A 72,089-nucleotide genomic window follows, 5' to 3' on the forward strand; every position below is an offset into this window, starting at 1 on the left:
AATAAAGAAATAGTTCCATTACATTCAAATTAAACAGTGAACACAAGATTTAGATTACTTGTAGGTTTAAAAACAAAAATTTCAACTGTTAAATTATGCTACTATTTTCAGTATGACCAGAAAATTCCTCAGACTGCTCCTGCTCTGCCGGTGTTACTCTGCCGGAAGTGTGGCTGTTTATTCATGCACTTCCCGCAAAGTAATGCCGGCAGAGTGGGGGCAGCTCTGAGGAGTTTCTCGGCCTATATGTTTTTTGCCATAAAGATGTGGCATGGATAAATCAACAGTGTTTTCTGGTGTCTGACATCCTTCTGAAAAAGATACAGCAAATACACCGCAATTGCTAACATGATGCCAAATCTGATAGAATATTTTCATAATGATGCTAACCAAACCGAATAAATTCTGAGGGGCCGATTTTCATCAAGGCCTCCGCCTGCCCAAGTGCCGCCCAAAGTGCTGCCGATGGCCGCCGAGGTACCGGATGGTACTTTGGGCGGGATATTCATGGTTGAGGTCCCTCGAAGGTTGTCGGGCGGCAAATCAACGACATACACCGCCAATCTTGGCGGCAGTGGACGGGAGCTCTCATTCTCGGCGGCAGAGCCGCTTCCCACCCAAGTGCCACCTTCAGGGGATCCCATACAGGTAAGTCGCTGTTGAAAATTTAAAAAAAAATGTTCAAGTACCTTTTTTTCAGGTTCTTGAGACTTACCATCGGGACAGACCAGCCTCCACGCAGCGGTCCGCCCCCACTCTGCCTCCAAGTCCTGCGGACTCCCACCCACAGGAATCTGGGAGCTCGGTGGGCGGGAGCTCAGTTGCGCCACTTGGCCATCCGCAGATGTCAGCGGGTGGTTCCTGGCGGCTCTCCCCTCCCACCCAGTCCAGGCCAAATGGAAAGTGGAACTGGGCGGATCAAGAAGAGCAATGTCAGCGGCAGTGGGCGCCAGCGGATGGTGAGTGATGAATTTCGGCCCCTGAACCTTCCAGATTGGTCCAAAATTACATAAGAACATTAGAAATAGGAGCAGGAGTAGGCCATTTGGCCCCTCGAGCCTGCTCCGCCATTAAATAAGATCATGGCTGATCTGATCTTGGCCTCAACTCCACCTCCCGGCCCACTCTCCAAAATGCTTGGCTTCCTTATCGTTCAAAAATATGTCTATCTCCACCTTAAATATATTTAATGACCCAGCCTCCACAGCTCTCTGGGATAGAGAATTCCAAAGATTCACAACCCTCAGAGAGAAAAAATTCCTCCTCATTTCCATCTTAAATGGACGACCCCTTATTCTGAAACTATGCCCCCTAGTTCTAGATTCCCCATAAAGGGAAACATCCTCTCTGCCTCTACACTGTCAAACCCTCTCAGAATCTTACATGTTTCAATAAGATTACATCTCATTCTTCTAAACTTCAATTAGTGTAGGCCCAACCTGCTCAATGTTTCCTCATAAGACAACTCCTTCATCTCAGGAATGAACCTCGTGAACCTTCTCTGAACTGCCTCCAATGCAAGTATATTCCTCCTTAAATAAGGAGAGCAAAACTGTACGCAGTATTCCAGGTGTGGTCTCACCAACGCCCTGTACAATTGTAGCAGGACTTCCCTACGTTTACAGTCCATCCCCCTTGCAATGAATTGCATTTTGTAATCTCTCTCCATTTAAATAATAATTAGCTTTTTTATTTTTCCTACCAAAGTGGCTAACCTCACATTTTGCCACATTATACTCCATCTGCCAAATTCTTGCCCACTCACAGCCTATCTATGTCCCTTTTCAGAATCTTTGCGTCCTCCTCACAACTTGCTTTCCCACCTATCTTTGTAACATCAGCAAATTTAACTACATTACACTCGGTCCCTTCATCAAAGTCATTAATATAGATTGTAAATAATTAAGGCCCCAGCACTGATCCCTGTGGCACCCCACTAGTTATAGTTTGCCAACCTGAAAATAACCCATTTATCCCAACTCTTTTGTTATCTGTTAGTTAGCCAATCCTCTATCCATGCTAATATATTACCCAATACCGTGAGCTCTTATCTTGTGCAATAACCGTTTATATGGCACTTTATCGAATGCCTTCTGGAAATCCAAATACATGACATCTACTGGATCCCCTTTATCCACTCTGCTCGTTACATCCTCAAAGAACTCCAGAAAATTTGTCAAACATGATTTCCCTTTCAAAAAACCATGCTGAATCTACTACTACTTCCTTAATAATGGACTCCAGCATTTTCCCAATGACAGGTGATAGGCTAACTGGTCTATAGTTTCCTGCTTTCTTTCTCCCTTCTTTCTTAAATAGGGGCGTTACAGTTGCAGTTTTCTAATCCACTGGGACTTGTCCAGAATCCATGAAATTTTCGTAGATTACAACCAATGCATCCACTATCTCTGCAGCCACTTCTTTTAAGACCCCAGGCTGCAGACTATCAGGTCCAGAAGACTTGTCCACATTTAGTCCGATTAGTTTGCCTTTTTCTCTACTTTTTCTCTAGCGATAGTGATTGTTTTAAGTTTCCCCCTCTCAATAGCTCCTTGATTATCAATTATCAGGATGCTTTTAGTGTCTTCTACCGTGAAGACCAATACAAAATATTTGTTCAAAGTCTCTGCCATTTCCCTGTTTCCCGTTATTAATTCCCCAGTCTCATCTTCTAAGGGTCCAATGTTTATTGTAGCTTCTCTCTTCCTTTTCATATACCTGTAGAAGCTCTTACTGTCTGTTTTTATATTTCTTGCTAGTTTACTCTCATAAACTATCTTTTCTCTATTATTTTTTTAGTCATCCTTTGCTGGTTTCTAAAAATTTCCCAATCCTCTGACCTTCTACTATTCCTTGCAACATTGTATGCCTTTGTTTTCAATTTGATACCCATCCTTTACTTCCTTAGTCATTCTTCTCTTGGAATCTTTCTTTCTCTCTAGAATATATCTTTGCTGAGAGTTATGAAATATGTCCTTAAGTGCTTATCTACCATCTTACCCTTTAATCTATTTTTCCAGTCCACTTTAGCCAACTCTGCCTTCATACCTTGCCTTTATTTAAATTCAGGATACTAGTTTGAAACACAACTTACTCACCCTCAAACTGAATTTGGAACTCTGCCATGCTATGATCATTTGGAACTCTGCCATGCTATGATCACTCTTGCCAAGAGGATCCTTTACTATGAGATCATTAATTAATCCAGTCTCATTATACATTACCAGATCTAAAATAGTCTGCTCCCTGGTTGGTTCTACAATGTCCTGTTCTAAAAAACCATCCCGAATACACTCTATCAACTCTGTCTCAATTAGATTTGCTAACTCCAGAAAACCAATTCTTCTTATTAAATATTTTTGCATCACTTCCTTTTGCACCCCCACATCAGCTTCATTTGCTGAATTCCAAACATTTTCCTGACTCTGAAAGAAGTATAGTGTGAGGCTTCTATGAGTAGTACATTGATATTACCCAATAGTGTATGTGGCCCCGAGTGTCTTTTCTAACCACTTTATAGCAAATGTCTTGCCATAATGGCACAATAAAGAATTGTGTAAACTTGATTGAGATGGAATCCAGAGATTTACTACCAGAGACATGAGCCTACTACCAGAATAGCTTTGAAATGCATATTGAGTTTATACTGTAATACAGCTAAAATAAAAGTAGATTGGAAATGCTGGAATAGATTTCCCCACTGGGCGGACTGTGGGTGGCAGGCCAGGATTATGAGCTGTACAGCCACCCGAAAGTCTTAGCGGGAGGCCAGTATATTCTGAGGGCCCAGCTTCATTAGCATCAGGCTAACAGATGGCAATCATGTGGTTCTTCACAGTTACTCTGCAATCCTTACCTGATAGGGACAACAAATCGAATCAAAAAGCCTAACTAAAGAGCCTGTGTCCCATTAATAGCTGTCTTCCACATTCAGCTTATCCTTTATTCTGTGTCAATGAAAAAAGTAATGCTGGACAATATTTCTGCCTGAAATACATCTGGGCATCAAGAGCCCCTCACTTATATGCAGAATTATACAGGCCAATTGTGAGAGGGTTGAATGATTGGCCATCATGACAGTTTGAATCATGGCTTCAAAGGACTTTTATACTTAGCTGACCTATTGAATAATATTGGACCTACTCGATTGTGCAGTGCTGAGCTGAACAATAGCAGAAATGCACTGTCAAGGTGGAGTGTTTCAACTTGGGAGGAGGTATGTGATATGGAGTACTCCATCTTGGGAGGAGGGAAAGCTGGCAGAGATGCTGAAGCACCTCCTTTTAGGCTGCTCACAGAATGGGACTGATGACACTTTTGGAGAATTCTGTAATCCAGTCCTCATGGCTGAATCACAAAGCAGATCAGCAGTGGGAATCTAAGTTAAGGGGGAAGTATATATTTTTTTAAATCATGTTATCAGGAAAGTGATATATGTTTCTCATGGCACATTAGTAAATCAGGGAAAAAATTATCTTAAAATTTAATAATGAAAAGCATTTTTAGAAGCCAGTTTAAAACTTGCCACAAAGATACTCACAGTGTCATATGGAATGATTTAATTGAGATCAATATCGCACTAGTGTAGCATCATTGGAATACTCCAGGATCATCCTGGAGGGCAAGGACAATCCCAGGCTCATTTTCCATACAATCAATGGTATCCGAAAATCCTCTTCCCCACCTCCTCTCATCATCATCATCATAGGCAGTCCCTCAGAATCGAGAAAGACTTGCTTCCACTCCTGAATTGAGTTCTTTGGTGGCTGAACAGTCCAATACGAGAACCACAGACTCTGTCACAGGTGAGACAGATAGTCGTTGAGGGGAGGGATGGGTGGGACTGGTTTGCTGCACGCTCTTTCCGCTGTCTGCGCTTGATTTCTGCATTCTCTCGGCATTGAGACTCGAGGTGCTCAGCGCCCTTCTCGGATGCACTTTCTCCACTTAGGGCAGTCATGGACCAGGGACTCCCAGGTGTCAGTGGGGATGTCACACTTTATCAGAGAGGCTTTGAGGGTGTCCTTGTAGCATTTCTGCTGCCCACCTTTGGCTCGTTTTCCGTGATGGAGCTCCGAGTAGAGCACTTGATTTGGGAGTCTCGTGTCTGGCGTGTGGACTATGTGGCCTGCCCAGCGGAGCTGATCCTCAAACATCAAATGTGAAGACCTCACGGACTTTTCCAAGTCCAATTTTGAGATTATGCATGCAGCTGAATCCTACTCACCACCCCTAGTCTTCCACCCACTCTAGGCCAGGACCCGTATCTGCCTGCAGTTTCATGCCTACCTCCACTCTACCCTCTCTAAGCTAAACTCATCCAAGAGACCCATCTGCTGCTCCCTTTATCCACTCCCCATTTACTCCTGACCACTTAACCCGCACTCTCCCCTTCCAGTTTGTATAATGGGAGAAATGGGTTTCGATTTATGGGGCACTGACACCAGTACTGGGGAAAGAGGGAGCTGTTCTATTGGGACGGACTTTGCTTGAACCACCAGTGTCCTGGCTAATCGACTAACGAGGGCCATAGATAGGGCTTTAAACTAAATAGTGGGGAAGAGGATTCAGGTATGGGTAAATTTAAAAAGTCAAAGAGAAAGGAGAAGGCAATTGTGTAGGGTAGCGATAGGGGTAATGATAACCAGAGTGTGACAGGAAGGGACAAACGTATAAACATAAGCGTGCACCAGAAAATTGAGTCAGAGTAGGGAAAAATGGTAAAAAGACAAAATTAAAATCTAAATGCACGCAGCATTCATAACAGGAAAGATGAGTTGATGGCACAAATAGAAATAAATTGGTATGATCGGATAGCCATTACAGAGACGGGGTTGCAAGGTGACCAAGGCTGGGAACTGAATATTCAGGGGTATTTCGGAAAGATAGGCAGAAAGGAAAAGGAGGTGGGGAGCTCTGTTAATAAAGGATGAGATCAGTGCAGTAGTGAGAAATGATATTCGCTCAGAAGATCAAAATGTAGAGTCAGTTTGGGTGGAGATAATAAATAATAAGGGAAATAAGTCACTAGTGGAAGTAGTCTATGGGCCCACTAACAGTAGCTACACTGTAGGACAGAGTATAAATCAAGAAATAATGGAGCCTTGTAAGAAAGGTACGGCAATAATCATGGCCGATTTTAATCTTCATATAGATTGGAAAATGTAGCCTTGAGGACGAGTAGGTTATGGAACCAACCAGGGAGCAGGCTATTTTAGATCTGGTAATGTGTCATGAGACGGGATTAATTAAGGATCTCATAGTAAAGGATCCTCCAGGGAAGAGAGATCATAACATGTTAAAATTTCAAATTCAGTTTGAGGGTGAGAAACTTGGGTCTCAAATCAGTGTCCTGAACTTAAATAAAGGCAATTACAAAGGTATGAAGACAGAGTTGGCTAAAGTTGACTGGGAAAATAGATTAAAGGGTAAAACGGTAGCTAAGCACTGGCAGATATTTAAGGAGATATTTCATAACTCTCAGCAAAGATATATACCAGTGAGAAAGAAACACTCTAAGAGAAGGATTAACCACCCGTGGCTAACTAATGAAGTAAAGGATGGTATCAAATTGAAAACAAAGGCATGCAATGTTGCAAAGATTAGTGGAAGGTCAGAGGATTGGGACATTTTTAGAAACCTGCAAGGGATGACTAAAAATTAATAAAGTGAGAGAAGATAGTTTATGAAAGTAAACTCGCAAGAAATATAAAAACATAGAAACATAGAAACATAGAAAATAGGTGCAGGAGTAGTCCATTCGGCCCTTCGAGCCTGCACCACTATTCAATAAGATCATGGCTGATCATACAACTTCAGTACCCCATTCCTGCTTTCTCTCCATACCCCTTGATCCCTTTAGCCGTAAGGGCCACATCCAACTCCCTTTTGAATATATCTAACGAACTGGCCTCAACAACTTTCAGTGGTATTTCTAGGGCCACTTCCTTAAGTGCTCTGGGATGCAGACTATCAGGCCCTGGGGATTTATCGGCCTTCAGTCCCTTCAATTTCCCTAACACCATTTCCTGACTAATAAGGATTTCCCTCAGTTCCCCCTTCTCGCCAGACCCTCGGTCCTCTAGTATTTTCGGGAGGTTATTCGTGTCTTCCTTTGTGAAGACAGACCAAAGTATTTGTTCAATTGGCCTGCCATTTCCTTCTTCCCCATTATGAATTCCCCTGATTCTGACTGCAAGGGACCTACATTAGTCTTCATTAATCTTTTTCTCTTCACATATCTATAGAAGCTTTTGCAGTCAGTTTTTATGTTCCCTGCAATCTTACTCTCATACTCTATTTTCCCCTTCCTAATTAAACGCTTAGTCCTCCTTTGCTGAATTCTAAATTTCTCCCAGTCCTCAGGTTTGCTGCTTTTTCTGGCCAATTTATAAGCCTCTTCCTATAAGCCACTTTCCCTAATTTCCCTTGTTAGCCACGGTTGAGCCATCTTCCCTTTTTTATTCTTATGCCACACAGGGATGTACAATTGTTGTAGTTCATCCTTGTGATATTTAAATGTCTGCCATTGCCTATCCACCATCAACCCTTTAAGTATCATTCTCCAGTCTATCCTAGCCAATTCATGTCTCATACCATTGAAGTTTCCTTTCTTTAAGTTCAGGACCATAGTCTCTGAATTAACTGTGTCACTCTCTATCTTAATGAAGAATTCTACCATATTATGGTCACTCTTCCCCAAGGGGCCCCGCACGACCAGATTACTAAATAATCCTCTCTCGTTACACTAGACCCAGTCTAGGATGGCCTGCTCTCTAGTTGGTTCCTCGACATATTGGTCTAGAAAACCATCCCTTATACACTCCAGGAAATCTTCTTCCACAGTATTGCTACCAGTTTGGTTAACCCAATCAATATGCAGATTAAAGTCACCCATGATAACTGCTGTACCCTTAATGTACGCATCCCTAATTTCCTGTTTGATGCCATCCCCAATCTCCCTACTACTGTTTGGTGGTCTGTACACAACTCCCACTAACGCTTTCTGCCCTTTGGTGTTTCACAGTTCTACCCATATAGATTCCACATCATCCACGCCTAATGTCCTTCCTTACTATTGCGTTAATCTCCTCTTTAACCAGTAACGCTACCCCACCTCCTTTTCGTTCCTGTCTGTCCTTCCTGAATATTGAATACCCCTGGATGTTGAGTTCCCAGCCTTGGTTACCTTCGAGCCATGTCTCCGTAATCCCAATTACATCATATCCATTCACAATTATCTGCGCAGTCAATTCATCCACCTTATTACGAATGGTCGTCGCATTGAGATTCAGAGCCTTCAGGCTTGTTTTTTTAACACCCTTTGTCCTTTTAGAATTATGTTGTAATGTGGCCCTTTTTGATTTTTGCCCTTGATTTCTCTGCCCTCCACTCTTGCTTTTCTCCTTCCTACCTTTAGCTTCTGCCCCCTTTTTACTTCCCTCTGCCTCCTTGCATAGCTTCCCATCCCCTTGCCTTTTTAGTTTAAACCCTCCCCAACAGTACTAGCAACACTCCGCCTAGGACATCGGTTCTGGTCCTGCCCATGTGCAGACCATCCGGTTTGTACTTGTCCCACCTCCCCTAGAACCGGTTCCAATGTCCCAGGAATTTGAATTCCTCCCCCTTGCACCATTCCTCAAGTCACGTGTTCATCTGAGCTATCCTGCAATTCCTACTCTGACTAGCACGTGGCACTGGTAGCAATCCTGAGTTTACTAACTTTGAGGTCCTACTTTTTAATTTAACTCATAGCTCCCAATATTCAGCATGTAGGACCCCTTCCCATTTTTTACCTATATCATTTGTACCTATATGTGCCACGACAACTGGCTGTTCATCCTCCCCCTCCAGAGTGAGCTGCAGCCGCTCCGAGACATCCTTGACCCTTGCACCAGGGAGGCAACATATCATCCTGGAAGCTTGTTTGCAGCTGCAGAAACGCCCATCTATTCCCCTTACAATAGAATCCCCTATCACTATAGCTCTCCTACTCTTTTTCCTGCCTTCCTGTACAATATGGGAAAATGTGAGGTTATCCACTTTGGTGCGAAGAATAAAAAAGCTAATTATTATTTACGTGGAGAGAAACTACAAAATGCTGTGGTACAGAAGGATCTGGGGATCCTTGTACATGAAACATAAAAAGTTAGCTTGCAGGCATCGCAAGTAATTCGGAAGGCAAATAGAATGTTGGCCTTTATTGCAAGGGGGTTGGAATATAAAAGTAGGGAAGACACTACTTTTATATGTCTTGCTACCAATGTACAGTGAATTGGTAAGACCACACCTGGAGTACTGCGTACAGTTTTGCTCTCCTTATTTAAGGAGGTATATACTTGCATTGGAGGCAGTTCAGAGAATGTTCACTGTTGATTCCTGAGATGAAGGGATTGTCTTATGAAGAAAGGTTGAGCAGGTTGGGCCTATACTCATTAAAGTTTAGAAGAATGAGAGGTGATCTTATTGAAACGTATAAGATTCTGAATGGGCTGTACAGGGTCAATGCAGGGAGGATGCTTCCCCTCATGGGGGAATCTAGAACTAGGGGGCGTAGTTTCAGAATAAGCGGTCTCACATTTAAAACAGAGATGAGGAGGAATTTCTTCTCTCAGAGGATCGTGAATCTTTGGGATTCTCTTCCCCAGAGAGTTGCTGAAGCTGGGTCATTGAATATATTTAATGTGGAGATAGACAGATTTTTGAATGATAAGGGAGTCAAGGCTTATGGGGAGCGGGTAGGAAAGTGGAATCGAGGCCAAGATCAGATCATGAACTTATTGAATGGCGGAGCAGGTTCGAGGGGCCAAATGGTCTACTCCTGCTCCTATTTCTTATGTTCTTATGCTCTTAAGTCTGTCCAGTCCAGCTTCCATTCTTCTGACAGCACTAATATGACTGTAGACAATGTTATGATTGACATCATCTGTGACCTTGACCATGGGGTATTATCCCTTCGTTTCCTCTCCACAATATTCAATACAGATCACTGCTAACCTCCTCCAATGCTATCCCCGGTGTGTAGATCCATGGAACAGCCATTGCATTGTTCCACTGCTATCTATCCGAATGCAGATAGTGCATCTAAAGTAATCACTATTCTTGTTTCGCTCCTCACCCCCTCCCTCCTCCCCATCCCCATTAAAGTCTGCCAAGGGTCGATCATCCTCTTCCCCCAATGTTTCTCTGAGGTGACATTACCTTGAGGCATACGGGGAAAAATTGGGCGCATTTGTGCCTCGACTTTGTGACTGGGCGCAGTGCCGCTAATGACTCTTACTAAATTAGGCGGGAGTTTAGCGATGGCATTATGATGTTGCACTCTGATCTCCTGCGCATGGACATCGTGATGTCATCGCGTGCGCATCGTCCCATTAGCGCACTGGTCTGGGTTTTGCGCTGGGCAATAACAGCGACAGCTTCAGGGGATGTGTAAAGGGTGGCTGGCCATAACTGGGGCAAAATCTAAAGGGGAGGTGGCCAGCTGCTGCTGCAGAAAAATGTCTCTTTTTGTTGCCGCTCCAGTTGCGATTTGTTGGCGGGGTCTGTGCCGCGATCACACAGCCCGGCACTCTGCTTGAGTGCCGGGCTGATCACGTGGCTCCTCTACTCCCCGGTGGTCCAGGTAGGTGGGTTCCTCCTATGCAGAATATGCAGCTTAGGCCCTTTTCTTTAATTGAGGGAAGAGCTCCTCATACGCGGCAGCATTACGTGGCCCAGTGCATAGCGCTGCTGAGGTGTGCGCTCGTTACCGCCTCAGGAAGGAAGTGGGGGCGGTAACCCAAAATTAATGAGTGGGGCGGGACTTCCCACCGGCATAAAATGTCCCGCCTCCCGAATGTTACCACCCCCAAAAGGGGTGATAATGAATTTCTAGCCCTATAGAGTCAGCTTTTACAGTTCCGCTAATGGTACACAGCTCTATCTCTCACAACTGCCTCTGTGCTGTCAGACTGTCTCTCCCTTATCAAGTCTTGGATTATTATGTCGGTAGTGTACTTATGAATGACTCAACGAGGTAATGTGTTGTACTCAAACTGTGGTGACCTTGGTCCTTTATTCCAAACTCCAGAGTGGGCACAACATGGTGTGCAGCCTTTTCTACTGGACCCTGCCCCCCACCCCCCCCCCCCCAACCCGGTCTCCACCAGTTGCACCCTCTGGTGGTGCCAGCATGTATATACACAGTGTAAACCTTATTGATCATACATCAGGTAAACAAGTCTCCATCTTATGCAACCACACAGTGACTGCACAGAGAGTACATCCATAGTCTGCATATACAACATGGATGAGTCATAACTTTGTCCAGTTCGACATCGGGAAGACTGAAGCCATCTTCTTTGGCACCTGTCACAATCTCTGATTCCTTGGCAGTGATTCCATTCCCCTCCTCACTCATCAGACTGCCCATAATCCTTGCATCCTGTTCAACCCTGTGCTGAGCTTTAAACTCCAAATCCTATCCATCACCAAAATGATAAATTGTCTCACAAGAGCCTTATTGGAAATATTCGGGCACCTGAACACTGGTCTCTGGAGCTCACTCCTTAAACCTCAAAATTCTGTCTCCACTTTTGGAAACCTCCTCAAGACCCATCTCACTGACCAATGAATCTTTCTAATCTCTCCCTTCCTGGCTTGGCATCTGTGTTCCTTCCATCCATTTGTGATCTAGCTTGCGATGTTTTCTCACATTAAAGGCAATATATAAATGAAGGCTGTTGTTGTAAAGCAGGAAGAAGAAAAACAACTAAAGCCTTTAATTTCAAATGTTAGACACATATATTGAGACTGATTGTTTTCCCTTCATGGCTAAGAGGTGTGGTCATATCAAACTAGACCTGCCTAAGATACCTCGAGGGCATGTGTCTTTCAACTACAGTTTTAGTCATCAGTGTGTTGTGGGAGCAGCTTATATATGGAGTGCATGTGAACTACCTGCATACTTAACCTCTGCCTCCATAGTGCAGTGACTATCACATTTCAATGATACACATGTTTTTCATTTTTCTAACATTCTTAAAGTTCTAATGAGCTGTAGTTCAACATGACCTTTTGTGTAAATGTTATTTTAACACATTGATAATTTCATCCATGTAGGCAGTGGCTACTATTAATCTCAGTTTGAGACACTTTAGGGTCACTGTAATATCTAAGCATCATAATAAAATTAATTTGAAATGTTCCATTTCTCAATGTTTGCAAACCCATACAAAATGTTATAGAAATATACTAACAGTGCTTTTTAATCCAAAGCAGTGGGACTGGCAGCTTCTTGGTTTATTTAGTACAAGTTGCCCTTTGACAGTTTAAGAGTTAAAGAGATATTTCAATTTGAAACCTTCTGCCCATCCTTAATTTGAAACCCAAATATTTCTCAGCTTGCACCCTCCTAAATTTGCAACATTCAAAATTAAATAGAGGCTACATTTATGAGGGAGGAAAATCATTAGTACGAGCTGTGTCACAAAAAAAATATATCAACATGACCCTATTTTGCTTTTTTGTTTTGCAAAATAAATTAGTGTAGGAAGAAATAAAATATTTGTGGTTTCTGCAAATGAAAACTAATCGCTCCAATCAAATATTTTCAAAAATATGTCAAATAGGATGTGTCTGGAGTCAGAAATCAAACTGCTTTATATATCTTTTCAGTTAATAATTTATATTAGGCATTACAACTGTCACATTCTTTCTACGAGCTTCATGTTTGATAAATTAACAACAGACTCAGATCTGACTCAGAAATTGGAAAAGAAAATATATAACAGATAAAATCCAATTATTCATAACCTTATATCGGGCATTTATGTCAATACACAATATCTGAACTTGTATTAGCCTGTATCCTACCTGTCTGTGTGATTGCATAAATAAAAATCAGCACATCTTTTCATGGTGCATGGTTTAAAATGGTGTGGATCACCATTTCAGATTTTAATCTGAATTAAAACATATCGTATTGCAGATCTGACCTGGAGGTGAGACTTATATGAATTTTGTGTTCAGATTAGGCAAAATGAAGATTTAAGTTAACAGAGCTTTAAGAGTATATCTGCTACAAATATTGCAATGTCTTAATGCACAAATCTGTCGGACAACACAATTCATTAAGTTACGTAAGGATATATTACAGTTCAATTCCAATCAACTTCAGTCTAAGAGGAACAAATTACAGAGAAACTACAACACAGAAAAAGGTTGGTTGGCCCAAGTAGTCCATGTTGGTATTCAGCTCATCTAAAATGCTGCTGCCCATATCCTATCCCACACCAGGTCCTGTTCACCTATCCTATGGTCCTCTCTGACTTACATTGGTTCCTTGACATCTAATGCCTCCAATTTAAAATTCCCATCCTCATTTTTATATCCCTTCATGGCATTGTCCCTCTTTATCTCTGTAACCTCTTCCAGGTCTACATAATGCGCAAGCTCTCCATTCTCTTGTTTTTGTGGATCATCCCCTCCCTTCACCCCACCATTGGCAGCCATGCTTTCAGCCTCCCATACCCCTCACTCTGGAATTTCCTCTCCACCTTCCACTATTCCTTTAAGGCTCTCTTTAAATCTAACCTCTTTGACCAAGCCTTTGGTCACCTCATATAATATTTTCTTCTTTTGCTCAGCATCCATTTTTGTCTAATTATGCCTTTGTAAACTAGCTTGGGATGTATTTCTACATTAAAGGCAGTGAGAAAATGCAATACCAGAACAGAAGCCTGTGAACACTGCAACCCACTTCTAACCACTCTGAGGGCCCAAATTTCCCCAACCCCTTTTTCCAGTGCACTCTCCCGAGATGCGCCGATTTTGTGTGCTCAAAACGGCGCCAAAAAACTTACCAAGAATTCTGGCCACTCTGCTCTGTGTCCCAGTTCCTGGCATGGCATTTCTTGTTGAGTGGGGAGGCGGAGCTACAGCTCTGCGCCGAAAACAGTGCTGGCAGCTGCGCGCATGCGCAGTGGAGTCTACGCGCATGCGCAGTAGCTCCTCGCCCTCCCAGTGAGTCGCTGCCCCTATCCCTGGCCGAAGGGATGATCCGATGCGCACCGTCCCTATCCCTGGCCAAAGGGATCTCAGCACGGTTGCGGTAAAGGTGTGTAGATGTGGCCTCAGAGTCAATGTGTTCCTGCCCCCGATCACAATCCAGTGACACCTGTTGGAATTGCATACGTGTGAACGTCAAGCAAGGATGGGATCAAGCACAGCTGTTATGCCTCTCCACAGCTGAACAGCCTGCTGATACTCACTTACACAGGAATAACTGGCGATTGGGCAGGGGATGCCTGTGCAAAGCAAAGAACCAAAAGCCTCCAGAGACAATAGCAGAAGTGGCATGTCTGTCAGACAGGTTCCCACGGAGTTCATGGAATCTTGTTGTTTAGAAGCACCACCAGCCATAGTGAATCGCTTAGCAGAGTGTGCACAGTTGCATACACGAGATGACTTAAGTTATTTTTTATTTATTTAAAAAAAATGTATTATTGATGGTTTTTATGCTTCTTTAATGTTGTTGTGAAGGTGTTTAATGCTTTGCAAGATCCTCTGTGCTTCCCTTCCCCCCACTATCTCTGGCTACCTGCGCTGATTTCTTAACTCTCCGCAAGGGTTTTCTGTGCAGCCACAAGTGGCCACATACGCTGGCCCAAGTTAGTTTGGAGCAACTATTAGCTGTCCAAACTGGCTTAAATGACCAAACAGGCATAGGTGGCTGATAACGCCACCTTTTGAAAAAAAAACGAAACAAAAAATAATCCTAACTAACTCACTTACACTGGCACAATTTAAATGTGCAGAATGGGGATTTTTAAGATGCTCCAGAAAAATCAAGTTGCTCCAAAAAAAACGGAGCAAGTCCTGGGGAAATTTGGGCCCTGAGAAACAACCCTTAACTTGTACTCTCTGTTTCCTTCTTTCTAACTAGTTTTGAATCTAATTTTCAACTATTCCCTAGTTCCAGGCCCCTTCACCTTCTCCAATAGCCTCATGTGTGGTACCTTGTCAAAAGTTTTCTAAAACATCCATGTACAATACATCCACTGCATTTTCCCCATCCATCATATCTGGCATCTCCTCAAATAACATTAACAGGCTTGTCAAGCATGATTTTCCTTTCTGGGATCCATATTGGCAGCTTCTAAATATGTTGTTTTCATCTAGATATTAAGTAATTCCATCTTTAATTAAAGATTAAAAATGTTTCCTTATCTTCACCGCCCCTCAGCTTACTCTCTCCTCAAATCACTCCTTCCTTCTGAAATCGACTCAGTTCCAATCTGGTGCCATTATTTTTGTACTAACCTTTCCCCTTTCCATTTGGACTTTAAGATCACAACTCCCGAGATGTTCACCATATTTAACTCAGCTATCTGATTAATTTGGTATTCATAACTAGAATGAGGTAGATCATTACAGCTTTCAATCAGTGTTACCTAGTTGCTTGTAAATGATGTCTTACCTCCCCCTCCATTGCTACCCATTTGATGTACATGGAATTGCGGCTTCTGATTTCAGCAATATTGTGTGGTGACTTTATAAAATTCTTTCTCTCCTGTTCCTATTTCGATCGCTTCAGAAAAAATACTGAAAGCACTGCCACCTTCTGTATTTTCAACCCTATTACACTTTAGGATACATGAAAAATGTGGGAAAAGTTCCCATTTAGATTATATAAAGAATAATTCCACATTCCTCTGCTCACAAGAAGTGCATGTCAGAGAACTGGAGCTGCATGTTGCAACCCCTATCTCGGACCTGTGGTTCCCGCAAGTGCGGCTTTTCTTCTGGAAATGCGGAATCATCTTTGTGAAGCCTTCGCTGAATACCATCGTCTGCGATATTATTTATAGTTCATTTCATTTTACAGTTAGATCTCCACACATCATTGAGTATATTCAAGACAGAGGTTGATATGTCCTTACTAAACAGTATAAATGCACACGAGGCCCATACTTGAGAGAAGGTCACTCTAAGACCAGTTACCTTTATTACCAAGACCTCAAGTGATGAAGGTGGGTGGAGCTTCCCCTTTTATACCTGAAAGTCTATGTTAGGAGTGCCTCTCACAAGTTCACCCCCTTGTGGTCAATGTTCTCAAGGTGGACAACTTAGGTCAGCTTACACATGGGTTACAATGATAGTTGAATACATGACATCACCTCCCCCCCAAAGTCTTATTGGGATCACAGGTTAAGTCTCTCTGGTGGTTTACGCTCCCTTTTAGAGCACCTGAGTTGGGGCTTCGGTTGTTGGGCGCTGGCCTGAGTGTCTGCTGTTTGCGGTGCCTCAGGCCTGTCCAGACTGCCCACAGTGACTGGGGTCTCCTCCACTTGGTTCCGGTGTTCGGTCACCTGTGGTGGAGTAAACTCTACCTTGTGTTCTTCCTCTGCTTCGTCTATGGGGTTGCTGAACTGCCTTTTAGTTTGATCCACGTGCTTGCGGCAGATTTTTCCATTGGTAAGTTTAACTACCAAAACCCTATTCCCCTCTTTGGCAATCACAGTGCCTGCAAGCCATTTGGGCCCTGCAGCATAATTAAGGACAAAAACAGGGTCATTGACATCAATACATTATGCCCTCGCATTCCTGTCATGGTAGTCACATTGTGATTGACGCCTGCTCTCAATAATTTCTTTCATAGTGGGGTGTATCAGGGACAACCTGGTTTTGAGCGTCCTTTTCATTAGCAGCTCTGCGGGTGGAACCCCTGTGAGCGAGTGTGGTCAGGATCTATTGGCCAACAGGAGGCATGATAAGTGGCTTTGTAGGGAAACCCCTTGGATTCTGAGCATCCCCTGTTTGATTATCTGCATTGCATGTTCCACCTGGCCATTTGAGGCCGTATTGAACGGTAACGTTCTGACATGGCTAATTGCATTGCCTGCCATGAAGTCCTGGAATTCAGTGCTTGTGAAGCATGGGCCATTGTCGCTGACCAAGACATCTGGTAGACCATGGGCGGCGAACATTGCCCGTAGACTTTCTACCGTGGCAGAGGATGTGCTTGAATTTAAAATGGCACACTCAATCCATTTGGAGTAGAGGTCTACGACAACCAAAAACATTTTTCCCATGAAAGGACCTGCGTAGTCCACATGGATGCGTGACCATGGTTTGGCGGGCCAGGAGCTAAGGGGGGCTTTCTTGGGTGCGTTGCCCAGCTGAGTACACGTGTTGCACCTGCGAACACAAAGTTCCAGGTCTGCATCTATCCCTGGCCACCAAACATGTGACCTGGCAATTGCCTTCATCATGACAATGCCCGGGTGCTCATTGTGAAGTTCTCTGATAAACACCTCTCTGCCCATCTGGGGCTTGACTACTCGGTTTCCCCACAGTTGGCAATCGGCCTGAATCGAGAGTTCATCCTTGCGCCTATGAAACAGTTTAAATTACTCAGGGCATGCCCCGTAAGTGGCTGCCCAGTCCCCATTCAGAACACATTTCTTACCTAAAGACAGTAGCGGGTCTTTATTTGTCCAGACTTTAATCTGACGGGCTGTCACAGGTGAGCCTTCGCTTTCGAAAGCTTCAACAGCCATGACCATCTCAGCATCATGCTCAGTTGCCCCCTCAGTGGTGGCTAGTGGGAGCCTGCTGAGTGTATCGGCGCAGTTTTCAGTGCCCGGTCTGTGCTGAATTGTGTAGTCATAGGCGGCTAATGTGAGTGCCCACCTCTGTATGCGGGCCGATGATGTCGGCCAAAAGGGACGATAGGGGTTTGTGATCTGTCTCCAGCTCAAATTTCCTGCCAAACAGGTACTGGTGCATTTTTTTTACTACATATACACATGCTAGCGCTTCCTTTTCTACCATCCCGTAGCCCCTTTCTGCCCGGGACAGACTTCTGGAGGCATAAGCTACCGGCTGTAACTGACTATTGGCATTCACAGGCTGCAACACACACCCGACCCCATAGGATGACGCATCGCACGTTAAAACAAGTTTCTTACATGGGTCGTATAATGTTAACAGTTTGTTGGAGCATAACAAATTGTGTGCTCTATCAAAAGCCCTTTCCTGTCTGTCCCCCCAGACCCAATTGCGACCTTTGCGTAGGAGCACGCATAGCGGCTCTAACAGCATGCTCAATTTGGGAAGAAAGTTAGAAAAATAGTTCAGGAGCCCCAGGAACAAATGCAGCTCCGTCGTGTTAAGGGGTCTGGGTGCTCTCTGGATCGCTTCCGTTTTGGATGCAGTAGGTCTGATCCTGTCTGCTGCTACCTTCCTCCCCAGAAATTCTACCTCTGGAGCTAAGAAGATGCACTTCACCTTTTTCAGTCGCAGCCCTACCCGGTCCAGTCTGCATAGCACCTCCTCCAGGTTGTGGAGGTGTTCTTCAGTATCGCGACCCGTGATAAGGATGTCGTCTTGAATAATCACCGCCCTTGGAATTGACTTGAGGAGGCTTTCCATATTTCGCTGAAAGATCGCGGCGGCCGAACGAATCCTGAACGGACATCTGCTATGCTCAACCAACCCCTTGTGTGTCGTGATGGTGGTCAGCTTCTTCGACTCACTCGCCAGCTCCAAGGTCATGTAAGCTGAGGTCAGGTCCAATTTTGAAAAAAGTTTGCCACCGGATAGCGTCGCAAAGAGGTCCTCCACTCTCGGTAGCGGGTACTGGTCTTGGAGTGACAACCGATTGATGGTGGCCTTGTAATCGCCACATATCCTGCCTGACCCATCCGGCTTGAGCACCGGCACGATCGGGCTCGCCCAGTCATTGAATTCGACTGGCGAGATGATGCTTTCCCTCAGCAGGCGGTCCAATTCGCATTCTATCTTCCCGCATCACGAACGGCACCGCTCTGGCCTTGTGGTGTACTGGCCTGGCGTCTGGGTTTCTGTGAATCACTACCTTGGCCCCCACGAAAGTGCCAGTGCCAGGTTGAAATAGTGAGACAAATTTGTCCAGGACCTGTGAGCATGATACTCGCTCCACAGAAGAAATTGCATTGACATCGCTCCATTTCCAGTTCATGACAGCAAGCCAACTCCTCCCCAGTAGTGCGGGACCGTCCCCAGGGGCAATCCAGATTGGCAACCTGTTCTCCGAATCTTTGTGGGTAACGACTACCGTGGCGATGCATAGCACTGGAATGACCTCCTTTGTATATGTCCGTAGCTGTGCGTCAATCGGCAATAATTTTGGTCTCCTGGCCTTGGACACCCACAACCTTTCGATCTGTTTGATACTCATCAGGGACTGGCTGGCCCCCGTGTCTAGCTCCATTAATACTGGGATGCCATTGAGGAGCACTTTCATCATTATCGGTGGTGTCCTAGTATATGAACTGTATATGTGCTCCACATGAACTCGCTGAACTTTAGCTTCCAGCGATTTCCCCCAGTATTCATTTGGCCTCATAGGGCTTACATTGGGCCCGTCCTCCTCGTACATCAACCTGGCTGCAGGCTTCCTGCACATACGCGCCAAGTGACCGCTGACGTTGCAGTTTCTGCAGGTATATTGCTGATACCTGTAAGCTCTGGCTGGGTGTTTGCCTCCACACCTCCAGCATGAGCTGGAGGCCCCGTTGTTGGAAACAAAAGGTCCATTACCAGTCGATCGTCTCTGACTGTCTCTGTAATTGTCCTTAAGCGCACCATTAACAGGTGTTGATGGCCCCATTACTGGCCGCATTGTCCATTGCGATGGCATGAATCGCCATTCAGCTAGCCATTGTCTCTGTTGAATTACCCCTTTGGGTTCGACTACATGCTGGGGCATGTCCGATTGCCCTTATCTGCCTAGAGAACTGTGTGCCGCGTTAACAATGTTGACTCCCTGGTCGTTTGCCGCATTTGAGCCAAGATTTTTGTCATATATCATTCTGGTCTCTTGCTCCCCTGATATAAATGTCTGGGCTATCAGAGCCGCCGCTTCCAAGGTCAAGTCTTTGGTCTCAATCAGTTTCCTGAAAACCCCAGCGTGCCCGATGCCCTCAATAAAAAAAGTCTCACAGCATCTTCATTCTGCATGCATCTGGGAACTTACATAGGCTTGCCAGTCGCCTGAGACCTGCCACAAAGTCAGGAACGCTTTGCCCTTCTCGCCGCCGGTGCATGTAAAACCGGTGTCTCGCCATGTGCATGCTGCTTGCCGGTTTAAGGTGTTCCCCAATCAACTTACTGAGCTCTTCGAACGTCTTGTCCGCCAGCTTCTCTGGCGCTAGAAGGTCCTTCATCAGGGAGTACGTTCTGGATCCACAAACCGTCAGGAGATGAGCCCTGCGTTTGTCAGCCGAATCCTGTCCCAACCATTCCTTAGTGACAAAACTTTGCTGTAGTCTCTCAATAAAGTCGTCCCAATCATCACCAACACAGTACCTCTCTTCTGTGCTGCTAGTGGCCATGTTCGCGTGGTTTAAATCCCAGTTTCTCGTCGCCAATGATATGGCCTTACTATACAGTATAAATGCACACGAGGCCTATACTTGAGAGAAGGTCACTCTGTGACCAGTTACCTTTATTACCAAGACCTCAAGTGATGAAGGTGGGTGGAGCTTCCCCTTTTATACCTGAAAGTCCAGGTTAGGAGTGTCGCCCACAAGTTCACCCCCTTGTGGTCAATGTTCTCAAGGTGTACAACTTAGGTCAGCTTATACATGGGTTACAATGATAGTTGAATACATGACAGAGATTGATAAATTTTTGAGAACTAAAGGAATTAAGGGATTTGGTGATACTGCAGAAGGAATTAAGGGATTTGGTGATACTGCAGGAAGGTAGAGTTGTGGTCGAAGATCTGCCATGATCTTGTTGAATGGTGGAGCAGGCTTGAAGGGCCAAATGGCCTACTCCAGCTCCTATTTCTTACGTTCATCAAATATGGTCAAGATTTGTAATTGTTTTCATTGTGAATAGCCACGTATTTGAATTCTAGTTAGAAATTTGCATTTAATATAATAAAAGGTTAATATTTTGACTGTGCGTTGCAAACAGGAAGCCTCGCCCTCTGAGAAAACATATTGGAAATTTGGGAGTGAATTGTGCATGACTTTCTGACAATTCATTTAAATGGTTGAAAAATCATAAGAGTGATGTCAGAAAATAAAGGACACCAGTGTGTCTGCATTGATGTTGTTGGTTTGTCAGATTTGCAGTTTGTGATGCTTTTTATTCTATTTTACTTTTAGAGACTTGTTAACCTTACTTTGTTTCAATCCTGGATACTTTGGTTTCTAAACGAATGCTTTATTTTAGCTAAATGACTTTCCAGTAACCATTTTCCTCAGCTGAATAGGTTTTTGGTGAAATAAAGTCCATCAGTGAGGGCAAACGAATAGTGGTGATATATGCACATTAATGGTCATGATTTAAGTAAAACTATATATAGTAGAACTGATGTGAAATAAAGTGATTAACAAAGAGAACAAAGCATTCTGGGGTGGAAATTCGGTCGTGCCTCATTTGGGGCGGTAACCCAGGCAGAGCGGTAATTTTAGCGCCTTGAAAAAGTTTGTGCCTCCCACCCAGAAATTCAGCAGAATTGGTCGATGAGCTGACAAAGGAGCTAAATTAGCCATTGCATACCAGAGCTGGGGGGGTGGGGTAACGAAAGTTTGATCAGTAAATTTTGCGGACCCATTGCGCATGTGCCGATCTCCGATTCAGATCCTGGAAAAATCTGAGTCTTAAAGGTAAGTTAACGCATGAGCAGCTCCAGCTCCACGGTGTCTTCTGAGTGCAAAAATGGAGAAGCAAGGAGGATGCCAGCTATGCCCCCGCTTCTTGCCCACTGCCCTCGATGCCTCGCTGGAGGCAGTGCAGAGTCGCTGGAATGCCCGCCAGCCTAGGGATTTGACGAGGCTGTGGAGGGAAGTGGCACAGCACGTTTCAGCCCAGAACACGGTGGCCACAACAGCAATGCAATATCGCAATAAATTCAACAACCTTACTAGGGTTGTCAACATAGAAACATAGAAACATAGAAAATAGGTGCAGGAGTAGGCCATTCGGCCCTTCTAGCCTGCACCACCATTCAATGAGTTCATGGCTGAACATGCAACTTCAGTACCCCATTCCTGCTTTCTTGCCATATCCCTTGATCCCCCTAGTAGTAAGGACTTCATCTAACTCCTTTTTGAATATATTTAGTGAATTGGCCTCAACAACTTTCTTTGGTAGAGAATTCCACAGGTTCACCACTCTCTGGGTGAAGAAGTTCCTCCTCATCTCGGTCCTAAATGGCCTACCCCTTATCCTAAGACCATGTCCTCTGGTTCTGGACTTCCCCAACATCGGGAACATTCTTCCTGCATCTAACCTGTCTAGTCCTGTCAGAATCTTATATGTTTCTATGAGACCCCCTCTCATCCTTCTAAACTCCAGTGAATAAAGGCCCAGTTGATCCAGTCTCTCCTCATATGACAGTCCAGCCATCCCTGGAATTAGTCTGACGAACCTTCGCTGCACTCCCTCAATAGCAAGAACGTCTTTCCTCAGATTAGGAGACCAAAACTTAACACAATATTCCAGGTGAGACCTCCCTGCTCCTGTATTCAAATCCCCTAGCTCTGATGAGCAACATACCATTTGCCTTCTTCACCGCCTGCTGTACCTGCATGCCCACTTTCAGTGACTAATGGACCATGACCCCCAGGTATCGTTGCACCTCCCCTTTTCCCAATCTGCCACCATTCAGATATATTCTGTTTTCGTGTTTTTGCCCCCAAAGTGGATAACCTCACATTTATCCACATTATACTGCATCTGCCATGTATCTGCCCACTTGCCTAACCTGTCTAAGTCGCCCTGAAGCCTCTTAGCATCCTCCTCACAGCTCACACTGCCGCCCAGTTTAGTATCATCTGCAAACTTGGAGATATTACACTCAATTCCATCATCTAAATCATTAATATATATTGTAAAGAGCTGGGGTCCCAGCACTGAGCCCTGCGGCACTCCACTAGTCACCGACTGCCATTCAGAAATCAAAGTCTCCTATGACGGAGCAGTACACGAACTCCCACTGTGGATTGTGCCAGGGGATGGCCCCATGTTGTTTGGCAGAAGCTGGCTGGGAAAAATCGGCTGGAACTGGGTCGACATCCAAGCGCTTTCATTCGTCGACGAAGCCTCATGTGATTAGGGTCTGAACAAGTTCCCATCATTGTTCGAGCCAGGAATTGGGAGATTCTCGGGGACGAAAGTGCAGATCCATTTGGCTCCCGGTACGCGACCCATCCACCACAAGGCATGGGCGGTACCGTACATGATGCGTGAGAAAGTGGAAATTGAGCTGGACAGGCTGCAACGAGAAGGCTTCATCGCGCCGGTGGAATTCAACGAGTGGGCTAGTCCGATTATCCCGGTACTTAAAGAGGACAGCATGGTTAGAATTTGTGGGGATTATAAAGTAACGATTAACCGTTTTTCACTACAGGACCAGTACCCGCTACCCAAGGCAGATGACCTATTCGCAACCCTGGCTGGAGGGAAGACAATTACCAAGCTGGACCTGACCTCGGCCTACATGACGCAGGAGCTGGAGGAGTCTTCGAAAGGCCTCACCTGCATCAACACGGACAAAGGTCTGTTCATCTATAACTGGTGCCCGTTCGGGATTCGGTCGGCCGCGGCAATCTTCCAACGGAACATGAAGAGCCTGCTAAAGTTGTTCCTTGCACCGTGGTTTTCCAGGATGACATACTGGTTACAGGTCGGGACACCACTGAGTACTTGAAGAATCTGAAAGAGGTTCTTAGTCGGTTGGATCGCGTGGGGCTCAGGTTGAAAGGCTCTAAGTGTGTTTTCCTGGCGCCAAAAGTCGAGTTCTTGGGACGAAGATTCTTGGCAGATGGCATCAGACCCACCGACACCAAAATGGAGGCTATCAAGAACGTGTCAAGACCACAGAACGTGATGGAGCTGCGGTTGTTCCTGGGACTGCTTAATTATTTCGGTAATTTCCTACCTGGGTTAAGCACCCTGCTAGAACCCCTACATGCGCTACTGTGCAAGGGAGACGACTGGGTATGGGGGAATTCACAAGAGGCTGCCTTTAAGAAAGCCAGAAATCTATTGTGTTCAAACAAACTGCTTGTCCTGTATAACCCTTGTAAAAGATTAATGCTAGCTTGTGATGCGTCGTCAAATAGGGGATCGGGTGTGTGTTACAATAGGCTAACGAATCGGGGATCTTGCAACCGGTCGCTTATGTGTCCAGGAGTTTGTCCAAGGCTGAAAGGGCCTACAGCATGATTGAAAAAGAGGCACTGGCGTGCGTTTACGGGGTAAAAAAAAATGCACCAGTACTTATTTGGTCTCAAGTTTGAGCTTGAAACTGACCACAAGCCGTTCATATCGCTGTTCTTTGAGAGCAAAGGGATTAACACCAATGCCTCTGCCCGCATTCAAAGATGGGCGCTCCCGCTGTCGACATACAACTATGTAATCACCCACAGACCGGGCAAAGAGAACTGCGCTGATAGTCGGCTGCCATTGCCCACCACCAGGATGGAAATGGCACAGCCAGCGGACTTGCTCATTGTCATGGAGGCATTCGAGAACGAAAAGTCCCCCGTTACAGCTTGCCAGATCAGGACCTGGACCAGCCAGGATCCTTTACTGTCCTTGGTAAAAGAACTGTGTCCTCAAAGGGAGCTGGTCCAGTGTACCAGCGGAGATGCAGGAGGCGATTAAGCCATTCCACAGGCGCAAAGACGAAATTTCTCTGCAGGCGGACTGTCTGTTGTGTGGGGCAATCGCGTGGTCTTGCCCAAGAAAGGTAGAGATATGTTCATATGTGAACTGCACAGAACCCACCCAGGCATCGTAATGATGAAAACCATAGCCAGATCCCATGTGTGGTGGCCAAGCATCGACTCAGATTTAGAGTCATGTGTGCGCCAGTGCAACACTTGCTCTCAGCTGAGCAATGCACCCAGAGAGGCACCGCTAAGTTTGTGGTCGTGGCCCTCCAAACCGTGGTCGAGGATCCATGTGGACTATGTGGGTCCATTTCGAGGCAAAATGCTTTTGGTTGTCGTGGACGCTTACTCAAAATGGATTGAATGTGCGATAATGTCCGTAAGCACATCCACAGCCACTATTGAAAGCCTATGAGCCATGTTTGCCACGCACGGCTTGCCTGATGTCCTAGTCAGCGATAATGGGCCGCGCTTCACCAATGCTGAATTCAAGGAATTCATGACCCGCAATGGGATCAAACACATCACATCTGCCCCGTTCAAGCCCGCATACAACGGCCAGGCAGAACGGGCAGTTCAGACCATCAAGCAAAGCTTGAAATGTGTGTCGGAAGGCTCCCTGCAGATTCGGTTGTCCCAAGTCCTGCTCAGCTACCGCACCAGACTCCACTCACTCACCGGGGTTCCCCCAGCTGAGCTGCTCATGAAAAGGGTGCTAAAAACAAGTCTCTCTCTTGTCCACCCTGATCTCCATGATCACGTGGAGGGCAAGCGGCATCAACAAAGTGTGTACCATGACCGCGCAAATTTGTCACGTGATATTGAGATCAATGATCCTGTGTTTGTGCTCAGTTATGCCGATGGTCCCAAATGGCTCGCTGGCACGGTCACAGCCAAAGAGGGGAGTAGGGTGTTTCAGGTCAAATTAGCCAATGGACAAACGCACAGAAAACATTTGGACCAAATCAAATTGCAGTTCACCAACAGCTACGAACAACCCGAAGAAGACACCACTAACTTTGACCCTCCATAAGTGGCAACTGACATCATGGTTGATCACGAAGCCGAATTCACCATCCCCAGCAGCTCGGCAAGGCTGGCTACCCAACAGCCCAGTGAAGAACTAACCAACTCACCCACACCTGCATTTGTTCCGAGACGATCGACAAGGGAGCGAAAAGCCCCAGATCGTCTCACCTTATAAATAAGTGTACTGTTGACTTCACGGGGGAGTGATGTTATGTATTTAACCCCTTGTAACCTGTATTACACTACCACCAGAGGGCCTAGCTGTTGGAGTTCCAAGAGATCCCAGCATCCCTTGGGAGCACGGTATATAAGCAGGCCACCCACGAGGTACCTGCACTCTGCAGTCTTATTAAAGGAACTAAGGTCACACTTGCTCATTGTACACAGTACTCAGTTTCGTCCTTTATTATGAGCATAGCAGAAGAGGCCGTCTTCCCGGGATTGCATGCAGCTGAGGCTCTTGGCCCCAGTGGCCTGCAGCAACGCTCAGTGCGAGGGTAAACTCAGGGGGCCAGCTCTCCGGAGGGTAAGTCGGCCCATGAGTCCTGCTCACACACAGGCAATTGAGCACCTGGACTTGGAAGCTATATCCAGAGAGTCAATGCAGATGCACCGCGAGCTAATGGGTGCATTGGCGAGGATCCCGCCGAGCGTGGATGCACTTGCTTTGAGTGTGGTGGAGGCCACCTCAACATTTGCATTTGCATCTCAGGAGCCCATCGAGCCTATCCTTGGTAGATTTCAACGAATGCTAGACACCACAAGTGACCATGGGGTCCCAGACATGATGGTACGGGCCATGGCTGACGTGGCAGTAACCCTTGAACGACAGGCCAAGATGACGCTACACCTGCATTCTGTCGTCAGTGTGTGGTGGCATCAATGTGCTGTGTGCTTTGTGAAAGAGTCAAATTGATGCCACGCAAGCACCGACTGCTGCCATCGTGTCTGGATCCCCATCAGTCCAAAGGGGACATAACGGTCCCAAAGTAGGCCAGCAATCTGCGCTCTAACAAATTGCTCCAGATGCTGAGACTGTGCCCCGGGAGAGTGGCAGCCAGTTGGTCGAGATGGAATTGATGTCCTCTCTCAGGAGAACATCATTCCGGGTCCCACCACAGCCATTCCACCTTTGCACGAGTCGTGGTCTCAGGTGGTGCTGTCAGCAGCTGGTCCAGGGCGTCATGCTAGGCCATCTGTTCTGTCTCCTCAGATACGCAGCAGCCCTCAAGCAACCTTGCTGCAGGCACTGAGGACCCATTGAGGAGGAGCAGTAGGCAAAGGAGGGGGTGAGGCACAGAAGTGGGAAATGTCAGTGGAAGATGCACTGGATAAATGTGTCCCCATGGGACCTATGTATATATACATTGGGAAGTTTCAGCATCTGTTGCATTTTTTGAAGGGGCGGGTGCTCCATTTTGTTTTATTGGAGGGTGTGGATTTTTTGGGGTTGTTTGAGGCATGTTTGTCAAATAAAATGTTAGCTGAACCATTTTCTTCAGCCTCTGGTATCTGACTGTTCAGTTGTGACAGAGATATGACATTATCATAGTACAATGCGTGGTCATTATTAGCTGCATCCCTCAGCTACCTCCATTTAAGCGAAGCGCTCCCTTATGATCCGCCGCCAACACTGGCAGCCTGCCTCCTCCATGGCTGCTGCTGGTCCTCGTGTTTCTGGAGACATTACCAGACTCCTGTTCCTCTTCCTCCTCCCCACTTCTCCTGTGGTGGGCCTACTTCAGCACCCCTATAGTCTGCTCTATGATATGGCGGCATAGCTCTCATTGTAGCGTTCCTCCAGCTCTATGGTGGAGTTGAGAGAGGGATCATTAGCCAGGTGGCCAGGCCGTATCCCTTGTCCCCGAGCAGCTAGCCTCGGCCTTACCGTGGTGGCTGAAACAATCGAGGCGCAGTGCTCTCCCACATGTTAAAGGCATTATGTGTGCTTCCAGGATAGCGAGCATTGACTGTGAGGATGTGCTGCGTGTGGTTGCACACCAGCTGCACATTTAGGGAGTGGTGTCACTTTCTGTTTCTGAAGACCTCTGCATTTTCGAATGGTGCCCACAAGGCCACATGCGTGCAGTCAATTGCTCCTTACACCCTCAGGAAGCCCGCTATCCTGGCAAACCCACATGCGCGTTCATCCTGTTTCTCCCTGCTCATCGGGAAGGTAATGAAGTCAATTCTGCATGAGTAGCATTTCTGGTGTGACATCGCGGATGAAGTGATGTGCTGCGAATTGTCAGACGCTGCACATGTCCCCTGATGCAGCCTGGAAGGAGTCGGAGGCAGAGAAGGTAAGTGCCACAGTGACCTTCACTGCAACGGGCAGTGCAGTCCTGGTGCTGAAGTGAGGCTGCAGGATTTCCTGCAGGAGATGCTATATCTCTATAACTACCTCCTTTCGGAAGCACAGCCTTCTGACACATTGCTCCTCAAACAGGTCCTGGTATGAGCGTTGCCGCCGGTAAAGCTGTGAGGGGTAAGGACTCCTGCCTCGACGACTAGGGGCTCTCCTCCTTCGGCTGACGACATAGCCAACCGCCTTTCACTCTTCACGATGCTTTGTTGGAGCATATAGAATGCAACACTGGTGAACAAGTAATGCCCCCATTAAAGTTTCAGAAATAAGTTTCTCTCAAGCTCATCTGCTATGTCTGTCTGCCTCTGCAAACTTGGAGTCTCATTACTGTGCTGTGTGTAAATGTTGCACTGACTGTGACCTCCGAGGGAAGCGTTTCCTCACCCCTTTAAGAAGCCACCAGTTAACGACTCTGCAAGCCTGTACCGACTGTTTTTCCAGACGTTGTTCTTGGCGGTCGTTAAATGAGGCGGCCACACCAAATTTTCCAACTGCGGGGCAAGCATGGGCATTGCACCAGGAATACGTCATGATCGGAGTGATCGTCAGCAGCCAGGCCCTACTAGTTCGCCATGGTGAGCCACTAATGAATTTTCAGTTAGGGCGCTAAACACTGCGCTCTCGGTCGGTAACCTCTTATGCTCCCATTAATGCCCCCTCTGGCCACTATCGGAGTTGTTAGGCAACAGAAAATCCAGCCCCATGTGTTTTCATTCTCCCATTTTGTTTTGGATGAATATTCAGTTACTGCTAATTAATGGGATCTTGGTTAATAGGAACATTCCTTTATAAGTGACATTTCTGTAAGGCATTAATTGCTTACAAATTTATTTAGAATGAATACAAATAGATTTTGGTTAATGGGAACAGTCTGATAAATGGGACCATTTCATTTCCACCAGGTGTTCCAATTAACGGCCGTCATTGCTAAAAGAATATTCTACGGTTTTTAGATGCTGTGCAGTATTTCCCCAGGAATGGCATATTTGTTTTATGTCTACTTTGTAAATTATTACAAATAGTTTTGTATTAATAGTCCATAATTTAATGGCAGCTATTTTATATTTAATTTTGTAATATCTCAAGCCCTCCCTTCCAAGCATGTAATGAGGATTTTGAAATAAATAATTATTTATTGCTAAAGCGTAATTTTGAAAATAATCTCCCCTCCCATTTTCAATTCATTTTTCTCCTACTCATTAGGTTCCCTTGTGCCATGGATCATTACCCGAACAACAGGGCTGGCAGTCATCCTGTTCCCACAGGGTTTGAGAATATTGCTCTGCAACTAGTCGCTGGAGGTGCTAATGAGGACAGCATCAATGGACTGGCTCTTCAATCCATCTTTCTCTTTTTGCAGGGAAGTGTCTAGCACCCTGAGACAGTCCAGCCAAAATCAGGGACGTGTTATGTGGAGAATAGGAGAAACGATCTTTGATATTCTCTCTCAATAGCAAAATACACATTGGTACTGCAGTGTACTGTGAAACCAAGCCATCCATAAAGACTGCTTAAAAAAAAGCAGCCAATACTACATCAGCACTGTACGACTGATTGATGTTAGTCCAAGATGCAGGCCCTTGATTCTGTTCAAAGTTCCTCTGTGTACCACACTAAAAGGTAAATTTTGTGAAGCTCCACTCCTAGCATGGAACATCACTCAATAGAAGTGCAGATCACAGAGTCAGATGTAGAGGTCTCTGTGTCTGATTTGTGGCATGCTCAATTTTGCAGTCATTAAATAAATCACTAGAAAGTCAGGAATGCTGTGATGTAGGTGTGCTGACTTGCAGGCCGCACACCTGATTGTCCGAGCCATGCAGGATTCATGCAAGGCTCTGTGCTGGGAGCAGAGTACAACAACGTTTACACTTAATTATGAATGGTATCCTACAGAATATAAATTGGATTTAGATTGGACAGGGAGGCTTGATAAAATGACATATATGGTGAAGGATTCCGATGAAAACGTTAGCTAAAACTAACAATATAAATTGTACTCTTTTAATTTGAAACTCAAAATATTTTATGGCTTTTTAACATTAGAAAATCAGTTATAAATGATCTAAACATGATTTTGCTTTAGAGTGAAGAGAAAATGTACACACCAATTCCCAATCTGACATCTTTTTATTTAACTGATCCTGAAGAAATCTTAATTTTTGATCGTAATTTTCTCTCATGGTTGTAATTTCGTTATGCAGTTCATCTATCTTGGCAGCAGCCTGCAACAGAGAATGTTAGCTTAATTAAATCCCAAACATTTGTACAAAATCAAAATTTAAATGCACTTTGCAACAGTCATCAAAACATTCAATGTAACACTATTCTATTCTGTTTCACTAAAAAAAGAAATTGAAAGCAATACTGAATGAGAAATAAAATAATGCATATACATGTTCCCTACAGATATGCATCTTAGACAACTTCAGTTGTTTTTATGCTGAATGCCGCTATCCAAGATCTTTTCATAATAATTATGGGGAGTTTTGATTTTGAGTGTCAGCCATGGCTCAGTGGGCAACACTCTGACCTCTGAGTCAGAAGGCTGTGGGTTCAAGTCCCACTCCAGAGACTTGAGTACATAACTAGGCTGACACTTTAGTGTAGTATTGAGCGAGTGCTGCACTGTTGAAGGTGCCGTCTTTCAGATGGAACATTAAACCGAGGTCCAGATTTCCCTCTGAGGTGGGTGCAAAAGATCCTATGCTACATTTTGAAAAAGAGCAGGGGAGTTCACCCTGGTGTCCTGATCAATATTTATCCCTCAACCTAACATCATTAAAATAGATTATCTGGTCATTATCTCATTGCTGTTTGTGGGACCTAGCTGTACGTAAATTGGCAGCCGCATTTCCTACATTATAACAGAAACTTCACTTTGAAAGTACTTCATTGGCTGTAAAGTGCTTTGGGTTGTTCCGAGGTTGTGAAAGGTGCTATATAAATACAAGTTATTTCTTTCTTTAATTAAAGGGAAACATCAGGCACAAAAATAAACTGTGTCAATCTTGGCATAATACATTGAAGAATACGGTAGCATAGGGGTAGGGGTACAGTAGTATCGTGGTTCTGTTACCGGACTAGTATTCCGGAGGCCTGGACTAATGATCTGGAGATGTGAGTTCAAATCCCACCCTGGCAGCTGGGAAATTTAAATTCAGTTAATTGAATTAATCGGGAATAAAAAGCTAGCTTAGTAATGCTAATTAGTAATGCTGACCATGAAACTCCCGGCTTGTCGTAAAAGCCCATCTGGTTCACTTATGTCCTTTAGGGAAGGAAATCTACCATCCTTACCCAGTCTGACCTATATGTGACTCCAGAGCCATAGCAATGTGGTTGATTCTTAACTGCTCTCTGAAATGGCCTAGCAAGCCACTACAAAGACTGCTGCGGTTCAAGAAGGCGGCTCACCAGCACCTTCTCAAGAGCAATTAGGGATGGGCAATAAATGCTGGCCTTGCCAGTGATGCCCACATCCTCTGAACAAATTAAAAAAATCCCCACATCACAGATAAAAACCCTTTTGCCTTGTAACTTAAATTAAGAAAATACTTTTTAGCTGCATTTTTCTGTTCTACATCAGGTGAGGGTTTCTGCTTCGGGCACAATTAGGAAAGTGTACCCAAAATGCACTTGAAATTGTGTTAGTTAGGGTACAGTTCAAATTTCTGATAACATTTATTTGCATAATCACAAGCATAAAATCTTCCATGAACTAGCGCAATTGGGCAGTATAATAGAACGTAATTATTATTTTGTTCTTTCTATTATGAAGTATTGATCAGCAAAAATAAACATTTCTAATAAGAGTTTCCAGTCTATGAGTAATCTGATTTAAAATCACTGAAAATAACTTAAAACATTTTACTGAACCATTTAATAGTTTTATAGTTGTATGCTAGTCAGTTACTTGTAAATTAAATATTTTTTGACATGAAAAAACTTTTAAAACATGCCTACTAGTGTCTGTGCAGCTAAGAAAATAAGCGCAAATTAAAGAGCCTTCGCAATCGGAGGAATCTGGGGGCATGGCCAGTTTGGTGGGTGGGGCATGATCCAGGCGCATTGAATGTTGAACCAGCGTTAAAGTTCACAGGAAACATAAACACAAGTGGTTTGGGGTGTAACCCACTTACATTTAAAATCCATGATCTTATACGCTGGTTCGGCCGGTTCCACTGGAATCTAGGCGCAAAATTAGCGAAAACAAATGGAAACTGTACTATATCATTTCCTTGTACTCCAGATGGCAAAAGTAAGTAATCACAGCTGTTCAACCGTTATAGACCAGGAGACCTTATCTATGCCTTTCTGAAAAGCATCACTTAAAAAGAGGGCAGCAGTCGGCCAGTAATGACATACTGTTTCATTTGTATAACTCAAACAAAGACTATTTTTTGATAACATTGCTATACTATGGCCACAAATTCGGACACATCTGAAGAAAAACACATGCCATCTTGTATCTATGAATTGACTGATACTGACTTTTTGGCTGGGATTTTTAGGTAGGTTACATAAATTCATACAGTTTGCAATGGTTGATTTTGATATCTATTATTGTAGGGTAGGTCCGTGTTTTTATGGTTCTAAGCCTAATTTTAGAGGATTTTTTTAAACGAATTATGATGACAGTGTAACATAAGTAGCCATTATCTCTGAATTTTTTGGGGTTTTTAAAGATTAATCCTCTCACAGACTAGAGTTGTACCCTTAGAGTAGAAGAAGAATCCAGCTATTCGTGGGGGTGGAGAGCGATAATTTAAAAAAAAATTGGCTTCAGTTATTGCTCAGTAAGTTTATTCAGTGAGTAACTAGGCCATACAGAACAAAGAAGTCCACAGTCTGAATCTCTGTCTGTGGAAAGTTAGCTGATCTCAACTGGAGCAGAGGTAGGTGTGCTACATCTGGCCTTAGGTTGGGAGAACCTGATTGCTACCTAGCAAGTGTATGAAGTGTATGAAATGGATGTATGTGGTCATTAGGTGAAGACAAGATTAGACTTGTTCATAATTCTGATTATATTTTGCAGCATTTATTATTTTCTTCTCTCTTCCATTTGTTGGTGTTCTCACACCTTTCATTATACCCAGTAAGGAGTTTGGTTGGAGGGCTTGCTGCTAAGTCTCTGCCATTACCACTCTATGGGCCCGAACTTGGTGAGAGTTCCGCCCACAGCCACCGAGGTTCCGCCCGAAAATTATTTTTTTTGGCCGATTCCTCCCGTACCGCCCATCTGCCGCCCGCCGGGAGATTGCTCGCTAAGGTTCCACCAGCGCAACTTCCTGCCACCCAACTATGCCGGAGGCTCGAAATACAGGAATTTCCTTGCGCACGATCGACTAAGATCGTGCTGCCGCCCACCAGAAGGACCACTGGCAAAAAGCTGGTCTGAGCTGGCTGTGAGTCGGGCGGCAGGGAGAATCTCTCAGAGTGCCACAGCACTACACAACCCGGGTATCGCCCACATGCTGCAACATTATCAGATGCCCAGAGATAGTTATCTGATCGACCGTAACCCGCACAGAAAGAGTTGCGGTATGTAAATGAAAATTACTCCGTTGAAGGGAAGGTGTGGTAGAGGAAGCGGCAATGAGTAGTGAGAGATGGTAAAGGCTCAATGGAGAAGTCCTACAAGAGTTTTTACATCATTGCAGGCAGAACAGATTTACTCACAGATTGTGACTGCGCAGATGGTATGAGTTTATGTCAAATATGCGAAAATGATAGGTCGCTGCATGTGATAGTGAGAACAGCATGACATGACATGGTTTTATGAAAGGGAAATCATGTTTGATAAATTTTCTGGAGTTCTTTGAGGATGTAACGAGCAGGGTGGATAGGAGGATATCGGAGATCTTGGTCGGGGGGGGGGTGGGGGGCTGAGGGTGGAGGAAGGAGCTGGTGACAACGTCGGGATGGGAGATGTTGGGGTTACACTCGTCCTTTGTGTGCCAGAGGTGGATCGTGTGCATTGCTCGATGCTGTCCGAATCACCATCTGCAAGTAGAGGATAACATTTCAGTCTGTAGGTGGGAGGGTGGGGTTGGTCAAGCTGATATGTGAGCCATCACATCTCACATTGTGACATCAAAGAGTTCCATTGCTACATGGGCACACCATTAATGGCCGACAAACTGCGCTAAATGCCAAGGCACGCTTCTCCAGGCTGTTCAACTCAGGCTTGATGCTTTGGATGTTTTTTTTTTGCAGAAAGAAACATTGCAGCCCTTACCCCTTTTGCTCATGCAACACACACACACACACACCCACACACACACACATCTGGCACAGAACTTTTCGGAGTTGTACGGGAGTGGTCCAATAAATGTTTACTCACTCTTGCTGACACCACCACGTCATTCCAATGTTTCCGACACTGGTCTCCATCCTGCACAATGTTGCCCACTGAGGACACGGCCTCACCAATCTCCCTCCAAATGCATCTGTAATGGGGTGGTGGAGGCTTGCCACCACCATCCTGGGTGAGATCTTTATACCGGCACTCTACCCCACATACAAGCTCCTCCAGCTCATCATCAGTAAACCAGTGAGTTCTGGGCTTGGCTTTCTCAGTCTTCTTGGAAGCTTTCTCTCCAGTCATTTTTACTTTCCTTGATGGATGGCTGATGATTAATTTTTATCTCTCTCTTTCCAAAACTGACCCCTCTCCAACTGGCAGGTGCAAGGGAGTGCTCAGTATTTATGAGCATGCTCAGCCGCCCCATCAGCCCAATCATGGCAAAAGTGACGTCATCTGCCAAAGAAAACTACAAAAAAAAAACACCCCAAGTCTCGCGCATGCGTGATGCACGGCCTCCGAAGTTTTATAAGTCGAGAGGCCTGCACCTACCGCCCACTGCTGCCACCGCCCGCTGATGCCTGCTCACGCCTGCCAACTCCCGCTGCCTGCCGCTGCCACTGCTCCCGACTGGCCCCACCCAGCGGCAGCAGGCGGCAGAAAGGTACGTTCCGCCCGGGGACCACCGAGAAATGGGTGGGCCTTAGCGTTCACCAAGTTTGGGCCCATAAACTTGTCACACAAGAGATGCTCTTTGATTTTCCCTTTCTTTCCCTGAGAAGAGGCTACGCTCCATTTAACTCCTCGTTATGATGGTGCACTGAGATGTGAAGAATCATATTAATTTTTTTTGTCCCAATATTGCATGGTGCTGTACAAGTAAACTCACTGTAGCACTTCACCATGCCTCACCCTATATTTGGATATATTTAGTGAACGCTTTTTGCTGTTGATAAGTGTAGCCTCTGCAGTAAACATAAATATTTCTAGTACTACCAGCCCACTCTTTTATCAACTGTTGTTTTAAAATGTTCAACATGTAAACAGAATTGTTCAGATGTAAAATTGTGTTGTGTCTGGTAAATTAGTTATATATAATTTAGCATATGATTATATGTATAGTAAATAAAGAAAAAAAGCTGAATTGTTTGTGTAAGTATTCCACAATATATACTCAGCTATGCTAATAGAAAATATTCTGTTATTGTAATCAAAAGCTGGTCAATTTGATCATTATTATCATAAATAGCAAAGACATGTCTTCAATTCAATTGTAAAAGAATGTAATTAAATTCTACCTCTTGTCTGTAAACTTCAAACTCTGCTGCTATAGCTTCAGAATGACAGTTGCTCTGAAAATCAGAAAAGTGTTTATTGTACAGCATCAGGTCTTACAGATACAGAAAAAGCTAAATCTAAAAAAAAAGCAAATGTGGTTACTGCAAAGAAAAATGTTGGGCTCATTCTCAGCTATAAATCCAAATTAAGAAAATACATCGAGACAACAAGATTGCAGACGATGAAGCTCGGACACATTTCTTCTTCACTTAACCCATTCCAGCAAAGAGCTTTTCCAATACTGGTTTCATCAATCCAAACTGGCAGCTATTTTTCAATGTCTCCCAGTCTTTATAACTAATTGTTTCACTAATGAAATAATTCACTCACCATTTAACTAATCATATAGTATTTCATTAGTACCAAAAGCAATCTTTTGGCATTTAAATTATTTGTAGCCCCTCAGTCAGTTTGTGTGCCAGGCAATATTAAATTACCAAGACAAGCATGTAATGTACTTCAACTGATCACAAAGTAAATGGCAGCAGATTCCAGTTAGTGAGGTGTATACACCAGCCTGTTGTAAAGCTCATGGTTTGAAACTTAGTTCAGTTCTGCTTCCTACAGCAAGGAGTTTTACTCGGAACAACAATGTAAATAACTCTATACCGTTCAAACTGGGTTATGAGGTATGAAATTGAAGATATGATATCAAGTTATGTGGACTGTCACTATTAAATTAATCATTTCACTTATACTTTCAAAAACATGTTTGGTTTTCTGAAAGTTTAAATAAAATGCAAAATAAGATAAAATTACTAAACATACACCAACAATTTGTATCATATACCCTGTACCAATTATTGACGTAAATGAAAGGTGCATTTATTAGAATGCATTTACCAATACTTGTGTGTGTGCCATTTAGGTTATAGATAATCGAGCTGGCTTTAAGCATGAGTCAGTAAAAGTACTGCCACCCTGTCTGTTAACATTTAGTGTCTTAAGCACTTGATTAAAGTGATTTTTAAGAGTTGATTATTACAAAATTGGTAGCTTGCTGATACCAGTGTCTGATCATCCCTTAGATCAATACTGTGCTCCAAAGAGGCCTCTTGGACAGCCTCAAGGGTGTCAGCTCTTCTGCAGTGAAATCTTCCAGTGCTTGCTGGTGTAGGCAGTTCAGATAGCTCTCTGTTCTCAGCATTAGTGTGAGAAAATGGAATGGAATTTCTTGTACCTTCAAAACAAAAAAATGCAGATTTAATATAATATGATCTACATTTATACGAAATTGAACATTTCAGACAAAAATTAATTTCAAGAGTTGTGAAAATACCAACATGTATCCAGCACTGACACATCAATGCCTTTCAGTAATATATTAAATTAGATTAAAATACAATTGTATTTTTAAAGCAATTCACTTGCATCATGTATAGAATTCTTACGTGAGGAAAACTTCATGAGAAATGTTCAACATTGCAGGAGTTAATCGTTTGAATTTTAAGTTGCTCTGAAATAAATGTTTTAAATTACCACAATTTAATATCCTCCCTGACACTTTATTACATGTTTTACTGATGCCAAACAATTTATTCCCTGGTATTTCATTTGGGCAATGATTATTTTAATTTCTAATTCTGTTCGGAGGCACAAACATTTTGAAACACATGAGATTTGTTTGCCTTAATGTTTCTTAGACTTTCACTCCCTGCAAAAATGTGTTTTACATTTAAAGCATGATAACAATCTCCGTTGGAACTCTTTGGCAACATGTTAGTACTATTTTTGCTATCAGTTAGGGTGCAGCATGGTACCAGAAGGAAATCTGAATTGATCCAATAAGATTTGATCCAACACATGTTGGGCTTTACATGGATTAGGAATTGAACTCATCTCTTTTTAACCTTTTAAAGATAACATTGGGTTGCACGAGTGAATGGTAAGAGATGGCAAATGTACAAGATGGACTCAGGATGTTCAAAGGCTGCACCCCACTTTAACAATGCCTCACTCGGTGTACTGCGGGGTGCAGTAAGGAGCAGAAAGGAGATAATCTTCCCTAGCAACAGGAAGATGAAACCTGCTGCTGTCACCAAAAATGCGTGGTTAGATGTGGCTGAGGAGGTCAGCAGCAGGAATATTGGGGGGAATTTTAACCTCAAAAAAGGAGTGGATTGGGGGTCAGGTGGGAGGTTAAAGAGTTAAAAAACTGAATCCTGACCCCCATCCCGCCCACTTTCGGCTTTAACAGAGGCGGGACAGTGGGCAGGCATACAACCCGCTCCCAGGAGATGGGTCGCCTATTTAAATATTATAATGAGGCACTGTGCCTATTGGTGACCCACCATTTTAAATTTAGCTGTGGGTCGGTGGGTTTCCCTGGCCTTGGGGAACCTGCCAGTCAAAGGGAGATGAGGACTGCTGGATCCAGGAGGTAAGTATAGTGTATGCAGGCACCTTTAGTAATGACTCCATGAGGCAGGGTATGGTGCTGAAACTCTGCAGACTTGCAGTCCTTTATTAGCAGCTCCTGAGTGCCGACAACAAGCTTTGTGTTCCTTTTTATACTGGGTTACCTGCTGTGTGCAGGCAACCCCTGGGTCTCCAGCAACAGCACCCTCTAGTGTACCGGTAAGGTGTGTACAGTACAAGGGTACATTCAATGTTGCATACAGTGTTACAGACATCACACAGTGAACAGGCATGCATACACAACAATACTCCCCCCTGAGCATTTTTCATTTCCTAGTTGTCATGACCAGGGGAGGTGATCAGTGGTGGGCTATGGGAGGTTGTGGTGAGGGATGTGTGGTTGCCAGGTGTGACCCCTGTGCTTGAGGCTGGCCTCGTACGTTTCCCCTCCCTCACACACAGACCATGTGGGTGTCACTGTTGTGGGATCCCTCGGGGAGGTAGCCACGGCAGCAGTGGGTGGTGTGTATACACTGTGATGTGGGTAGTTGTGGGGTGGTGGGCAGGGCCACAAGACTGGGTAGGCTCCTTGTCCACCAATGGGGATGAGGGTCAGGTCATCCCAGGGTTTGCCAGGGAAGCTGGAGGATATTGGCCTCATGCTTCTGGTGTTGGCCCTGGTGGCCAGGGGCTGTAGGGCTGGTATGGTGCAGGTTGCCATTGGTGGTGGCTGGGCTGCCCATTGACCACTGTCCCTGTAGTGGGTCTGCTCCCACTGTCTGTGTGTGTGTCCTGCAAGGGGCATCACATTCATTCCAAAGGTCCAGGCTACATGGTCAGGTAGCCTGCTGGACCTGGGGGTCTCCCACAGGGGGATTCCATTGGCATTAGCATAGTCCCTGTAGGACCCAATGTCCTTTGGCAGTGTCCTACCGGTATACATGACACCTTGGTTCCATTCACATAGTCGAGCCTGCATTATACATTCTCGCACCTGCATCACTTTTGGGTGTCCTGATTTCAACAGACATGGTTACATTAGGCATTTCACAGTCCCTATCATTATTGTCAAGCATAATAAACTTGTTCTTAACTTTACTGACACCTGCATTCATCTCATTAGTCACATTAGTTAAACCAGCATCACAATTCATGGTTACATTGCATACATTTTCATACTTGCACCCTTTAATTGCATCTTTAGCTTTAAAGTCCGTGTACTCAAATAGTTGGAACTTGCCCTTTAAATTTTTTTGGTTACCGATCTTCTTTAAGGGAGCTTTCAAATCCGATTGGCCGCTTGATGTCACATGATGCTCCTCCATGTTAACTCGCATTTTGAATGCAGTTCTGCTGCTCACCAAGCAGCAGCCATTTTGTGGTGCTCCTTTCTTCCATGTTCTTGTGGTGCTGCAGCCATTTTGTGGTCTTGTTGCAGGCAGGCTGTGGTGGCCTTTTCTTCCACATGCTTGTGGTGCTGCAGTCATTCTGTGGTCTTGCTGTAGGGGTCTTTTCTTCCACAGCACCACTTTTCCTGATGTGGACCCGGTTCATCCAATTCCTGCCCAGCAGCGTGGGACCGTCACAGACTACAATCCACAGGGTGAGTTTGTGCAACACGCCACACTGGGAGACCTGGACGTCTACACTGCCAATGATTTGGATTTTACCTTTGGTGTAGGTAAGCAGCTTTGCCTGGACAGGAGACAGTTTTGGTCGAGTGGCAGGATTCCTCCAAATTTTTTCAAAGGTCTTTTGGCTCATCACAGACTGGCTCGCCCCTGTGTCGACCTCCATGGAGACTGGGACCCCGTCGATGTCCACTTCCATCATCCACGGAGAACTTCTGGTGGAGCAGGTAAAGATTCCATACTCCTCTCCCAGGGTTAGAGCAGCTACATCTTCATCAGTGTCGGAGCCCCGGTGATTAGCCAACTCATCAGAGACACGGTGAGTACAGCCTTGTCTGCACATTCTCTGAAGGTGCCCTTTTTCTTTGCAGCCTTTGCATGCATAGTCTTTGTTGCAGCACTGGTGGGCCCTGTGGTTTCCTCCACAGCGCCAGCACGGGACCATCCGGCTTGCTCCATGTGGCAGACTCAGGGTAGCGGGACTCGGGGCAGCATTTCTGCCTTTAGAAGTGTCCATGCGGTGCACTGCGCTCGCCGGTTTAGAGTCCTGGGTCAGTATTCACCTGGAGTCGCTGGCCGAAACCATGTAGGCCTGGCTCAATTGAATTGCTTTCTGCAGGGTGACCGTAATGTCAGCCGAGAGCAATTTGTGTAGGAGGCCTTCGTGGCTGATTCCGATGACAAATATGTCCCTTAGTGCTTCATTAAGGTGGTCACCAAAATCACACGGTGCAGCTAGTCTTCTTAAGCGTGCAGCATACTTGGCAATTTCTTGGCCCTCAGGTCGCCGGTAAGTGTAGAACCGGTGCCTGGCTGTGAGGATACTTTCTTTCGGTTTTAGTTGTTCCTGTATGATTGTTACAAGTTCCTCATAGCTCTTGGTGGTTGTCTTCTCCAGGGCTAGTAAGTCCCTGACGAGACCGTAGATGGTGGGCCCACAACTGCTAAGCAGGATGGCCCTGCGTTTGTTCGGTAGTGTGGCCGGTGTGTCCCCATCCAGGTCGTTGGCTATAAAGAAATGTTCCAATATTTCCACAAAAGCATCCCAATCTTCCCCCTCTGTAAATTGCTGAAAGTTGCTGAGGTTAGACATGTTGAGCGTGTAGTTCGTGATCCCATATTCCCGTCGCCAGTTGTGGTGTATGTAGGCACCTTTAGTAATGACTCCACGAGGCAGGGTATGGTGCTTAAACTCTGCAGACTTGCAGTCCTTTATTAGCAGCTCCTGAGTGCTGACAACAAGCTCTGTGTTCCTTTTTATACTGGGTTACCTGCCGTGTACAGGCAACCCCTGGGTCTCCAGCAACAGCACCCTCTAGTGTACCGGTAAGGTGTGTATAGTACAAGAGTACATTCAATGTTGCATACAGTGTTACAGACATCACACAGTAAACAGGCATGCATACACAACAGTACTTGCCTTTCCAGCGTCCCTATCTCACCCACCCTCTGCGATCAGACACCCCTGACCCGTCAGTTCTCCCCTGCTGAAGAGGCCTCCGACCACCCCCCATGAGGCCTTTGATCTTCCCCAGACCTACTTTGTCTTGTCAAGCATAATCTATCACATCACTCCTCACAGACACTTGAATTTGAAAAGCACTCATCATTTACTTTCTATGCACTTCCTCACCTCCCCATTATTCCATTCACCACTGCCACTTACCCCAATCCTTATGCAATGTGATGCATCTGCCTGATAGTCACCCTCACTGAATGCACTCCATCCATCGGGTGAAGACATGCCTTACAGACGATCGTAGGTCTGACGTTCCCTTGTTGCAGGAGAAGGGGGTAAAAAACAAAAGGGAAAGGGCGAGGACCGGAGGTGGCCCACCACACACAGTGCAGCTGATTTCATTAGAGAAAGAAGTCATGGAGATCAGTGGCATATCTGCATTTCTGACCATCGGAAATGGAGATACAGGGATTTTGCAGCTGCCATGTGACAGAATTAAATATCTCCGACCCACATCTTATGCAAGAATCAGTCACGTTTGTTAAAACTGGATAGCCAGTTGTTGAAAGATAGAAGACTAGAGCCGAGTCTTTAGTTGCTTCCCAGCCTTTATTCACAGAGGCACACATTACATAATGCATAAGGCAAGTCACTGATGGCTTGTTTGCCAGGGCTGACAATTATGTAAATTTCCCATGATGACAATAGCCAGAATGGGTGGGCACTCGGATTCATCTCTCTGACAGGATTCCCACAGGTACAGGGTGCCAATTCCACACATGTGGCAATCCGAGCACCATCGCAGTAACCAGGAGTTTTTATAAACCACACGGGATATTCTTCCATCAATGCGCAGCTGGTGTGCAACCACAAGAAGTCGTTCATCCAGGTGTGTGCTGTTATATCTGCAGACTGTAGATATTCTCTCTGTGTAGTCACTGTATTGTTGCATAAGATGGAGACTTGTTTACCTGATGTACGATCAATAAGGTTTTTACTGTGTATATACTATGCTGGCACCACTAGAGGATGCAACTGGAGGAGACCGGGGTTTTGTGCCCTGGTGGCAGGGGCTGTATAAAAGGCTGCCTCACTCTGGAGTTATGAATAAAGGACCAAGGTCACTAGAGTTTCTGAATACAACACGTTGCCTCGTGGAGTCATTCATAGGTACATTACAGACATAACTGGCGATGAGAATACGGACTTTCACACGATTATGGCTACCTTTGGCACACTAAAAGACTTTATAGAGGGTGATGATTGGGATGCCTTTACGAAAAGACTTGAGCAATATTTCATGGCAAACGACCTGGCAGGGGAGATGGACGCATTGGCGGAGAAGCGCAAGGCTATACTGCTGATCAGTTGTGGGCCCGAGGTCTACAGCCTCGTCAGGGACTTGCTGGCACCCACGAAGGCCAAGGATAAGACATACGATGAGCTGACTGAACTAATTCGTGACCAACTAAAACCAAAAGTGAGCATCCTGACGGCCAGGCACAGATTCTACACTCACTGCAGACCTGAGGGCCGGGAGTTTTTAAAATATGTTGCCGACCTCAGGAGACTTGCGGTACCGTGTGATTTTGGCACGCACCTCAATGAAGCATTGCGAGACATCTTCGTAATATGAATTGGTCACAAGCTATTATTGCCGACACTACAGTCAACCTGCAGAAGGCCATTAGCATCAGTCAGGCTTTCATGACCTCGACCTGCAGCACCAAGCAAATGATTCATCCTGTGGACTCAAACCCGGCAAGTACTGTACACAGAATGGTGCCTTTCACAGGCAAGACTGTAGAATGTGGCTCTGCCCAGGGCAGGGAGCACAGACCTCAGGGTTCCAGAACACAGAGTCCGCCAAGGGGTGCTAATCGAGTAGCACCATGCTGGCGTTGTAGAGGAAACCATAGGGCTCACCAGTGTCAGTTTGCTGAGATCGTATGCAAAGCCTGTAACATGAAGGGCCACCTCCAGCGTATGTGTAAAAGAAATTTACACATACGCTGGAGGTGGCCCTTCGTGTCCAGCAGAGGAGTCGGTAGATGACTTTGAATCCAGCGGGGAGTATGATGATATGGCCAGAGAGGCAGCTCAGCCCCAAGAAGAAATGTATGGAGTGTATACCTGTGTCATGTATTCAACTATCATTGTAACCCATGTATAAGCTGACCTAAGTTGTACACCTTGAGAACATTGACCACAGGAGGCGAACTTGTGGGTGACACTCCTAACCTGGACTTTCAAGTATAGAAGGGGAAGCTCCACCCATCTTCATGTCTTGAGGTCTTGGTAATAAAGGTAACTGGTCACAGAGTGACCTTCTCTCAAGTATGGGCCTCATGTGCATTTATACTGTATAGTAAGGACATATCATTGGCGACGGGAAACTGGGATTTAAACCATGCGAGCATGGCCATTAGCAGCACAGAAGAGAGGTACTGTGTTGGTGATGATTGGGACAACTTTATTGAGAGACTACAGCAAAGTTTTGTCACGAAGGAATGGTTGGGACAGGATTCGGCCGACAAACGCAGGATTCAGCTCCTGACGGTTTGTGGATCCAGAACGTACTCCCTGATGAAGGACCTCCTAGCGTCAGAGAAGCCGGTGGACAAGACGTTCGAAGAGCTCAGTAAGTTGATCGGGGAACACCTTAAACCGGCGAGCAGCATGCACATGGCGAGACACCGGTTTAACATGCACGGGCGGCGAGAAGGGCAAAGCGTTCCAGACTTCGTGGCAGATCTCCGGCGACTGGCGAGTCTATGTAAGTTCCCAGATGCATGCAGAACGGAAATGCTGCGAGACTCTTTTATTGAGGGCATCAGGCACGCTGGGGTTTTCAGGAAACTGATTGAGACCAACTGATTGACCTTGGAAGCGGCGGCTCTGATAGCCCAGACATTTATATCAGGGGAGGAAGAGACCAGAATGATTTATGACAAAAATTTTGGCTCAAATGCGGCAAACGACCAGGGAGTCAACATTGTTAACGCAGCACACAGTTCTCTAGGCAGACAAGGGCAATCGGATATGCCCCAGCATGTAGTCGAACCCAAAGGGGGAATTCAACAGAGGCAATGGCTAGCTGAACGGCGATTCATGCCATCGCAATGGACAATGCGGCCAGTAATGGGGCCATCAACACCTGTTAATGGTGCGCTTAAGGACAGTCACAGAGATAGTCAGAGATGATCGACTGGTATTGGACCCTTTGTTTCCAACAACGGGGCCTCCAGCACATGCTGGAGGTGTGAAGGCAAACACTCAGCCAGAGTTTGCAGGTATCAGCAATATAGCTGCAGAAACTGCAATGTCAGCGGTCACTTGGCGCGTATGTGCAGGAAGCCTGCAGCCAGGTTGATGTACGAGGAGGACGGGCCCGATGTAAGCCCTACGAGGCCAAATGAATACTGGGGGAAATCGCTGGAAGCTGAAGTTCAGCGAGTTCATGTGGAGCACATATACAGTTCATATACCAGGACGCCACCGATAATGATGAAAGTGCTCCTCAATGGCATCCCAGTATTAATGGAGTTGGACACGGGGGCCAGTTCGAAAGGTTGTGGGTGTCCAAGGCCAGGAGGCCAAAATTATTGCCGATTGACTCACAGCTACGGACATATACAAAGAAGATCATTCTGGTGCTAGGCAGTACCACGGTGGTCGTGATCCACAAAGATTCGGAGAACAGGTTGCGACTCTGGATTGTCCCAGGGGATGGTCCCGCACGACTGGGGAGGAGTTGGCTTGCTGTCATGAACTGGAAATGGGGCGATGTCAATAAAATTTCTTCTGTGGAGCGAGTATCATGCTCACAGGTACTGGACAAATTGGACTCATTATTTCAACCCGGCATCAGCATTTTCATGGGGGCCAAGGTAGTGATTCACATAAACCCGGACGCCGGGCCAGTACACCACAAGGCCAGAGCGGTGCCGTACGTGATGCGGGAAAAGATAGAATGCGAATTGGACCGCCTGCTGAGGGAAGGCATCATCTCGCCAGTCGAATTCAGTGACTGGGCGAGCCCGATCATGCCGGTGCTCAAGGCGGATGGGTCAGTCAGGATATGTGACGATTACAAGGTCACCATCAATCGCGTATCACTCCAAGACCAGTACCCACTACCGAGAGCGGAGGACCTATTTGCGACACTATCCGGTGGCAAACTTTTTTCAAAATTGGACCTGACCTCAGCTTACATGACCCAGGAGCTGGCAAGTGAGTCGAAGAAGCTGACCACCATCATGACATATAAAGGGTTGTTTGAGTATAACAGATATCCGTTCGGGATTCGTTCGGCCGCCGCGATCTTTCAGAGAAATATGGAAAGCCTCCTCAATCGATTCCAAGGATGGTGGTTTTTCAAGACAACATCCTCATCACAGGTCGTGATACTGAAGAACACCTCCACAACCTGGAGGAGGTGCTACGCAGACTGGACTGGGTAGGGCTGCGACTGAAAAAGGCGAATTGCGTCTTCTTAGCTCCAGAGGTAGAATTCCTTGGGAGGAGGTAGCAGCAGACGGGATCAGACCTACTGCGTCCAAAACGGAAGCGATCCAGAGAGCACCCAGACCCCATAACACGACGGAGCTGCGTGCGTTCCTGGGGCTCTTGAACTATTTTGGTAACTTTCTTCCCAAATTGAGCACGCTGTTAGAGCCGCTACACGTGCTCCTACACAAAGGTCGTGATTGGGTCTGGGGGACAGCCAGGAAAGGGCTTTTGATAGAGCATGCAATTTGTTATGCTCCAACAAACTGTTAACGTTATATGACCCATGTAAGAAACTTGTTTTAACATGCGATGCATCGTCCTATGGGGTCGGGTGTGTGTTGCAGCATGTGAATGCCAGTGGTCAGTTACAGACGGTAGCTTATGCCTCCAGAAGTCTGTCCCAGGCAGAAAGGGGCTACAGGATGGTAGAAAAGGAAGCGCTAGCATGTGTATATGCAGTAAAAAAAATGGACCAGTACCTGTTTGGCAGGAAATTTGAGCTGGAGACAGATCACAAACCCCTAACATCCCTTTTGGCCGACAACAAGGCCATAAATGCAAATGCATTGGCCCGCATACTGAGGTGGACACTCACCTTAGCCGCCTATGACAACACAATTCGGCACAGACCGAGCACTGAAAACTCCCCCCACTAGCCACCACTGAGGGGGCAACTGAGTATGATGCTGAGATGGTCATGGCTGTTGAAGCTTTCGAAAGCGAAGGCTCACCTGTGACAGCCCGCCAGATTAAAGTCTGGACAAATAAAGACCCCTGCTATTGTCTTTAGTTAAGAAATGTGTCCTGAATGGGGACTGGGCAGCCATGTATGGGGCATTCCCTGAGGAATTTACACCGTTTCATAGGCGCAAGGATGAACTCTCGATTCAGGCCGATTGCCTACTGTGGGGAAACCGAGTAGATGGGCAGAGAGGTGTTTATCAGAGAACTTCACAATGAGCACCCGGGCATTGTCATGATGAAGGCAATTGCCAGGTCACATGTTTGGTGGCCAGGGATAGATGCAGACCTGGAACTTTGTGTTCGCAGGTGCAACACGTGTGCTCAGCTGGGCAACGCACCCAGGGAAGCCCCCCTTGGCCCCTGGTCCTGGCTCGCCAAGCCATGGTCATGCATCCATGTGGACTGCGCAGGTTCTTTCATGGGAAAAATATTTTTGGTTGTAGTAGACGCCTACACAAATGGATTGAGTGCGCCATTTTAAATTCAAGCACATCCTCTGCCATGGTAGAAAGTCTACGGGCAATGTTCGCCGCCCATGGTGTACCAGATGTCTTGGTCAGCGACAATGGCCCGTGCTTCACAAGCACTGAATTCCAGGACTTCATGGCAGGCAATGGAATCAACCATGTCAGAACGGCACCATTCAATCCGGCCTCAAACGGCCAGGCGGAACGTGCAGTGCAGATAATCAAAGAGGGGATGCTCAGAATCCAAAGGGTTTCCCTACAAAGCCACTTATCACGCCTCCTGTTGGCCAATAGATCCCGACCACACTCGCTCACAGGGGTTCCACCCGCAGAGCTACTAATGAAAAGGATGCTCAAAATCAGGTTGTCCCTTATACACCCCACTATGAAATAAATTGTTGAGAGCAGGAATGCGAGGGCGTGATGTATTGATGTCAATGACCCTGTTTTTGTCCTCGATTACGCTGCAGGGCCCAAATGGCTTGCAGGCACAGTGATTGCCAAAGAGGGGAATAGGGTTTTGGTAGTTCAACTTACCAATGGACAAATCTGCCGCAAACACGTGGATCAAACTAAAAGGAGGTTCAGCAACCCCATAGAAGAAGCAGAGGAAGAACACGACGTAGAGTTTACTCCACCACAGGTGACCGAACACCGGAACCAAATGGAGGAGACCCCAGTCACTGTGGGCAGTCCGGACAGGCCTGAGGCACCGCAAACAGCAGACACTCAGGCCAGTGCCCAACAACCGGAGCCCCAATTCATGTGCTCTACAAGGGAGCGTAAACCACCAGAGAGACTTAACCTGTGATCCTAATCAGACTTTGGGGAGGAGGTGATGTTATGTATTCAACTATCGTTATAACCCATGTATAAGCTGACCTAAGTTGTACACCTTGAGAACATTTACCACAAGGGGGTGAACTTGTGGGAAACACTCCTAACCTGGACTTTCAGGTATAAAAGGGGAAGCTCCAACCACCTTCATCACTTGAGGTCTCGGTAATAAAGGTAACTGGTCACAGAGTGACCTTCTCTCAAGTATGGGCCTCGTGTGCATTTATACTGCATAGTAAGGACATATCAACCTGCACCACCGATTGTCCTCCAGTGAAGATGGAAGTCGAGATAAACGCCGTTCCAGTCTTCATGGAAGTAGACACGGGAGCGAGCCAGTCAGTGATGAGCCCGGATGCCTTTGAGAGGTCATGGAACGAAAAACGACCCGAGCTGGTTCCAGTGCAGGAAAAGTTGCGCACCTTCATCAAGGAGCTGATACCAGTCCTTGGTCATGCGGATGTCAGTGTAATCCGTAATGGCGAGGTACACAAGTTACCTCTGTGGAATGTTGCAGGTGATGGTCCAATGCTACTTGGAAGAAGGTGGATGGGGAAGATCCATTGGAACTGAGAAAACCTCTTCAATCCAGCAATCGATATCCCCCGTGCTCCGAGGCAGAGCAAAACCTCACCTTCGCTTGGGCCAGGCACCAGAGAACAGACTAGCACAGCACCTGAGGCACAGACCGTCTACCACGACTGCGTGGCAATGATCCGACCGGAACAACCTAAAAGTACCAGCTTTTCCTCAAAAGTAAAAGCTCTTCCAGCTTTTGTGGCAAAATTGCGGGAGAGAAAGATCAAGGCAGTCGACCTCGAGGACAGAGGCAAATGGCGTCCCTGCTGCAGCGAGGTCCAGGGTGGCTGAAAAAAAAGATGGCTGCGGCCAGACCACAAGATGCAACACTGAGGAACCAACACGTGGTGTCCAACAAAGGATTTGATTGGAGTAAAGCCAGCAGGGTTCTCTTAAAGGAGATCTGCAACCACCTGAACTTGTATGCATGGCAATCAATGTAACGAACCGAATAAGATTGTGAACAAAATGTTGTTGCAAGATGTCGGTACTATTCCTAATGTAAAGAACAACATGTTGCGAGATGTCGGGAATAGAGTGTCGGGAAAAGTAGCAAGTGAGCGAATTCGGGAGGGTAAAGGTGCTGCTCCTGATGCCCTGCCCCAGGTGTCCCCACAAGTTATAGACCAGCGACCTCAGGAGGGTGAAGGCACTGATCCTGATACCCTGCCCCAGGTCTATCCCATGCTGCAGGCACCCGATAGCACTATTCGCCACGAACCTGGAAATGAAAACGGCACCAATGTGCGCAGTCGGCTACCTTTGCCCAGGTAGAGACGATGCAGCTCCCAGACCCAGTCACTGCCTCGGCCATATCCGGGAGCGAAAGGTGAGAACCAACGAGTTCCCCAAACGGGATCTGGAACAGCCAGATTCCCAACACCGTTAGAGAGCAGGCAGAAGACTCTGCAGCACTCAAAGGAGGACAGGGAGGCCACACACATCTGTGGCTCTGCCCACCATTAGGCAACGGCAAAGGCCCTGAGTCCTGGCAAGGTGAGCGAACCAAGCCCACCCCGATAGCAGGGGGCACAGCGCCACCAACAGACGAATAGGACCCCATCTGGTTGTTCTGGAACTAGCGTCCTCGCATACCTGTACTGCTACCTCAGTACTGACCATGACTGAACTAATTATGCAATCTACCCAATCCTGGCGCATGACCGTAAAACGTAACAAATGTAAGTCACCGAACCAAGGTGTCACGATACAAACTGCAAAAAAAAATTTTTTTTTCTTCCTTTCTTTGTACTTGCACTGTGTCTGATCCTGTATGTTAACGTAACAGGCCAGCTGCATGATCTCGCTGTGGGGTGGGGGGGGAGGAAATGGATGTATGTAGCCATGGACACACAAATGGATCACACCCAGAACCCACTGGAACCTCCACTGCATCATCGAACCATCCAAACTGGTAACCACCACCCAACGTTGTGCAAAACGACTTGGGGGTTAACAGGGAGAGAGCCAAGCCACAGCACAGCCAAGGTGCAAGGGCTATTGGCACTTAATTCTGCGGAGAGCTAAGCCAGAGCACATAGTGCAAAGGTAATTGGCACAAAGGACTTGGGGGAGAGTGATGTTATATATGCAGACTATAGATATACTCTCTGTGTAGTAACTGTATAGTTTCTTAAGATGGAGACTTGTTTACCTGATGTACTATCAATAAGATTTACACAGTGTATATACTATGCTGGCACCACTAGAGGATGCAACTGGTGAAGACCGGGGTTTCCTGCCCTGGTGGCAGGGGCTCTATAAAAGGGGAGCCACCATGCGGTTGCCTCACTCTGGAGTTACAAATAAAGGGCCAAGGTCACTACAGTTTGAGTACAACACATTGGCTCATGGAGTCATTCATAGGTACATTACAGACATAACATATGCCAGATTCCCTGGGGACTGTCATGATACCTTCATACTCAGGCAGTGCAGCATCCAAGACATTTTTTGTTCTAGGTCGCTGACTTAAGTGCTGGCTCATAGGAGACCAGGGATACCCACTTCAAACTTGGCTCATGACACCCATGAAGAACACCACCATTGAGGCACAGGAGCACGACAATGAGAGTCACATGACCATAGAAACATAGAAAATAGGTGCAGGAGTAGGCCTTTCGGCCCTTCGAGGTTGCATCACCATTCAATTTGATCATGGCTGATCATGCAACTTCAGTACCCCATTCCTGCTTTCTCTCCATACCCCTTGATCCCTTTAGCCATAAGGGCCACATCTAACTCCTTTTTGAATATATCTAACGAACTGGCCACAACAACTTTCTGTGGTAGAGAATTCCACAGGTTCACAATTCTCTGAGTGAAGAAGTTTCTCCTCATCTCAGTCCTAAATGGCTTACCCCTTATCCTTAGACTGTGACCCCTGGTTCTGGACTTCCCCAACATCAGGAACATTCTTCCTGCATCTAACCTGCCCCATCCTGTCAGAATCTTATGTTTCAATGAGATCTCCTCTCAGTCTTCTAAATTCCTGTCAGGTGTGTCATCGAACAAGACATCGGAATGTTGAAGTTGCGATTCAGATGCAAGGGCTGGAGGCAGCCTTCAGTACTTGCCAGCCAGATTGTCCAGAATGATAGTGGCATGCTGCGTCTTGCACAACATTATGCAGCAGAGAGGACTGCAGGTGGAGGGGGCGAAGAGGCTCATCACTCATCTTTGGATGAGAAGAACATGGAGGAGGAGGAGCAGGAGGAGGAGGAGCAGGATATCACGAAGGTTCACCTAGTGAGAAACATAGCAAGTGAAATCCTGCGGTCTGTTCTGTTATGTATGTAAACATTACCAATGTGCAAGACATTCCACCAGGAGGCGCACCTGTGGGAGACCCAAGGGTCACCTGCACACGCTGGGCAAGCAGGTATAAAAGGCAGTCTACTATGCTGCTTCCTCACTCTAGAGTTACAATAAAGAGACCAACATCACAACAGTTTGTGCTTAAGATATATAGTCTTGTGGAGTTATTCTGAACATAATAATTGGCAACGAGTAACAGATCACGAACTTTCACGCAGTTATGGCTGCCATTGGTATTCTTAAGAGATTTGTTAAGGGTGATGATTGGGAAGCCTTCATTGAGCGTCTTGAAAAGTATTTCAAGTTCAACGAGCTGGAAAAGGAAGAATCCGCGGTCAAGCGCAGGGTGATTCTCCTCACCGTTTGTGGGTCCACGATATATGGCCTCATCAAAAATCTACTAGCACCAACGAAACCAATGGAGAAGACATATGAAAAGTTGTGCACGCTGGTTCGGGAACACCTCAAGCCGAAGGAGAGCATCTTGATGGCCAGGTATTGCTTTTATATGCATCATCGCTCCGAAGGCCAGGACGTGGCGAGCTATGTCGCCGACCTAAGATGCCTTGCGGGACTGTGTGTATTTGCTGGATTTTTGGGGGAAGTGTTTTCGTGTTTGGAATCGGCCACAAGGTCATTCTTCGCAAACTGCTGTATGCCGAATCCCTAGATCTGAGCAAGGCCATCACGATAGCCCAGGCTTTTATGTCCACGAACGCTAAAACTAAACAGATATCATTGCAGCATCGAAACTCACCGGCAAGTACTGTGCATAAAATAACGTCTTTAGCAGGCAGAACTGTACATGGCAGGGCCTACACGCTCGCAGACGCCAAACCTAGGATGACTCAGAGTCTGCCGTGGGGCGTGAATGCGAATCCATTAGCACCATGTTGGCGCTGCGGGGATAATCATCGAGGCTATCAATGTCGATTCAAGCACTACATGTGCAAGGCTGTGGAACAATTGGGCACCTCCAGCGAATGTGCAGACGTGCTGAGACTCATCACATGGCAGAGTCGGCAGAAGATGACCGATCTGGCGCGGATCACACTGAACAAGTAAGAGAGGCAACTCAACCCGAGGCTGAAGAGGAAGTGTATGGGGTACACAACTTCACCACCAAAAGCCCTCTGATAATGTTAAAAGTCAAATTAAACAGCATTCCAGTTTCCATGGAATTGGACACGGGGGCGAGACAGTCAATTATGAGCCAGAAGGCTTTTGAGAAACTGTGGGGCAACAAGGCACAAAGGCCAAAACTAAGCAAGATCCACACCAAGCTGCGCACTTACACCAAAGAGCTCATACCAGTCATGCGGCAGTGCGACAGTGAAGGTATCATACGATGGAGCTGTGCATGATTTACCACTATGGATTGTACCAAGCGATGGCCCAACGCTGTTCGAACCGATGGAACTGGGATGAGATCAAAGCATTGTCTTTGGTGGATGATGCCTCGTGCGCTCAAGTGTTAAATAAATTCTCGTCGTTATTCGAGCCAGGCATCGGCAACTTCACAAGCGCCAAAGTGCAGATCCATCAGTCCCTGATGCACGACCCATTCATCACAAGGCTCAAGCGGTTCCATACATGATGCGAGAGAATGTCGAGGTCGAGCTGGACAGACTTCAATGAGAGGGGATCATATCGGCAGTTGAGTTCAACGAGTGGGCCAGTCCAATTGTTCCGGTGTTGAAAAGCGATGGGACGGTCAGAATCTGCGGGGACTACAAGGTAACGATCAACCGAGTCTTGTTACAGGACCAGTACCTACTATCCAAAAGCAGATGACCTGTTCGTAATGTTAGCAGGGGGGAAGTCGTTCACCAAGCTGGATCTAACCTCTACTTACATGACACAGGAGCTGACAGAACAGTCAAAAAAATTGACGTGCATCAATATGCACAAAGGACTGTTCATATACCACAGATGCCCCTTTGGGATTCGCTCGGCTGCGGCCATCTTCCAGAGGAACATGGAGAGTCTGCTGAAATTGGTTCCGCGCACCGTGGTATTCCAAGACGACATCTTGATCACTGGCCGCAACACCACCGAGCACTTGCACAACCTGGAAGAGGTTCTCAAGCAATTGGATAGAGTGGGTGTTAGGCTGAAATGCTCCAAGTGTGTTTTCCTGGCGCCAGAAGTCGAATTTCTGGGGAGAAAGATTGCAGCGGACATCATCAGACCCACGGACTCCAAGACGGAGGCCATCAAGAATGCACCCAGACCACAGAATGTGACAGAGCTGCATTGGTTCCTGGGCTCCTCAACTATTTTGGTAACTTTCTACCAGGGTTGAGCACGTGCTGGAACCATTGCATTTATTGCTTAGCAAGGGCGACGACTGGGTTTGGGGTAAATCTCAAGAGACAACCTTTAACAAGGCCAGAAACCTGCTATGTTCTAACAAGTTACTTGTATTGTATGACGCCTGTAAACGTATAGTACTAGCTTGTGATGCATCTTCGTACGGAGTCGGTTGTGTGTTACAGCAAGCCAATGTGTCAGGGAAACAGCAACCGGTTGCATATGCATCCAGAAGCTTATCTAAGGCTGAAAGAGCCTACAGTATGGGTGAGAAAGAAGCATGAGCATGCGTATACGGGGTTAAGAAAATGCACCAATAGCTATTTGGGCTCCGGTTCGAGCTCGAAACCGACCACAAGCCGCTCATTTTGTTGTTCTCAGAAAGCAAAGGTATTAACTCCAATGCTTCGTCCCGCATCCAAAGATGGGCACTAACATTATCTGCATATGACTATGTAATCCACCACAGACCAGGCACTGGGAACTGTGCCGATGCCCTCACGTCGGTTACCATTGCCCACCACCGGGGTGGAAATGGCGCAACCCGCAGACTTGCTTCTTGTAATGGATGCTGTTGAGAGCGAGAGGTTGCCCGTCACGGCTCGCCAGACCAGGACCTAGACTAGCCAGGACCCTGTGCTATCACTAGTAAAAAGCTGCGTCCTCAATGGGAGCTGGTCGGCGGTCCCAGGGGAAATGCAAGACGAAATTAAGCCGTTCCACCGATGCAAGGGTGAAATGTCCATTCATTTGGACTGCCCCCTATGAGGGAATCGCGTAATTTTGTCAAAAAAAGGCAGGGAAACATTTATACGCAACCTTCACTGTACCCACCCAGGCATAGTCATGATGAAGGCTATCACTAGGTCGCAAGTTTGGTGGCCTGGCATTGACTTTGAGTTGGAGTCATGCGTACACCAATGTAACACTTGTTCACTGTTGAGCAATGCACCAAGGGAGGCCCTACTGAGTCTGTGGTCATGGCCCTCCAAATCGTGGTCAAGGGTCCACATAGATTTTGGTGGCTCCTTTCTAGGGAAGATGTTCCTAGTAGCAGTGGACGCTTACTCTAAATGGATTGAATGTATAATAATGTCGTCATGTACATCCACTGCCACCATTGAAAGCCTCCAGGCCATGTTCGCCACCCATGGTTTGTCCGACGTCCTTGTTAGTGACAATGGACTATGCTTCACCAGCTCGGAATTCAACGAGTTCATGACCCGCAATGGCGTCAAGCATGTTTTACAGTTAAAGGGATCAAGGGGTATGGAGAGAAAGCAGGAAAGGGGTACTGAAGTTGTATGATCAGCCATGATCATATTGAATGGTGGTGCAGGCTTGAAGGGCCAAATGGCCTACTCCTGCACCTTTTCTATGTTTCTATGTTTCTATGTCAGGTCTGCGCCATTTAAGCCCGCATCCAATGGTCAAGCGGAACGGGCAGTCCAAACCATTAAGCAGAGCTTGAAACGCGTGATGGACGGTTCCCTGCAGACCCGGTTATCTCGGATTCTGCTCAGCTACTGCACGTAACCCCACTCGCTTACCAGGGTTCCCCCTGCAGAATTGCTAATGAAGAGAGCACTCAAAACCAGGCTCTCCTTAGTCCACCCGGATCTCAATGATCATGTAGAAACCCAGCGACACCGGCATAACATGTACCACGATCGCGCGGCTGTATCACGTGACATTGAGGTTACTGACCCTGTGTTTGTTCTTAATTATGGTCATGGTCCCAAATGGATTGCTGGCACTGTGTTAGCCAAGGAGGGGAATACAGTGTTTGTTGTCAAACTTTTGAATGGACAAACGTGCAGAAAGCACTTGGATCAAACCAAACTGCGGTTCACTCACAACCAAGAACAGTTTGAAGAGGACATTACCATCATTGATCCACCTACACACACCCAACCAACAATCGACTTCGCTGTCAACCACAAGGATGAACCCACCATGCTTGACAGTCCGATCAGACCAGCCACACTGCAGTGCAGCAATGATCCGACCGACTCACCCATGCCAGGACTTCAACTCAGGCGATCAACTCTGGAACGCAGAGCCGCAGATCGCCTCAACTTGTAAATAACTTGTACATAAGACTTTGGGGGGGGAATGATGTTATGTATGTAAACATTACCGATGTGTAAGACTTGCCACCAGGGGGCACACCTGTGGGAGACCCAAGGGTCACCTGCCCACCTTGGGCAAGCAAGTAAAAAAGGCAGTCTACCATGCTGCTTCCTCACTCTGGAGTTACAATAAAGAGACCAAGGTCACAACAGTCTGAGCACCACCAGCACCAACCCCATGCCCCCAACACCCCCCTGCCCTTGCATAAACAATCCTTTGACCATTCATCCACCCACTGCACACCTGCCCAATGGTTCCCAACATGTATTGGCATTCATCATGAAACAAGTGAAAGGGCGAGTTGGCCATCAGGTTGCAATAATGGACAAGATGTGGGAGAGGTGCAAATCAATGTTGTCAAACATCCATGTGCATACCCTTGGTGAATTACAATTTCTTCAACTTACACTTCCTACCACTTCTACATGGTGCATCCCGTGTGGCTTCAGCAGAGGTAGAAGCAGACTGCTCAGATCCCTGCCCTGACTACTAAGATTGTTTAGGCCTATGGCTCTGGATTTTGGAGCACCTGAGGGCCCCTGCAAAGACTGCTCCACCTGCATCTGTGCAAGGGCAGACTCGGCCAATGGGAGATGAGGCAGCATATTGGGTACTAGCTGAGGGTGGGGTGGGAGGGCAACGGGTGGGAAGTGGGAGCACTTTGAGTGGCGTTCCTACTTCTATATCTGTTTTTGCTATTATCCCTCTCCTGGCCCAGTTCCACATTGCTCCTACCACTCTGCTGGAGAGCAGCTTGGTGCAGGTCAGCGACACGTTATAAGGCCATGGATAAGCTGTCATCCTCTTTAGGCAGCAGACAAGTTGGCATCCAAACTCTGCACGGCCATGAGCATGGCCTGCATGGACTCATTTGAGAACCTTGCTTGAAGCTCCATGGAAGTGGACTGTCAAGTGGACAAATTTGCTGTAATTCTTTGATGATGTAATGAACAGGGTAGATAAAGGGGAACCAGTGGATGTGGTGCATTTGGACTTCCAGAAGGCATTTGACAAGGTGCCACACAAAAGGTTACTGCACAAGATAAAAGTTCACGGGGTTGGGGGTGATATATTAGCATGGATATAAGATTGGCTGACAAACAGAAAACAGAGAGTCGGGATAAATGGTTCATTCTCTGGTTGGCAATCAGTAATGAGTAGGGTACCACAGGAATCAGTGCTGGGACCCCAACTATTTGAAATCTATATTAACGACTTGGAAGAGTGAGTGTAACGTAGCCAAGTTTGCTGACAATACAAAGATGGGAGGAAGGGTAATATGTGAGGAGGACATAGAGGCTGCAGGAGGACATAGCCAGGCTAAGTGAGTGGACAAGAATTTGGCAGATGGAGTATAATGTTGGAAAATGTGAGGTCATGCACTTTGGCAGAAAAAAAATCAAAGAGCAAGTTATTATTTAAATGGAGAAAGATTGCAAAGTGCTGCAGTACAGCGGGACCTGGGGGTACTTGTGCATGAAACACAAAAGGATAGCATGCAGGTACAGCAAGTGATCAGGAAGGCCAATGGAACCTTGGCCTTTATTGCAAAAGGGATGGAGTATAAAAGCAGGGAAGTCTTGTTACAGCTGTACAGGGTATTGGTGAGGCCACACCTGGAATACTTCGTGCAGTTTTGGTTTCCATATTTACGAAAGGATATACTTGCTGTGGAGGCAGTTCAGAGAAGGTTCACTAGGTTGTTCCTGGGATGAGTGGGTTGACTTATGAGGAAAGGTTGAGTAGGTTGGGCATCTACTCATTGGAATTCAGAAGAATGAGAGGTGATCTTATCGAAACATATAAGATTATGAGGGGACTTGACAAGGTGGATGCAGAGAGGATGTTTCCACTGATGGGGGACACTAGAACAAGAGGGCATTATCCTAGGATAAGGGGAGGCCCATTTAGAACTGAGATGAGGAGAAATCTTTTCTCTCAGCGGGTTGTGAATCTGTGGAATTCGCTGCCTCAGAGAGCTGTGGAAGCTGGGACATTAAATAAATTTAAGACAGAAGTAGACAGTTTCTTAAACGATAAGGGGATAAGGGGTTATGGGGAGTGGGCAGGGAAGTGGAGCTGAGTCCATGATCGGATCAGCCATGATCTTATTGAATGGCGGAGCAGGCTCAAGGGGCCTTATGGCCTACTCCTGCTCCTATTTCTTATGTTCTTGTGTCTCTCCATGGCAGACATTCGCTCAATGTCTATGCCACCAATCCACTAACAATCAAGTTGGACTCCTCTAACCTCGCCGCTATTGTGCAGTGTGTGTGTGGCACATCTATCAGTACCTGGCTAAGTTGTTGATACACCTCAAGCATTCGCCCTCTCAACGATAGACTCTGGAGTTCAACATCTCTGTCAGAACAGAGCTTGGAGAGGATTACGCCACTTCCCCACCGCCCCAACCCCCACCCCCATGACATGGACTTTCCACAGCTGTCCTTGCCACCAGTGTCTGCTCATGGTCACTTGTGAAGTGTGAATCACCAAGTGAAAACCCAACTTACTGCCTAAAGTGGATCCACCGAAGTGCGTGTACCTGTGTCGGTCCTGTGATGGTGCATCCTCAGAAGGAATGAGGTCCTCTGAGGAATCATCCTTGAGGATGTCCTGTGATACTTGCTGTATGTGTGAATGCCCTGCAAGACAAAAGAAAGGGATATGATTTGGTCATGGCAAAGTCACAATCTTGACATTCACCATGCTCAGTCTTCTCATTGTTAAGTCATTGATGAAATTAAGCCAGCATATATGTCAGAGATATTTATAATTCTGCCACCAGCTACCTGTACACTGGCACCTGCTCGACTATGTCATCGTCTGAGCCAGGGATTGCAAGGATTTGCTCATCAGCTGCGCCATGACAGGAGCTGATGATTGCTGGAAGGCCCACCGTCGAATCCAATCCATCATTGACATCAACATAGCCCCAAAGTGGAGGGGGCAGCAGAAGCAGTGCCGCAAAAAAGTCAATGCTGGGGCACTTAAAGACCCAGCTAAGAGAGCCCTTTACAGTCAGTGCCTCACAGCTAAACTGGCGTGCCTTGAAGACCCCGAGACGCAGAATGCCCACAGCGCTTGGTCTGCCCTCTAGGCCTCCATAACCTGTGCCTGCAAAGAGACGCTCGGTCACTCAACCAGCAAACACCAGGACTGAGCCTTAAACAACAACCCAACTCAGGAGCAGCAAAACAACATTATAGATGGCTCAAGGCTGAAGTCCAACAAAAAACCCGGGACCTAAAGAACAGGTGGTGGATGGAGAGAGCACAGGAGATACAACAACTGGCCAACAGCCACGATGTGCGAGGATTCTTCATCACAGTCAAGTCCACCTACGGTCCAAACACCTAAGGCCCCACCCCACTGCTGGCCAAGAACGGGGAAACACTCATCAAGGACACTGAGGCAGTCAAGGCCCGCTGGAAGGAGCACTTCGAAGATCTCCTCAATCGAGACTCTGCCTTTGACTCGAGTGTTCTCGACTCCATCCCGCAGCATGCTACCTGCCACCACCTCAGTAAGATCCCAACACTGCACAAGGTAGAGAAAGCCAGAAGACAGCTTAAGAACAACAAGGCTACGGAAGCGGATGGAATCCCTGCTGAGGCACTGAAGAATGGTGGAGAGGCACTGTTGGTGCGAATACATGACCTCATCTCTCTCATCTGGAAGGAGGAGAGCATGCCAGGATATCTCAGAGATGCAGTGATCGTGACCACCTTTAAAAAAGGGGACAAGTCCGACTGCGGCAACTGCAGAGGAATCTCCCTGCTATCAGCCACTGAGAAAATCGTCGCTAGAGTCGTCCTCAACCGTCTTCTCCCTGTGGCTGAGAAACTCCTCCCGGAGTCACAGTGCAGATTTCGTCCCCTACGGGGCACAACGGACATGATTTTTGCAGCACGACAGCTGCAGGAAAAATGCAGAGAACAGCGCCAGCCCTTATACATGGCCTTCTTCGCTCTTACAAAGGCCTTTGACACTGTCAACCGCGAGGGTCTATGGAGCATCCGTTTCGGATGCCCCCAAAAGTTCGTCACCATCCTCTGCTTGCTCCACGATGACATGCAGGCCGTGATCCTTACCAATGAATCCATTACAGACCCAATCCAGATCCGGACGGGGGTCAAACAGGGCTGCATCATCGCTCCAACTCTCTTCTCAATCTTCCTCGCTGCCATGCTCCACCTCACAGTCAACAAGCTCCCTGCTGGAGTGGAACTAAACTACAGAACCAGTGGGATCCTGTTCAACCTTCGCTGTCTCCAGGCCAGGTCCAAGACCACCCCAACCTCTGTCGTCGAGCTACAGTACGCGGATGACGCCTGCGTCTGCGCACATGCAGAGGCTGAACTCCAGGATATAGTCGACGTATTTACTGGGGTGTACGAAAGCATGGGCCTTACGCTAAACATCCATAAGACAAAGGTCCTTCACCAGCCTGTCCTCGCCGCACAGCACTGCCCCCCATTCATCAAGATCCACGGCGCAGCCCTGGACAATGTGGGCCATTTCCCATACCTTGGGAGCCACCTATCAACAAGAGCAGACATTGACGACGAGATTCAACACCGCCTCCAGAGCGCCAGTGCAGCCTTCGGCCGCCTGAGGAAAAGAGTGTTTGAAGACCAGGCCCTCAAAACTGCCACCAAGCTCATGGTCTCAGGGCTGTAATAGTACCCGTCCTGTATGGCCCAGAGACATGGACCATGTACAGTAGACACCTCAAGTCGCTGGAGAAATACTCATTTAAGACTCTGTTTGATGGTTTGTACTGCCCACTCTGCCTACCCATTGGAGGCTGGTTTAAACGGGGCTGAGGTGACATGTTTGATCCCACTGCGGGTCATGAATTCTTTAAATTCGGCACTGGTGAAACATGGCCCGTTGTCACTGACCAGTATGTCAGGCAGGCTGTGGGTGGCAAATATGGCACTCAGGCTTTCAATGGTGGCGGTGGCGGTGCTTCCCGACATTATTTCACATTCAATCCATTTTGAAAAAGCATCCACCACCACCTGGAACATTTTACCGAGAAACGGACCCACATTGTCGACATGGATCCTCGACCATAGTCTGGAGGGCCAGGACCACAAACTTAGTGGTGCCTCTCTGGGCACGTTGCTCAACTGAGCACATACGCTGCATTGCCGTACACAGGACTCAAAGTCAGAGTCGATACCGGGACACCACACGTGGGATCTGGCTATCGCTTTCATTATTACTATACCCGGGTGTGTGCTGTAGAGATCCGAGATGAACGTCTCTCTGCCCTTTTTTGGTAGCACTACGCAGTTACCCCACAACAGGCAGTCTACCTGAATGGACAGCTCGTCCTTTCGCCGCTGAAACGGCTTGATTAGCTCTTGCATTTCAACGGGGATGCTGGCCCTGCTCCCATGCAGTTTTATACTAGGGACAGCAGAGGATCTTGGCTGGTCCAAGTCCTAATCTGGCGGGCCGTGACAGGTGATTTATCATTTTCAAATGCTTCCATGACCATCAACAAGTTTGCAGGCTGCGCCATTTCCACCCCGGTGGTGGGCAATGGTAGCCGACTGAGAGCATCCGCACAGTTCTCGGTGCCTGCCCTGTGGCAGATGGTATAGTTATACGCTGATAGCGCGAGTGCCCACCTTTGTATGCGGGCTGAGGCATTAGTATTTATCCCCTTGTTTTCAGCGAACAGGGATGTGAGGGGCTTGTGATCGGTTTCCAGCTCAAATTTGAGGCCAAACAGGTACTGATGCATTTTCTTTACCCCGAACACACATGCTAATGCCTCTTTCTCAATCATGCTGTGGGCCTTCTCGGCCTTAGACAAGCTCCTGAAAGCATAGGCAACTTCCCCGCAACGCTAGCTTGTTGTAATACACAGCCGACTCCGTACGACGAGGCGTCACATGCTAGCACAAGTCTTTTACACGGGTTATACAATACAAGCATCTTGTTGGAGCATAAAATGATTCTGGCTTTCTCAAAAGCAATTACTTGGTTTTTTTCACCATACCCAGTTCTCACCCTTACGCAATAACACATGTAGGGGCTCTAAAAGGGTGCTTAACCCCGGTAGGAAGTTACCAAAATAGTGGAGGAGTCCCAGGAATAATCGCAACTCCGTGACGTTCTGTGATCTGGGCGCATTCCTGATAGCCTCTGTCTTGGCGACTGTGGGCCGAATGCCGTCCGCCGTGATCTTTCTCCCCAAAAACTCCACTTTTGTTGCCATGAAGACACATTTCGACCTCTTCAGCCGCAGCCCTACGCGATCCAGTCGCTGGAGGACCTCCTCCAGGTTTTGTAGGTGCTCGGCGGTGTCCCGACCCGTGACCAATGTGTCATCCTGAAAAACCACCATGCATGGTACCGACTTCACCGACTTCAGTAGGTTCTCCATGTTTCTCTGGAAGATCGCTGCAGCCGACCGAATTCCAAACGGGCATCTGTTGTAGATGAACAGTCCCTTGTGCGTGTCAATGTAGGTGAGGCCCTTCAAAGACTCCGCCAGCTCCTACGTCATATAGGCCGAAGTCAGGTCGAGCTTGGTGAACGTCTTGCCTCCTGCCAGCGTCGCAAATAGGTCGTCTGCCTTAGGTAGCGGGTACTGGTCTTGCAGCGAGAAACGATTAATAGTTACTTTATAATCGCTGCAAATCCTGACTGTGCCATCACTTTTGAGTACTGGAACAATCGAGCTGGCCCACTCGCTGAATTCCACTGGGGAGATGATGCCCTCGCATTGCAGCTTGTCCAGCTCGATTTCCATTCTCTCCCTCATCATGTGAGGTACCGCTCGCGCCTTGTGGTGAATGGGTCGTGCCTCTGGGACTAAGTGGATCCGCATCTTCACCACGGAAAAGTTTCCAATGCCTGTCTCAAAAAGGGAAGGAAATTTGTTGAGAACCTGGGTACATGAGGCCTCATTGACATGTGATAGCACTCAGTTCCAGCTGATTTTGACCCAGCCAGCTCCTTCTAAGCAGTGTGGGGCCATCGCCCAGGACAATCCAGAGTGGCAGTTCGTGCACCGTGCCCTCGTAGGTGACCTTGAACATGGCGCTGCCCAGGACAGTGATAAGCTCTTTGGAGTACGTTCTCAGTTTCGTGTGGATGGGGCTCTGGGTTGGTCTGAATGCCTTGTTGCACCACAGTCTCTCAAACATCTTTTTACTCATGATGGATTGGCTAGCGACAATGTCCAGTTCCATAGCTATGGGTAAGCCATTCAATTTTACATTTAGCATTATAGGTGGACTTTTCGTCGAAAATGTGTGACCCCGTGTACTTCATCATCTGCCTCCTCTCACTGAGGCTCGAAATTGCTTTGATCCATCATGGAACGATCTTCCTCTGCCACGTGGTGGTTAGCAGGTTTTGCAGAGCTTGCAGCTTGTTTGCAAGGTCTTTGGAGGTGCCCCATTGTTCCACAGCTCTTGCAAACATACCCTTTGAAGCGGCATGAATCGGCTGAATAGAAGCCTCCACAACGTCAACAAGGTGTGAATTGCCTTGCATTCATCCTTTGTTGGGGACTCTGAGTCATCTAGGTCACCTGAGGCCTGCTGGCAGTTGCAGACTCGTGGGTTCTGCCCTGTACATTTCTGCTCGTAAAAACAGTTCCAGTTGATTTATGAACATTGCTAGCACTTGTGTGCTGAGAGATTTGTTTGGTGTTATCACTGGTGGACATAAAAGCCTGTGCTGTCACAATGGCCTTACTGAGGGTCGGTGTCTCTACAGTCAAAAGTTTTCGTAGGATGGTCTCGTGGCCAATGCCCAGTACAAAAAAGTCTCTGAGCATTTGCTCCAGGTAGCCATCAAACTCACATTGTCCTGCAAGTCGCCTTAGCTCAGCGACATAGCTCGCCACTTCCTGACCTTCAGATCGCTGGCACGTGTAGAACCGATACCTCGCCTTCAGCATGCTCTCCCTCGGGTTAAGATGCTCCTGAACCAGTGTACACAGCTCCTCATACGACTTATCTGTGGGTTTCACCGGAGCCCGAAGATTCTTCATGAGGCTGTAGGTCGGTGCCCCGCAGACCGTGAGGAGGACCGCTCTCCTTTTTGCAGCACTTCCTTCTCCATCCAGCTCATTAGCTACAAAGTACTGGTCTAGCCGTTCGACATAGGCTTCCCAGTCCTCACCCTCCGAGAACTTCTCCAGGATGCCCACAGTTTGCTGCATCTTTGCTTTGGATTCGTATTCTCGTCACCAGTTATTGTGTTCCTAACACAGATCAGGCTGCACACAGGGAGGTTAAAGTAACAGTGACCTCAGTCTTTAATAAGACACTCCAGAGTGAGGAACAGGCCTTGGGGGCCGGCTTATATACAGTGCTCCCAAGGGATGCTGGGATCCCTTGGGACTTCAGGGGGTGAGCTCCCTGGTGGCGGAACATGGGAGTGCATGCTTTACAGATACACAACATCGTCCTTCCTCCAGCAGTAATTCCAGCAATGCAGCATTAAATCTGGGTGCTGCCCTTGCTCTATGTCCACCATCAATCCTGAACACCTCCAATTTCCATTTGTGCACTCTCCCTTTAAACACAGCCCGAGACTGCATCATGCGATTGGAGACACGAAACCCGGAAGTCAAAATTGATTGGTACAATTAAGTCAAGATCCGCTCAGTTGACGTCTGGGTTTCCGCATGCAATTCCAACCCGCACAGAAACCGTCTTCAGATTAATATCGGGGCCACTGAATTCAATTTTATAACTTGCCATACTGGGATTTGAACTCATAACTTCTAGGTTGCTAGTCCAGAACCACAACCACTAAGCTACCATAACCATTTTCTTGTTTAATAATCTGTGACAGTTGCTGTAAACATAAGCAGTGTTCGGAATGTTCAACCGATGCAACTGCATGTGTCCCAGATGAATCTAATGAAAGTATAGCTACACAATAGCAATAGCTGATCGCTGAACATTTTGTCAACTATTTTTATATTACCTATTGCAAACATGCCTTTTCACGATCGTATGTATGCAGATTTGGCGCAAGATTAATTCGGCAGGATTTAGTACCACTGTCTAGTAAAACGTGGGGGCCCCAAACTGAATCTTTGCACAGAGCACTCGTAAGGCAGGCACTGCTCCTCTGTCTGTAAGCTGCCCATATCCCTCATAATCTAAAATTTTAATTTTTTCACTTCTTGCCATTAGGGGCCAAAATTTCTCCCAAATGCAGGGCATTGCATACTGAAATTTATTTCCGATTTCAAATACAGTTTCAGTCTATTTAGGTACGTGGAAACACTATATACAGATCAGAAATGTAATGGCCCAAACTAATCCATCAAAATTATTCACAACATCAGGTAGAGTATAACATATACTAGAATGTACAACAACTATGATTTATAATAAACAGTTCATTGGAGCTCTGACCAGCCCATTGGAGCTCTGACCAGCCCAGTCACTGAAAGTGGGCATGCAGGTACAGCAAGCGGTGAAGAAGGCAAATGGTATGTTGGCCTTCATAGCTAAGGGATTTGAGTATAGGAGCAGGGAGGTCTTGCTGCGGTTGTACAGGGCCTTGGTGAGGCCCCACCTGGAATATTGTGTTCAGTTTTGGTCTCCTAACCTGAGGAAGGACATTCTTGCTATTGTGGGAGTGCAGCGAAGGTTCACCAGACTGATTCCAGGGATGGCTGGACTGTCATATGAGGAGAGACTGGATCAACTGGACCTCTATTCACTGGAGTTTCAAAGGATGAGAGGGGATCTCATAGAAACATATAGGATTCTGATGGGACTGGACAGGTTAGATGCGGGAAGAATGTTCCCGATGTTGGGGAAGTCCAGAACCAGGGGACATAGTCTTAGGATAAGGGATAGGCCATTTAGGACTGAGATGAGGAGAAACTTCTTCACACAGAGAGTTGTTAACCTGTGGAATTCCCTGCCGCAGAGAGTTGTTGATGCCAGTTCATTGGATATATTCAAGAGGGAGTTAGATATGGCCCTTACGGCTAAGGGGATCAAGGGGTATGGAGAGAAAGCAGGAAAGGAGTACTGAGAGAATGATCAGTCATGATCTTATTGAATGGCGGTGCAGGCTCGAGGGGCCAAATGGCCTACTCCTGCACCTATTTTCTATGTTTCTATGTTTCTCCAGTAATTAGAATAATCTCAAAGAAAACAGCCCCTTGGGGAAAAAAAACAGACGAAGGAGAATAAGTTGAACGTTTGGTGTTTAAGTAAATTTTAGTAAGTAAATTAATTTAAGGATTAAGTCATGGCAGGAGAGCTCGGACCCATGTCATGCTCCTCCTGTGTGCAGGAAGTGTGTCCAGCTGCAGCTCCTGACAGACCGCATGACAGCACTGGAGCTGTGGATGGATTCACTCTGGAGCATGCGCGATGCTGAGAATGTTGTGGATAGCACATTTAGTGAGTTGGTCACACCGCAGGTAAGGGTTAGGACAGATAGTGAATGGGTGACCAAGAGACAAGGCAAGAGCAGGAAGGTAGTGCAGGAGTCCCCTGCGGTCATCTCCCTCCAAAACAGATATACCGTTTTGGATACTGTTGGGGGAGATGACTTACCAGGGGAAGGCACCAGCAGCCAGGTTCATGGCACCATACTGCACAGAAGGACGGGAAAATGAGTGGGAGAGCTAGAGTGATAGGGGACTCTATTGTAAGGGGAATAGATTGGAGTTTCTGTGGCCGCAACCGAGACTCCCGGATGGTATGTTGCCTCCCTGGTGCAAGGGTCAAGGATGTCTCAGAGCAGCTGCAGAGCATTCTGGAGAGGGAGGGTAAACAGCCAGTTGTCGTGGTACATGTAGGTACCAACGATATAGATAAGAAGCGGAAAGAAGTCCTACAAGCTGAATTTAGGGAGCTAGGAGTTAAATTAAAAAGTAGGACCTCAAAAGTAGTAATCTCTGGATTGCTACCAGTGCCACGTGCTAATCAGAGTAGAGGGAGCAGGATAGTTGGAATAAATACGTGACTTGAGCAGTGGTGCAAGAGGGAGGGATTCAAATTCCTGGGACATTGGAACCAGTTCTGGGGGAAGTGGGACCTGTACAAAAGGGACGGTGTGCACTTGGGCAGGACTGGAACTGATGTCCTGGGGGTAACATTTGCAGTTCGGGAGTGTTTAAACTAATATGGCAGGGGGATGGGAACCTATGCAGCGAGACAGCACAAAGTAATATGGAGTCAGAAACAGATGGTAGGAAGATAAAAAGCAATAGTGGAAGGCCGAGTAAACAAAGGCAAGAAACAAAAAGGGCCACACTGTATCATAATTCTAAAAGGACAAAGGGTGTTAAAAAAACAATCCTGAAGGCTTTGTGTCTTAATGCAAGGAGTATCCGTAATCAGGTGGATGAATTAACTGTGCAAATAGATGTTAACAGATATGATGTGATTGGGATTACAGAGATGTGGCTCCAGGATGATCAGGGCTGGGAACTCAACATCCAAGGGTATTCAACATTCAGGAAGGATAGAATAAAAGGAAAAGGAGGTGGGGTGGCATTGCTGGTTAAAGAGGAGATTAATGCAATAGTTAGGAAGGACATTAGCTTGGATGATGTGAAATCTATATGGGTAGAGCTGCAGAACACCAAAGGGCAAAAAACGTTAGTGGGAGTTGTGTACAGACCTCCAAACAATAGTAGTGATGTTGGGGAGGGCATCAAACAGAAAATTAGGGGTGCATGCAATAAAGGTGCAGCAGTTATCATGGGTGACTTTAATATGCATATAGATTGGGCTAACCAAACTGGAAGCAATACGGTGGAGGAGGATTTCCTGGAGTGCCTAAGGGATGGTTTTCTCGACCAATATGTCGAGCAACCAACTAGGGGGAGGCCATCTTAGACTGGGTGTTGTGTAATGAGAGAGGATTAATTAGCAATCTCATTGTGCGAGGACCCTTGGGGAAGAGTGACCAAAATATGGTGGAATTCTACATTAGGATGGAGAATGAAACAGTTAATTCAGAGACCATGGTCCAGAACTTAAAGAAGGGTAACTTTGAAGGTATGAGGCATGAATTGGCTCAGATAGATTGGCAAATGATACTTAAGGGGTTGACAGTGGATGGGCAATGGCAGACATTTAGAGACCGTATGGATGAACTACAACAATTGTACATCCCTGTCTGGCGTAAAAATAAAAAAGGGAAGGTGGCTCAACCGTGGCTATCAAGGGAAATCAGGGATAGTATTAAAGCCAAGGAAGTGGCATATAAATTGGCCAGAAATAACAGTGAACCCAGGGACTGGGAGAAATTTAGAACTCAGCAGAGGAGGACAAAGGGTTTGATTAGAGCAGGGAAAATAGAGTACGAGAGGAAGCTTGCAAGGAACATTAAGATGGACTGCAAAAGCTTCTATAGATATGTAAAGAGAAAAAGGTTAGTAAAGACAAATGTAGGTCCCCTGCAGTCAGAATCAGGGGAAGTCATAACGGGGAACAAAGAAATGGCAGACCAATTGAACAAGTACTTTGGTTCAGTATTCACAAAGGAGGACACAAACAACCTTCCGGATATAAAAGGGGCCAGAGGGTCTAGTAAGAAGGAGGAACTGAGGGAAATCCTTATTAGTTGTGAAATTATGTTGGGGAAATTGATGGGTTGAAGGCCGATAAATCCCCAGGGCCTGATGGACTGCATCCCAGAGTACTTAAGGAGGTGGCCTTGTAAATAGCGGATGCATTGACAGTCATTTTCCAACATTCCATAGACTCTGGATCAGTTCCTATGGAATGGAGGGTAGCCAATGTAACCCCACTTTTTAAAAAAGGAGGGAGAGAGAAAACCGGGAATTATAGACCGGTCAGCCTGACATCGGTAGTGGGTAAAATGATGGAATCAATTATTAAGGATGCCATAGCAGCGCATTTGGAAAGAGGTGACATGATAGGTCCAAGTCAGCATGGATTTGTGAAAGGGAAATCATGCTTGACAAATCTTCTGGAATTTTTTGAGGATGTTTCCAGTAGAGTGGACAAGGGAGAACCAGTTGATGTGGTGTATTTGGACTTTCAGAAGGCTTTCGACAAGGTCCCACACAAGAGATTAATGTGCAAAGTTAAAGCACATGGGATTGTGGGTAGTGTGCTGACGTGGATTGAGAACTGGTTGGCAGACAGGAAGCAAAGAGTAGGAGTAAATGGGTACTTTTCAGAATGGCAGGCAGTGACTAGTGGGGTACCGCAAGGTTCTGTGCTGGGGCCCCAGCTGTTTTCATTGTACATTAATGATTTAGACGAGGGGACTAAATGTAATATCTCCAAATTTGCGGATGACACTAAGTTGGGTGGCAGTGTAAGCTGCGAGGAGGATGTTAAGAGGCTGCAGAATGACTTGGATAGGTTAGTTGAGTGGGCAAATACATGGCAGATGAAGTATAATGTGGATAAATGTGAGGTTATCCACTTTGGTGGTAAAAACAGAGAGACAGACTATTATCTGAATGGTGACAGATTAGGAAAAGGGGAGGTGCAACGAGACCTGGGTGTCATGGTACATCAATCATTGAAGGTTGGCATGCAGGTACAGCAGGTGGTTAAGAAAGTAAATGGCATTTTGGCCTTCATAGCGAGGGGATTTGAGTACGGAGGCAGGGAGGTGTTACTACAGTTGTACAGGACCTTGGTGAGGCCATACCTGTAGTATTGTGTACAGTTTTGGTCTCCTAACTTGAGGAAGGACATTCTTGCTATTGAGGGAGTGCAGCGAAGGTTCACCAGACTGATTCCCGGGATGGCGGGACTGACATATCAAGAAAGACTGGATCAACTGGGCTTGTATTCACTGGAGTTCAGAAGAATGAGAGGGGATCTTATAGTAACGTTTAAAATTCTGACAGGTTTACACAGGTTAGATGCAGGAAGAATGTTCCCAATGTTGCGGAAGTCCAGAACCAGGGGTCACAGTCTAAGGATAAGGATAAGTGACAAGCCATTTCGGACTGAGATGAGGAGTAACTTCTTCACCCAGAGAGTGGTGAACCTGTGGAATTCTCTACCACAGAAAGCTGTTGAGGCCAATTCACTAAATATATTCAAATAGGAATTAGATGTAGTCCTTACTACTATGGGGATCAAGGGGTATGGCGAGAAAGCAGGAATGGAGTACTGAAGTTGCATGTTCAGCCATGAACTCATTGAATGGTGGTGCAGGCTCGAAGGGTCGAATGGTCTACTCCTGCACATATTTTGTATGTTTCTATGTTTCTATGTTACTCTCCCAAGTCTTTAGTGCTGGCACAGTAAACGATAACAGAGCAAAGCTGAGGTCCCTTGGTAACAGAATGTTATCTCAAGCCATATCAGGTAGACAGTTTCACATGAATACTAAGCCAATCACAGAACTCTTTATTCTGAAAAAACTTTCCGAATCTTGGAAGAGCCTCAGAATTTGCAGATAGACCCTGCTCATATTTGCTTAATATCTTTAAAGAAGGAAAGCAGGTCAATTTTACAGATGGTACCAAAAAGAAATATAATGGAATATCACTTTGTAGCTTTAGGACAGTACATGGCCATTTTTACTCATACCAATTCGACAATTTTTACACGCAACTGCAACAAAACCATATTTCAATCTGAAATAATAACAAAATTCAGAAAAATAATTCCAGATTCTGAGTTGAAAGGCTGAAGCCAAATTCAAGTCTTGTCACGTTCACATTTATAAATAACATAGCACATTAAGCCAATAAACCAAGTTAATTTCCCAACCTGTCCAAGTCTATATCAAAATCTTAGTCTAGTACAGTATATTCAATTATTGGGGAATTTTGCACCCCAATCAGATTTTAAAACAAAAAATATCAAAATATAATTATATAATTTGCTGACTTCTCTGGAAATTTATCGTTGCCAGATATTTTGAACCCCAGGAGTGTCATGGAAATTTCTGCATTGGCAAGTTTTACTCAGTGATTGATGTTTGACATTTTGCCACTGAGTTTTGCCAACAGTAAGAGAATACAAATCAAGGAGTATGTTGTAGGGAAACTGAGATATTGGCATCGTACAGTTTGTACCAAGATAATACAAAGTTATGTCATTTTCAGCATATATAATGGAGATCATATAGAAATCATCCACATTGAAATAATTATTATTTCTTACTCAAATGACCATTACCTTCATTCACTGACAATCTGCTCGAGTTGACATCATTCATATTTATTTTTTTTTCTTCTTCCAATATCACTGGCTTTTTATCACTGTCTTTGCGATTCCCACTGCCAACAGGTACTCCAAAATCAGCCTTTAACAAAAAAGAAGCATGGATTATATTTAGCTGTGAATTTTCTTGGGAGGTTTACTACTCATGAATCTAAGTTTATTTCTTGTACATTTTAGCTTCAATACAGTGAAAAGCTAATTTTGCTCCTGAGTTTGCAAAGGCTTATGGTCAGGAAGATGAGCACTTTGAATACAATACATACACAACACCATGAAGATTGTAAGAAAGTCTACGAGAATGTGTTACTAAATTAGAATATATAAGGAAATCTTTTTAAGAGTCAGACTGACAAATTCAATCTGTGTACTAAAAATAAAATTAACTGAGCAACTTTCAGAAAGGAATTTTCAATTGTTTTAATTTTTGTTGCTCTGGAGAATGAGGATTCCTTTTTTAAAAGGTATTGGGACAGATTTTCACCTTTGCAGCCTGGATATTAATAGTATCACCTGTAGGTGAAGCTCGGAGCGGATGATTGAGTGGGGAGGATCACAGAACTGTAACAGAGCATGCTCAATTTTCCTTCCAATTTAAATTAATGGCAAGAAAATTGGATGGGCTTTGTTATGATCATGCATTCCTCCCCTCCCAATTTGTCAGCAATACTTAATGCCCTGGCAGCAAAGACAAAAATCTGCCTCACTTTCTCACCTTCCCCTTTCTTGAGTGTCATTAACCAAGTTGATGGGTCGGCAGTTTGCTTACGAGCCTCTTTCAATGCTGTTCTGAAACCTGCTGCAAAAGATGCGCAGCACTGTGCCAGGATGCCTCTTCCTCCAATTTCCACCCCCCCCCTTTTAAGCCAAAACTTTAGACATGCTCAACTCTTCTCCACAATGACATACCTGCAATTAAAAAAAAACTCAACAGAGGTGATTTTGTAGCTTGATTGCCAATCCTTACTGGCAGCAAGGAATCAAAACATTGCCTCTAATATAAAGAAGACTGCTGGTGAAGGCTTACACGGCTCTCTCGTGCAGCAGATTGGAATTGTGCTGCACTAAAATTCACCCCTAGAGATATTTTAAATCATTCAATTTCTTTCAGTCTTAAGCATGTTAAAATCTGGCCGGTCACTATAAAATGCAGATTTTTGTGGAGCATAGGCCCACCAAGACAACAAACACCAGCAGTATACAAAATATAGATGTGTGGGTATCAAGAGTTGGATCCTTTCAATACCATGGTTTGATTAAGAGATTGCTGCAGTTGCGCTTTTACCATTAAGTGCTGATTGCTTCTTGACAGATATAAGTAATGGAAGCAATGGCAAAATCCAGAAAAGCATTAAC

This window comes from Pristiophorus japonicus, chromosome 1 (genome assembly GCF_044704955.1).
Source record: "Pristiophorus japonicus isolate sPriJap1 chromosome 1, sPriJap1.hap1, whole genome shotgun sequence".
Taxonomy (NCBI): domain Eukaryota; kingdom Metazoa; phylum Chordata; class Chondrichthyes; family Pristiophoridae; genus Pristiophorus; species Pristiophorus japonicus.